Consider the following 62,832-nt stretch of genomic DNA (forward strand, 5'->3'; position numbering starts at 1 on the left):
CATTGTATATATGACCCGTAGGTCCCATTGCCATTGTATACATATATATGACCAGAAGGTCCATTGCCATTGTATATATGACCCGTAGATCCATTGTCATTGTATATATGACCCGTAGGTCCCATTGCCATTGTATACATATATATGACCCGAAGGTCCATTGCCATTGTATATATGACCCGTAGGTCCATTGCCATTGATATCAGACCCAGGGCAAGACTGTCACAGATCATCTTTAATCTAATGATTCAAATAATTCCAAAACCATGTGCAAACATATTTCTATTATATAATTTATTTACAATATATAAAATATATCCATAGCACCAATCACATATCTATACCATATTCCACCATCTATTATATCAAATAACACATAATTATAATAGAGTTTCATCATATAATTAAATTATTCACATTATTTAACACTTAGCAAAGAAACACATAAAACATGTAAAATTAAAAGTGTGATTTATACACACCTGAATTAATATAATAAGTCTACTCTGATTCTTTATTTCACCTTTTGATTTACACCCTTGATCTATCTCTCCTGGACCTGCTCTCTCTGGCTTTCTTCTTCCTTTTTCTATAAGTCGACGTGTTTCTCAGCTCTATTGTTATTCCACACTCTTACAAAGCTAATCAATTCTTAAAGAATTGAGTACCATAGCATTTTATAATAACTTTAAGAACACATGATTTTCTTGAATAAATTCTCCCTCTCCTACACTAACTATTTATTGAGGCCAAAGTCGGCTAAACTGAGTATCGATTTTAATATTCTTTTTTATTATTATTAGTATAAAACTTTGCTTTATTTATATAATAGCACAGCATGCAAAATTTTATGATCACACGTGGACGTGACGTTTTATTTAATCGGAGAAGCAATTTGTATGTCTATCGTCTAGGAGCTTTATATTTAATTCTCTTACTAATTAAATGAAGTTACATATCTCGTAACATGCATGGAGACTATCGGTTGACTATAAAAATATTAATGCATTTCCAAATTACATGCTATATATATTTGCATCACCTTAATTATATTTTTATATAATACATTGATGTAATTTACAGATTTTGTATTCATCTCCATCGTAAAAATACTTTCATAAATATTCAGTCAAATGTATATAATTAATCTTTCATGTCTTATATCATTTAATATACTTAATTCAATTAATAATAAAATAAAATAAAATAACATATAGGCTACTGTATCATATACTCCCGTAATATATTTATATTACAAAGCTAATATACACCTACATAAAATATAGTATATGATTTAATTGATTTGGGTTGTTACAAGGCTACTGTATCATATACTCCCGTAATATATTTATTTTACAAAGCTAATATACACCTACATAAAATATAGTATATGATTTAATTGATTTGGGATGTTACAGTTTATATTCCAGGTGATTTAACATAATTACTGCTGTCCACTATGATATGTGTGCTGAAACATATTTAGAAGCTTTTTGCCGGTGTACCTTATTATTTTTTTAAGTAGTTTTTGTTGATGTCATTGTGAACTGATTTCATCCATATGTGATGGAATGTAGGTATTGTATGATTTTTGCACCATTCACGGGCAAAAACAATCGTGGCAGACCCGTTACATTTGGTGCTGGATTGTTATCGAAAGAGAATGCTCCTTCATTCAAATGGTTGTTCGAAAGGTTCATTAAATGCATGGGCGCTGCTCCCAAATTGATAAATTACTGATCAGGATTTGAGAATGAAGGTGGCTGTCGACAGTGTTCTAGTTGATACAAGACATCGATGGTTCATGTGGCACATCATGTTTAAGGTCGTTGAAAAATTGCCCAAGAATCAGTTCCACAATGAGGATTTGAAGAAGGACTTAAATAAATGTGTGTGGTCGGAGTTGATAGAGCCTGAAGAGTTCGAAGAAACCTGTCACAAAATTATGGAAAAATACGGTCTTACAAACAACGAGTGGTTTTCGACAATGTTTGCCAATCGAAAATTTTGGGTATGTCAATATCATAAAACTGTTTTTATTTCCTCGTAATACTATGCTATACAAATTTTCTCAAGTATGGACTATTTTGAGGTAAGGATGAATCTATTTACATATGCGATGATTAAACAGGTTCCAGCATACTTCAGGGATTTTCCAATGAGTTCATTGATTAAGACCACCTCTGTATCTGAGTCTCAGAACAGTTTCTTCAAGAGGTACACCAAGTCTACTTGTAATCTAGTCGAGTTTCTTATGAATTACAACAATGCGTTGGCTTCCCAACGCAGCAATAGCAACAGGTTTGAATATCATGACTCCAACACTACCCCAATGTTGAAAACAAATTCTGCACTTGAGAGACATGCGTCAACAATCTACAGTGACGGTGGTTTTAAGGCAATTCAGGAAGAGATTGAGGAAGCAATTGATATTTGCACCGTGGTAAAGACTTCAATAGAGGATGACACTGAAATATATGTGATCAATGACAAGTTCTCTAAGGACTGGTCCGTGTCTTATTCCGTCTCTAGCGATTCATATGCATGTGGGTGTAAAGTATTACAGAGACTTGGACTCGTATGCAGCCACATTTTTTGGTCTCACGAAACAAAAAATTGAAGTTGGTTCTCGGTCACTTACATGGAGGACGTTGGTTGAAGTCTAATTTTGTCAAGCCTGTACATTGTGGTTTTGTTGACGATATTGAAACTGCTCTCATTGTCGATGAGGCAGCCCAGGAATGAAGGGATATGCATGGTGATTATTTTGAGGTTGCACAAACTATTAAGGGAAACATTGACCAAATTCGTGCATTTAGACAAATTATTGCTGAAGGGCTCGTATTGTCTATCAGTCATAAGAGGCAAATGATTGAGAATTTTTATGGGTCTCAAGCCCCTAGCGAAATAGATGTCCATCCTCCCGAAGTTATCAAAACCAAGGGTTCAGGAAGACGGCCTCTTACACACCTTGAGCAAGCCATGAAGCTAAAGGCGAAGCCTGGTCGTAAATGTGCCGAATGAGGTGAGGTTGGTAATCATGATGCAAGAAATTGCAAAAAGATTAAGGAGAAGCAAAAAAAAAGTAGTTCCTTAAGTCTCTATGTCTTGATGTAATGACTCAATTTTTCAACTTTTTTATATTAAAATTATGTGAATCCCTTTTGACATTAGATGAATATGATTTAAGCAACGATGAATTTTTTTTTTTTTTTTTTTTTTTTTTTTTGCTATGTTTTCATGATTTGAGGATGAACTTATCTAACGTCACAATGAATATTTTGTCAGACATAATGTTCTCTTTATGTAATTTTGTTTCTTGATGTCTTATTTTGTCACATAAAATGTTGTGATCATCTTGCAGTAAATTTAATTCATCGGATAACCATGTTTATGCACCCCTCAGTAGAACAATTACTGGTTGTAAATTTATTGATTCATTACGTATTGTAGACGTTTATCTTATAATAATCTAAGAACTGCACTCGGCCAACATATCCATGTTTTGATTAATTTTAGCTAATAATAAAAGAGTTATTTAGCCTATTCGGTTTTTATGGTTTACGTGTATGGACTTATCTAGTGTTAGGATGAATAGTTTTTCATCTAGTATGATATTTTATTGCTATTTTGGATTATTGTGATTCTTGTCGTTGATTAATTTCTAAAGTTAATCAATTTAGTTTAATATGTTCCGAACTGTACAATATACCTTTATCAGTAAATCGTTGTTTTGAACAGTTTGTTTATCTGATGAAGTTTATTCATGCTTTTGCTGAACCAAAGTAGTTTATCCAATGAATCTATGCATAGAATTAATGAGACTAAATGAAAAGAATCTTCAACTATGGTCTAAGTGGTATAATATCGGTTCACAGATCATGCAGATAATTAAAATCCATGGAAAAATAGTGACAAATTTCATAACTACGGTTGTATCTCTACCCCAGACACTAACAAACTATTACATCACTTCTTCTTTAGGTACTCTGCTATCATATTTTCAACATCGATGTGATTGTTTTTGCTTGCCTCTACGTAGTATCTTGATGTGATCAGCTTGTTGTGGATGCATTCGTGACTGATTATTGCATTCATCAAAGCTGAACAGTATTTTGCCCTCAAACTCTGCAGTACTCCTTTGCTAGTTTTTTTTAGCCCACAATTCCAATATTCAACGCGCTCGCCTTTATACGTTTTCATGTGCCTCATCAGAAAGACCCCACAATCTTCAGCATTAGTTGTTGTCCTCCACGGCCAGCGGTGGATCTAGGTGGGTCATACGGGGTCGGCCGACCCCACCGTATGCTCCGGAGAGTGGCCGGAAAACGCCCTCCATCAGCTGCTGACCCCACCACCTTCACGTATCTGCCCCATCCTCTATATCCAGAACCCGACGGCGCTTATGCTCAGAAAGAGTTTTTCATAAGTTTTCTGTGAAATGGGCTCCTAAACTGGGCGTTCCTCTTTTTTTATATTTTTTAATTGTTGATTAACTTAGAACCCGTTTCATTTTCGGCTTATATTCTAGTAATACAAGTTCCAATGGTAATTTAAGTTTTCTTTTGAAATTTAGCGGTAGCTTTATTTTAAGTTTCAACATTAACATAATTTCCAACATTAACTCAAGTCTTTTAAATTGAATCTTTTACAGTTTCATGTAATAAGATCATTACTAGTATTTTATTTTTTCAATTTATAGTATATTAATCAATAATTGTTAGGGCATCCACAATGGGGCGGACTATATGACGCCCTAAGCCCCGCCCTATGCACCGCCACATCAGCATTTTATCCTCCGCCTCTTCCACCTGCAATGGGGCGGACTATAGCCCGCCCTAAGCCCCGCCCTAAGCATTTTACTTATTATTTGAATATTTAAACACTACAAAAATTCATTAATCCTATTTTTTATGTTTGCAAATATATCAATTTGCAAGAATAAAAATATAAAAACACCACAAATTAAAGGCATATCATATTGTCAGTATTTATTTTTTATTTTTTATATTTTATGCTTGCAAATATGGAAATCGTCGGAATTCATTATTGAATTTAGAGAGAATTGAGATGGGGAAGAGAGTAAAGTGAAATGTGTGAAATGAAGTAAAAAAATTGGTGATATATATAGAAGAAAATATAAAAAAAAAAAAAAAAAAAAAAAAAAATGTGTCCATAGTCCGCCCTATAGTCCGTCCCCCCTGCAATGGGGCGGACTATAGGCCGGACTATGCAAAAATGTGTGCATAGTCCGCGGACGATGCATAGTCCGCGGACTAAGGAATGGGCATAGTCCGCGGGTTGCTGCAATGGAGGACTAAGGGCGGACGATGCATCGTCCGCCTCATTGTGGATGCTCTTATATTCTCTATTTTTTCTCTTATTAACATTTTTTATTGAATTCATTATTTTACTTATCTTAACCTTAATGAGACTAATTAAAAGTGTTATAGTTACCAAGGATAAATGGTTGGATATATCATGATTTTTATACTTTTAAAAAATATATCCAAATTATTGTAAATAATGTTTAATGAAACAATTTTTAGTTGTTTGCAGAATGTGTATATTTATTGATGTCAACTATCTTGCAAAAAATGGAGTATACATAATCGATATTAGGGCTGGGGATTCGGTCGGTTCGGTTAGAACCGAACCGATTAGTCGGTTAACCGACTCTCATTTTTTCCGAAATCCAGAACCGGAACCGAACCTTTTGTCGGTTTGGTTCTTTGAGGAACCGATCGGTTCGGTCTTCGGTTCCACTGAAGGAACCGAACTAAGTGCAATATATTTTCTGTAAAAAAAAAAATAATGAGCCTGCTCTTGGTAGGAGTCGATCCTGGGTGACATTGATGGAGAAGAAGAGTTCCAACAGAGCTCACCACCTGCGCTACGAGCTATTTTTGTTAAATGCAGGTAAAAATATAAATAAATAAATGTATTTCGTGTAATTAAAAAGAAAAACTTTGTTAATTAATATTGGAACCTACAGTACTCGACAATTAAACTTCATAAATTTAAAACAACAATATCACAAACAACAACATCAATATGAACCAAAAAACATCAAACATAAATATGCAAATAGCTAAACAAGAAATAAGTCAATAATCAAAAGGACAAAAACAATGATTCCATTCCATCATTAAAAACCAAAAATCCAACAAAGTCTAAAACCAATGTAAAAACCAAAAATCCAACAAAGTCAACAAAACTAAAGTCTCAAACCAATGCAAACCATCATCATTCATCAAAATGATCAAAGATTCAAACTCCAAATATTCAAAAATCACAATCATCATTCGTCAACATTCACACTTCAATTCCGGCAGATGAAGGCGTCTCATTGGTTGACACTATGCCAAGATTTTGTAGTTCCTTCACCACTGCGAGTGTCACAAAATTGAGATACGAATAAGTATTCAAAAAATGAAGAACTAATAGAAATACAAAATTACTAATAATATTAAAAACTCACAATCATCGTAATGCTTATCGATAGCTGTTTCTGGGTCTCCTTCTTCATCTTTGATAAAACAGTTGCTGGACCTCAACCAATCTTCGGCGCATAACAAAGCCTCTACCACCCTCGGAGTCAAAGAGCTTCTAAATGGCGAAAGAAAACGACCTCCCATGCTAAATGCCGCTTCAGAGGCAACACTAGATATAGGAATAGCTAGGATATCTCTTGCCATCTCCGACATAATAGGAAAGGCCGCTGTGTATTTCTTCCACCACTCAAGGATGTCAAAATTGTCAACTTCATCCTCAGTCATCACATATAGACTGTCTGAGAGGTATCGAGTGAGCTCCATCTGGTCAGACATATTTGCAACATTGTTGTTAATAACTCCGAGAGAATATTTTTTTCCTTTGCCAAGAAAGCGCAGATTCGCTGATCTATTTGTTACTGGGGCATTTTGTGTTGTTTTTCGTGGTTGTGTTTGACCCAATATTGGAGCCATTTCTGCCTTGTACGCCTCATATAAATCATAGATCTGCTTATTCAACTCCTCCAGCAATTCATTTGCTCGTGTGCTACCATACACCAACTTTAAACAATGTTCTACATGCTTCATCTTTTGCCTGGGATCTAACATGACAGCAATGTAAAGGATTTTGTTCATCTTCGGATTTAGCTCAGTTTCCTCTAGCCAATACTTACCAATCTTCAATCTCATCCTCATGGCCATGTTTCTAAGACCATCGTCTTCATCCTCTTCCAAGTCTGTTATGAGACTAATCATGTCACACAGCTCCATGAGAACTTGATGCGATGTGACATAGTGGGAGCCGGAGACTAGACGAGTAAGATTGTAGAACTGTTCGAGAAAACCACACATCCTCTTCACTTCAATCCAATCGAGTTCAGTATGAACACCAATTGACATTTTTTTGTGCTTCCTTTCCTTCAAGTCACTAGCAAAATCAGGATTCAAGGTTTGAAACAACCTCATAGCCGGCTCATATGGCAACGTCGCCTCAAGCATCAAGTAGGTTGAGTTCCACCTGGTAGGCACATCCATGCACAAGAACTTTGAGGTATCAACATTAGCTATCTTGGCTATCTCCTTGAAGTAGCGAGATCTACTTGGTGAAGCCTTTATCCATTTCACAGCTTCTCTAACTTGTATCACAGACATGCTTATATCTTCCAATCCTTCATCAACTACCAAATTGATTATATGGGCAACGCATCGCTGATGAAGGTATTGACCATTGGCAGCAAGGATGTTTCTTGCATTGAGCTTGGAGTGCACGCGTTTCATTGCTAAATCATTGGCTGCAGCGTTGTCTAGGGTGCAAGAAAACAATCTTGGTAAACGCCATTGTGTTACAACATCTACCAGTAGCTCACCAATACTCTTCCCACTATGACTGTCAATTGATAATTCTCTTTTGCAACCTCCACTCTTTGTCAATGAAATGTGCTGTAACACACATGAAATTTGTGTTATTGATGGCAGTCCAACAGTCTGTGGTTAATGACACTCTTCCCATGCCTGGTTTACTAAAAAACACTTTCATTATCTCCTTCTGTTGCAAAAACATCTTCACGCAATCAGCTCGCACCGTATATCTGCTCGGGATTTGAAACATAGGACATATTTCTGCCACGAAAAGCTTAAATCCTTCTTTCTCCACGGCTCTGAAGGGAAGCTCATCAAGGATAATATACTTGCAGAAAGCTATCCTAGCCGCGGTTTGATTGAATCTCCAACTAATGAGGGACCCCGATCCTTCTTGGTTGAGCTTCATTTGGGTCTGTCCTGCTTGTTGTTTCTTCAAACACGAAGCATGATGCTTCCACATTGCGGAGGTGCCATTCAACTTCGGGTTAGCGGCAATCAACGTGTGACACATCTTACATTTTCCTTTTCGAACTTGCACGGGAGGATCTCCTATATCAACATTAATTTTCTCAAATAAATCCCACACATTAGACCTCTCTGCAGGTGCTCCTGTTTTGCGTTTTTTTGACTTCTCATTCTCTTTTTCTTTCGTTGCAGCTGCATTGCCTTCCCCGAGTTCTTCTATTTCAATATCTTCTAACGTCTCCACATTGAGCTCTGGCTGATTGCTAGCTATTGCTTGAATGAGAGATTCAGACATGGTGTATTATGCAATACAGATATAAATTATTCAAATTTGATGTTAAGAATCATGAATGCATGAATCATATATATCATGAATGCATGAATCATGATGAATTACTTCACATACATATTTTCTTAAATTCTAAAGACGAAAGACTAAACATCCAATGAAATTAAATTATTTAAATATTAAGTTTGATCAGTTGAGTTCAAAATATATTACTAAATTCCTACTGTATTTCCTAATCCGCTATTGACTAATCTGCATGAGTATAACAATATGTTTAAGTCTAAATCATATTTATAGTATTCTTATTCCATAATTAGACAAGTTAATCTACGATGCACTGCGCAGGTATGCTGAATTTCGAAATAATTACAATCCAAAACTAAACTATCATAGTTACAATTCGAAACCTCAATTCAACTATGTACATATTACATGCATACCTTTAAGTTCGAACAACGGCGTTGAGAGAAGAGAATGGAAACGGAGTTGTCGCCTCCTCGTTGAGAGCAGGCTAGCAGCGGTGACGAGTGAAGAGAACGGTTCCAGTGGGAGAGAAGGGTGAGGCCGTGAGGGAGAGAGGTGTATGCAGCGGCGGTTTTACCATATATTACAGTAGGGTTTTTAACCCTTTACACTTTTCCTTTTTTACTCTTCTAAAATCAATGTATAAAAAATATAAAATTAAATATTAAAATTAAGCGGTTATTCGGTTCTAACCTGTTGGTTCTCGGTTAGAACCGAGAACCGAGAATTGAGTAATCCCCCTAACCGAAACCGAACCCGAACCTTCTTTTCCCAGCCCTAACCGATATATTTTCGGTTCTCGGTTATATACTCCCTCCTTTCTAACAAAATAATGACATTTGGAATGACACTATAATTAATGAGCAATTGATAAAGTAAAAGGCAAAAAAAATAATTATAGTATTGTTATTGAAGAATGAGACCCACCTTATAAGAGAGAAAGAAGTTACCAAAAATAGAAGGGATATTTTTTTATGGGATGGGGAGATTATAAATTTTAATATTTTTTATTAAATTATAATTATTTAAATATTACTATATTTTTTGTCTTGTCCGATCCGACCCCACGGCTATCGATCCCTGATCCGCCATTGTCCACGACATTGCCATCCTCTCTATTCTGGCAGAGGAAATTGTTTTGCATTGTTGTACAAGGCCGATCTGTGTCAAATAGTGACAAAAAAACATCCTCTGCATACACAAAAACACAGTTAAGAGATCTATGATTTCTAGATAAAAAAAATTCTATAACAAGTCCAAAACACTAACCAGTGTCTCTGGAATGTCACCGTAGTTCTTTGTAAGATCGTTATCGTCCCCATTTTTGAAGTTGTCTATTACAACGATAGCTCTTCTTTGAAAGCAAATACATACAGCATAGTAGTGTTCGTTCGCACATATTGGGAAGAAGACCTATTCAATGACACAATATGCGACATAAAATGACATTCTAAATATTGAGCAGAAGTTCCTTTATTCATGAATCGTACCGTTTGCACGTCTGCCCATTTGAAATTTGAAACTCCATTCACCTCATCTTCCACGATGTTACAAAACTTAGCACAAAGTGTGTTGGTGTCCGCAGACTGAGGCTTTGTCACAATGGTGTACAACTGTATATAAACGAAGTTAGGCACTTCATTGTACGTATAATTCATGTATATTATCCAATAGTACTTACACACGGGTACGTTGTGAAGAATAACCGTCTTGCCGAGTATGGTTGTCGCCCCTCTTCCATGTTATTCAGGTACGATGCCCATGCATTGATAACACCAACCATTACTAACTTCTGAGGCACTAACAAACATAATTCCAGCTTTGTCAGAGTGACAACATCGTCATCATAAATGAGCACATCCCTGCGCATTACAACAATTCAATAATACACTCATTCATATTCATTATGCATTGTTATCGTTTCAACCTATAAACACATTACTTCATCTTATAATAGACTAATAATTGCACACGACCATATATCTAATTAAGTAACTGTATATAACATAGCGCTCTATCGTTAAAACAAAATAAGAAATAATACTCGTCTGTTGTATTGGTAGTAAGAATCCAATAATAAGCTTCAGTCTCCTCTTGAGATAGCTTATTTGTGAGCTTGACTAGTCATACCGCGTATGGAGATCGCAATGCGTTTGAAACTTTCCTCTGCGTTCTCCTAGGTACATCCATCTTTTCCATCACATTTTTGCCCTACATTTCGAAATAATATAGAAGCACAATAATATATTGTAATATCCAATTCAAGATAATGACATTTGCACCAGGAATCGTTTAGGCTTACCTTGCTGTTGTCATAAACTACTACCTCTGTTGACGGCAATGTATTGACTGTGCCAGACATTAACTCATTTACTTTGCCATTCAACCCCTCATTGACAAAATCATCATCGATATTTATTTCCTTATATGCATCCATTACAGCCTGTATTTCCGCCTCCACGCTAAATTTCTATTCAACAAAGTATCGTAAACATTTTGTTTCAAATGTTACAAATGAAAAATATGTCGTACGTTTAATTAAAATTTGTACCTTTAATCTATCATCCTTTGGCTGATTATCTTGATGTAATCTATCAACAGAAGTTGTGTTTTGTTCAAACTGGATAGCATTTGGTATTGTATGAACATCCTATCAGTTAGAGTATACGATTTCAGTAATGCCTAAAATAATTCAGCCGAATCTCGATGTTGATATATATGATTGTGGATTTGGTTCATCCAATTCGTACATTCTTTAAATAATGAGCAGTTGGTTAATTGAATTCATACATGTACTCCATTATCCATTGGCACATTACCTACATGTGTCCTATCAACGGGAGTTGTGTTTTGTTCCAACTGGATAGCATTTGGTGTGGTATGAACATCCTGTCAATTGTAGTATACTATTTTATTAATGCCTACAATACTTTAGCCCAATCTCTACATTGATACATATTTTGGCGGATTTGGTTCATCCAAATTGGTAATTCTCTAACTATAAGCATTTTGTTCGTTGGAATTTATACCTGTAATCCATCATCCAGAGGCACATTAGCTAGCTGTAGTCTGTCAGCTAGAGTAGCGTTTTGTTCAAAATGGATAGCAGTTGCCGTCGTATGAACATCCGGTTAGTTTTATTATATGATTTTCAGTGAACTACAGAAACACTTCAGTCCAATCCTACTATGTTTCATACTATTAGATAATAAGTTCAGCAAATGCAATTTCTAGCCAATCTCATTAGTCCAAGACATAATTTGCTTGACAGTTATTACCTTAGTGAATTCGCCATTTTGGAATTTTTGCTTTGAAGATCGAGACTCATCGTTGAAGCAGTGTTTTAGATTAACGCATCTAGTTGGTGTAGTATCATCCTGCGAATTGTTACATAATTATAAAAATAAATATAGTTCTACGCCAAGCACACCACACTAAACCATTTTTATCATCCCAACCTTTTTTAACTACAAAATAAAAGTAAGTACCTCAGATGTGGAGTGTTAATTCATTACAAAAATTACATATTAGTTTGGTTCACATACAAATCATCAGGGGGCCATAGCTAATTAATTACATACCATGGTTAGATGTTTACGAATTACATTCCCCATGAACAATTCCCCAAAAATAGAAATAACACCACCACATCTAATGACAATTTCTCAACCTACCTGTTTACCACCAAAGTCGAAGCCCAGATTGAATGTTGGCCCATCGGTTTCCCACTTCTTCCTTGCTTCAGCAATGCGCATCACCTTCTCCACGGCTCAGGATCGTCAATTTCATCTTCCTCCATAGCTTGAGTCAACTTCTCTACTGCACACCTAACATCTTCAACGAAGACTTTGCTGCAATTTTGGAGCACTCGTCATCCTTGACACCTTCAGAGTTCTCTTCCATCATTCTCATGAGTTCAGTTATGCCATCAGCAGCCTTGTTCATGGCAGACATAAGAGTACGCCTACGTTTTTGACGTTCACTACCAATATAGTCTCTGGAATTCACCCCATTGCAAACCTTATGAACCTGGTGGCTTGACTCACTGTTCTTCACATCAAAGATTGGCTCCTTGTGGCCTCTACCGAAAGGCCCTGGGTTGAGTTCCATCTTCTGTCGTTCATTGAGGAGTTGTGCCGTCCAGCCCATAACTGTTGGAAATGCACGTGGAACGAGACGTGTCCTCAAAACAATCCTATCCACGTAGCAAGGCTACAAAAAACTTTAAGTCATAATAGTTCATCGGGATGTAATTAATACTTCATAAATTAAATAAATTTCTTCAACCTACCACGAGAAAGGAAATCGGGCCACAAAATGCCTTGTTCTTATCTTCAGACCAATTTTTATGAGCTGCTACAGCCATATCCAGGACATACCCACACCAGTTGTACTCCCGCACATTTCATATATCATCAATGAAGTCTATGATTTTTGAGCGACAATAACCATCTGCGTAGGATTTACTAAGATAGAATCAAACAGAAAGATAAAAATCTTCGTGAAAAACTCTCCTCAATCTTTATCACCCAACATCTTTTCAATAAGTAATTTTGCGCCCAAATTTTTCCTTGTTCTATTAACAGCGATTGCAAGGTCGTCAATAAATTTTCCTTTCATTTGGTGACCATTCGCCATGATCCACGTTGATATTTCACGCCGCAATTATCTTGATCAAATGCGTCAATTATTTCATAGGCAAGTTTATGTGGGATCGATGTCACCTTGTAGTGAATTAGGTGGTTGAACCTCATATCTTCTACGACATCCATCTGCTCCTCATTCAGTCTCTCCATCATTTGCACGAATTCTCTGGGGCCTCTCTTTATGCAAAGACTTTCAACTTCATCATCATTTGATGATTTGCTGCTCTGTGCAGCAGTACGAGCTGCCTGCTTTACTGCTTCCTTTCTTGGTTTCTTCCCTTTCTCTCCATCCTTTGTTGAGTCTTTATCACATCCCTCAACAAAATCTTCATCCGTTCCCCTGTTTCTCTTTGATCCTAATATAAGGATTATGGTCAGTATGGTTAATCATAAAGAATGAATTAAAATTACAAGTCAATGAAACACACCTTTGTCCTTATCAGCTCCAGCTCCAGCATTCACAGATTTTGTTGATTTGCTATTCTCTCCAGCAGTACGAGATGCTTGCTTCACTGCTTGCTTTGTTGGTTTCTTCCCATTCTCTCCAGATTTTGTTGAGTCTTTATCACCTCCCCCAACTAAATCTTCATTCGTCCCCCTGTTTCTCTTCGATCCTAATATAAGGATTATGGTAAGGTCAGTATGCTTAATCATAAAGAATGTATCACAATAATAAGTAGATAAAGACACCTTTGGCATTATCAGCTCCTGAGGTAGGACCATTGTTGCTACTGCCATTGTTGGCTTCTGAAGTTGAACCATTCTTACCGCCATTGATAATATTTCCCTTACATTTCTGCGCTCTGTCGTTGTTCAGTTTAGACCTCCTTTCTTTGTAAGCTCGTTCACGATCTAATTCTACAGTTTCTACAAGTATCAGATAATATACATTACTGTAAAACCACTTCTTTCCCAAACCGCATAACACTTCACACCATAACATTTCTTAAGCCTCACATCTCAACACTATTAGACAAGCCCATTTCAGGTATATACATTAGTTGTAGATCAAAGTATGAAATAACATCGTCTCATAACCAACTTTCTTCATGTAATAACTAAATCAATACACCTGACGAACAAAAGTATTTTTCGATAAGAAATGTAACAAATTTCATACACCAGATAGTTCAGGTTGTGTTACAGTTTATTCATCATTATATAAAATCACTAGATCTAAACCTGGATCAAACAATCAGTTGCCTGGCTCACCTATTGTTTGTGTTGTAATAGTTTTATCCTGGTTCGGACCAGCTTTGTCGTTTCCACCACATACAGTCTTCGAGCCACCAGCCTTCATCATTTCTAACATACAAAACACATGAACTAATAAAATGCACAATTTCATATTTTGTACTGTCAAAAACAAAAAAGATATATTGGAGCTCAAACCTTTCAGTACGTTCAGCGGCGTAATAGATTCAGCTAATTTATTAAACTTCTCTAGAGTATTAATTCCAGAATCTTCTTTTCCTCTATCTGCAGCACCAATATCCTTTTGGAATGAGGTTGTTGTTTTCTCTATGCACATAAAGTTCAAAATAATCAGCACGAGACATAAACAAATCTTTGCAAGACATCAATTGATCAAAACAAGAGATCAAAGCAACAATCCATTGAATACTCAGTCCACAACATCACATAATAAATCCACAACCAGTAACATACATCGCCAAGCATCAAGTTACATGACACATAGATCATAATAAAAATACTTCAACATATGTTAACCTGAATTCATCATTCTAATACATAAAACTTCAGCTAATGTTGTCAAGACTTCATCTTATGATTGTACACCTATAGATCATCTTTACAACCTTCAGCCAACACACTTCAACCGATTATTAACATACTTCATCCTATGAATAGATAGGTTCATTCACCTCAGTCGAAAATACTTCATCTAACAAATTCACCAATGTTTGAATGAAAAAACAATAACTTTAATCAACCAAATAAAACTGAGAAAACTGTGAAAAAAAAAGATACATAATACTTCATCTAAGGTTTACCAGACTACATATTATAATCGTATAAATTCAGATCACTTCTTTAACACCTTCAACCAAAACAACAATTTGGACATACTTCAGTCGATTCTGAACATACTTCATCTTATAAGTTGATTATTTCATTTACATCAGTCAACATTCTTCATCCAAACAAACTCATCCAATTTTGAATGATAACCAAGAAATTCAAACCACTTAAAAAAAACTGAAAGCTGAGAATAAAATACAAATTCCAGAATTGTGGTTCGCTCACCACTTAAATTTAAATTTTATTAAATTTTTTAAGTGTATTTAAATTTCAATTTTTTAAGTGTATTTAAATTTTATTAAATTTTATTAAATTTTTAACATTTTTTTATTTTTTTTATTTTTTTAACTTTTTTTTAATTTTTTTTAAAATTTTTAAATTTTTTTTTTATTTTTTTATTTTGCAACTACATATACAATTCATGTCAACTACACACTTATAATGTCAACTATGTGTACAATCCATGTCAACCACACACATAATTCATGTCAACTATACACGTATAATGTTAACTATGTGTCCAATCCATGTCAACTACATATACAATTCATGTTAACTACACAATATAATGTCAAGTACATGTACAATTCATGTCAAATAGTATTTATTGAATAAAGTTGTTGACATTTGATGTGTAGTTGACATGAATTGTATATGTAGTTGACAAAAAAAATGATTTTTTTAAAAAAAAATTAAAAAAAATGATTTTTTAAAAAAAAAATTAAAAAAAATTATTTTTTTAAAAAAAATTAATAAAATTAATAAAATCACAATTATTCCCCCGTGTTGACATAAACTACATGCTTTTGACATTTCACAAATATTCTGGATGAGTGGCTAAGTTTGCATCTCAATTCTCAATTAGGTTCATATATCTCAACCTAACAAGACCCTATATATATATTCAACTAGGGGGTATTATCGTCAATAGCCTGCACATCAAATGTCAACCACTTTATTCAATAAATATTTTTTTTTATTATTTTTTATTATTTTTTTAAAATTTTTTTATTTTTTTTAAATTTTTTTTAATTTTTTTTTTTAAAAAAAATTAATTTATTTTTTGTCAACTACATGTACAATTCATGTCAACTACACATCAAATGTCAACAATTTTATTCAATAAATACTTTTTGACATGAATTGTACATGTAGTTGACATTAGATTGTGTAGTTGACATGAATTGTATATGTAGTGACATAGATTGTACACATAGTTGACATTATATGTGTGTAGTTGACATGCATTATGTATGTAGTTGACATTATATGTGTAGTTGACATGAATTGTATATGTAGTTGACATTATCAGTGTGTAATTGACATGAATTGTATATGTAGTTGAAAAATTAAAAAAAAAAATTAAAAATTAAAAATTAAAAAATAAATTTAAAAATAAAAAAAATTAAATTTTTTTTAAAAAAATATATAAAAAAAATTAAAATGAAATATTAAAAAAAATATTTATTGAATTAAATGTACCATGATATTACCATTCTGCCATTTCATAATTAATTAATCTAAAAATATTTTCCATGTGGCAAAATCTGGACCACTCATTTAATAAAAAATGGGTGGCTGATATTGCATCTCATTTCTTAATTACCCCAAAAAATCTCAATTCATCACAATCCTATATATATATATATATATGGCACACATCACGTTGACTTATAATAGATTATAAATATAGAACTAGGGATGTATTTATGTTCATATGGTAAATATTGTTTAAAAACAAAACACTTGTTAGTCTCTTGAATCTTGTGATCTAACGATTAGATTAAGTCACGTGTCTTCTAATAATGGAGATTGATAGTCTAATAATGTAAATTAGCTAATAATATACCATTTTAATACAATAATGTAGCATTATTAGTTGTTTTACATTATTAGACTATTAATCTATATTATTAGATGACATGTGACATTAATCTAACTATTATTAGACTATTAATCTATATTATTAGATGACATGTGACAATAATCTAACGGTAAGATCACAAGGTTAACTAATAATGTAATATCTTAGTCTAATAATGTAACTTATCACAACAATCTAATCTAAGGATCCAAGAGTTATAATTTGTGCTGTGTTTTATAATAAGAAGGTGAGACGATTCTAATACATCCCGAATTAGTTTGATGGTTCTTTACACAAGTATGTAATAAAATTACATTTTGTTTCATAAGTAGTAGTATGTGTTTTGGGTTTTATTGCTGATTTGGAGAGCAATGGCCTCCCATGATCCATCTCTAGTTTATGATCTGAAGTTCGGCCCACTCATATAGTTTATGTTGGGTCACCAGATTTAATATCACACTAGATCAACCATTTTAGTTTTACTACCATTGTGTATGTGTAAGAAAAGATAAAATAATTTGTTGGATCGTTGTTTAACCTCTAAAGACATGTAACTCCTAACTTATAGTCAAGAAAAGATGAAAGTGATTTTGACATTAACATATTATCTTCAAAAATAAAATGACTTCCTTCTAACTTATAGGAATACCTCAAACTTACTAGGCACCTGAATAAAGATTTGAGATTGACATATTATCTTTAAGAACACCTCAGACTCACTAGGCACCTGAGAACTTGGCGGAGTTTTGAGAATCGAATAATTTCTAAAAATGCTAAGTGATGCATAAAAGACGAGAGACGAGTTTTGAAAGAGAGAATGCATTGCGTGATTGCGATGTGTATTTTTTCCTTCCGAAGTCCATGCATATATAGGCCTAGAAAAAAGGAGAACTTGGAAGACTACCATTTAATGGAGTACTACAATATAGTTTAGAATCCTTTTTCTCTTTGTTAATCTGGTATAGTCATATACTATGACCTAACACCAAAAACTTCAGAAAAATAAACAACGCATATATGGCATGGACCAAACATTGGGTACTTTAATTGTATGTGTTTTAGGGAGCTTAAACATGAGTTTAAACTTTTAAATTATTAAACATAAGAAAATATTCCAATTTTTTTCCGCAATGAACTATACTGAGGTTTATATGCAAAAAAAGATTGATATAAAGAACACCAAACAAAGCCACATCTATTAAAAGATATGGTTTGCATTTATTAGAAATGTTATTTTCGAAGCTGCAGGTGCACCCGTGAAAAAGTGAAATATATAATATAAATTGGCATTTAATACATACGGACCCATTGAAATTTATTAAAAATGACTTATAAGGTGTGTAGTCCACTATATAATGGAGTATTTTAATTACAACTAATATTGGCTGTAATTTGCAACCAGCATTTGGATGCTATCGAAGAATATTCTAATCGGTTGATATTTTTGGAAATTTATAGGGCACGTGATGTTTGTCAAAGGTGATAAATCTACCTTGTAGTTTTATACTTAAAATACAAAAATGAAAAATAGGAATGCTGTAATTACAAAAAAAAAAAAAAAAAAAGTGTAACTAAAACGTACTCATTTTATAGTACTGGTGAAAAAGGTTGTGTAAAAATATGGTGATTGATCATATAGATTAATGGAAATTAACCATTAAAGTACAACCAATAAATAATCAAAATGGGTGTGAGGTTTCTACGACCGAAAATGAATTAAAATAATCAACGTGGTAGTCATGCCATGCATAGCAATCATAATTTACCTGCTACGTAATTGTAAATAAGTCAAGCTATAACTAAAATTAGTCCATTGCAATGCTGTATATATATTTACAATTATATCATATGTATTGTAACGGTATAAGTCAAGTTTAATTTACAAATACTAAATTCAGTGGCCAGATAATTAAATGTATTTAAACAAAATTTATTATCAATGCATTACATACTGAAAAGGTTTTTTTTTTTTTTTTTCTCTTTTTCTCTTTTTTTTCATTTTAATTTTATTCTACTGTATTTCTGAGACAGAATTAGTGTGGACGAATGCACTAAAATACTAGAGTATTGGGACCTACGCTCATTTATCCGCCGCATTAGTAAGTGGAAGTTTATATTGATGGTTACATTAAATAATAAAAGCATTATTAACATATAAATTGCCAAATTGGTTAGGAACTTAGGATTGAATCAAAATTTCAGGGATAATAACACTTCACTAACCTTTGACAATTCATATGCTTGTTAGTACTCTTTCTAATTCTTTAATTCTATTCCTTACAAAAGTCTAAGAAAACCATCCATTGATTAAAATTGCGAAATAGCATTGGAAAATGGAAACCAAATTCAGTTCTAATTCAATCCGCAGTCTTGATCTTTTGATGACAAATTAACTGATGGAAGCTTCTTTATCTATGATTTCATATCATAATTATCGTTGATTAGAGAGTGAGGAGCGTAGAGGAATTTGTAGCCTGTAGAGTCTATTGGAATGGTTCATTTAAGCCTGCGCTGTCTTGTCCCACAAAATATCAAGAATAAGAAAACAAAAAAAGATAAATCAAACTGCTGCTGCTTCTGTTTCAACAATTTTTCTATCCTCACTCATCAGTGTACACACTGCCACACTGGCACCAAAAAAATCAAGTGTAAAACTAAAGTGAAAATAGACAACTTGTTATTACTCTCTCTGTAAGTTTTTTTAACGTATTCGTGATGATCTGTACCATATGTAAATTGCATATGGAGATAGAGGGTCCATTCCAATTTTGATGATTGTTTGATTATTGGATTCTTTTCTCCGAATTCAAGTAAAGATTATTTTTTTTTACATGTGAGTTGTATTAAACAGTATAATCTCCTGCTTTCTTCTTCAATGGTAATGTTTGCTAATCTTTATGTTGTTTATTAAACAAAACTTGGCTGTTTATGTTTGATGATTATCGGAGTAATTGTTATTCCAAGTTGGCTTCGCTAAAATCTCGAGGATATATATGGGATACTGTAGAAAAATGAAAAAAGCAGGGATTTTTGCTGTATACTGTGATTTTATCATCTTAACTTAGTGCTGAACTCTCTGCAGTTGTCATCTATGAAATCAGATTAAATTGAGTAAAAAGAAGGGGCGAGATTTAGTAAGAGGAAGATGGCGTCGCCGCATGGTGCTGAGGAGAAGGCAGCGGCGAGGTCCCTGAGCCGTGGATCCACCAGCAGGCGGATCAGCTTCGCCTCTGTGAGCACGAGGAGCTGGGCTTCGGCTAGTGTGAGGGAGGTTTTCACTGCACCAGGGCAGGATGTTTTCCATAGAAGTGGGAGAGAGTATGATGATCAAGATGAGCTTATGTGGGCGGCCATTGAGAGGCTGCCGACCTATGATCGGACGAGGAAGGGGATTCTGAAGCAAGTTATGGAAGATGGGAAGATTGTGAGGGAAGAGGTTGATTTTGCCAATATGGGGATTCAAGAAAAGAAGCACCTCATGGATAGTATACTTAAAACGGTTGATGATGATAATGAGAAATTTCTAATGAGGGTGAGAGAGAGGACTGATCGGTGAGGCAACACTTCTCTCTCTCTCTCTCTCTCTCTCTCTCTCTCATCTTTCACTCAGATATGAAACTTTGATTCTTGTTTCTGTAGGGTTGGAATTGAGGTTCCAAAAGTTGAAGTTCGTTATGAGCATTTGTCTGTTGATGGAGACGCGTATGTCGGATCAAGGGCGCTTCCAACTCTGTGGAACGCTACACTCAATACGGTGGAGGTAATTGGATTTCATTTTTACTGTTTTCTAGTATCTGCCTTTAAATATAGACAGATATAGTCGATAAATTGATTTGAATTTTGAAGTTTTCTAATATAAGAGCTTTAGCTTCTGCTGCTTCATTTTCAGTAGTACGTACTCTTTATTTGCTTGCTGCTAGAAGAAAATGCTCTTTGCTGCTGCAACTATAGATAGTACATAAAAATCTGTTTCTTATTCTCAGAGATTTTGTTATCCGCAGGGAATTTTAGAAAAAATCAAGATTTTTCCTTCAAAGAAAAAGTCTATCAAAATACTACATGATGTTAGCGGAATTGTGAAACCTTCAAGGTTGGTTTACTAAAAACTCATAGATGTCATGTCAGAAAGAGACATTAATTGATTAAATCAAATGATGCTATACATGTTTCTTGTTGCATTGTATTAGAATGACACTACTTCTCGGACCTCCGGGCGCTGGGAAGACTATATTGCTCAAGGCTCTTGCAGGGAAGCTAGAGAAAGATCTCAGGGTATGCGATCGCTCCTCTAGTTATTGCATTGCCATTTTATTCGTCTCCAAAGTCACCGATCTCTTTGCCTTTCCATGATAGGTGAGTGGAAGAATCACTTACTGTGGTCACGAGCTGTCAGAGTTTGTTCCTCAGAGGACTTGCTCATATATCAGCCAGCATGATCTTCACCACGGGGAGATGACTGTCAGGGAGACATTAGACTTCTCAGGGCGTTGCTTGGGAGTTGGCACCAGATACGACCTCCTTGTAGAGCTTTCCAGGCGAGAAAAGCATGCGGGAATCAAGCCCGACCCTGAGATAGATGCGTTCATGAAAGCCACTGCAGTAGCTGGCCAAGAATCCAGTCTAGTAACAGACTATGTTATCAAGGTTTGCTTCTTGTTATGTTTTAACTAGGCCAAAAAGGCATTAAGTTTAAGGAATATTTTCATGATTGCAGATTCTTGGATTAGATATATGTGCTGATATATTGGTGGGAGATGAGATGAGAAGGGGGATATCCGGTGGGCAGAAGAAGCGGCTCACAACTGGTAAACATCGGTTTTCACCTTGTTCTGAGCTGTAGATTTCCCTCTGCAACTGCATTGAGTTGTGTGTTGTTTTGGTTGATGTAGGTGAATTTTTGGTCGGACCAGCTAAAGTTTTCTACATGGACGAGATCTCAACAGGTCTTGACAGCTCAACGACGTTTCAAATTGTCAAGTACATGAGACAGATGGTTCATGTGATGGATGTGACAATGATAATATCCCTCCTCCAGCCTGCACCAGAGACATTTGAGCTCTTTGATGACATTATTCTTCTTTCAGAAGGGCAGGTTATCTATCAAGGCCCTCGTGAGAATATCCTCGAGTTCTTTGAGAGCGTTGGATTCAAGTGCCCGGACAGAAAGGGGGTGGCTGACTTTCTACAGGAAGTCACTTCAGCAAAAGATCAAGAGCAATACTGGTGCAAGAAAGACGAACCTTACCAATATGTGTCTGTGGGTGAGTTTGTGGAACGCTTCAGCACTTTCCACATTGGGCAGAAGATTTTTGACGAGCTTGCAGTCCCTTATGATAAAACGAAGGTCCATCCTGCTGCATTGGTCACTGAGAAATACGGCATATCCAATATGGAGCTCTTCAAGGCCAGCTTGTCCAGAGAGTGGCTTCTGATAAAGCGGAATGTTTTCTTGTATGCGTTTAAGACGTTTCAGATAACCGTGATGTCAATAATTACCTTCACAGTGTTCTTTAGAACGGAGATGAAGTCTGGCCAGCTAGCTGATGGTGGAAAGTTTTATGGAGCACTGTTTTTCAGTCTCATCAATGTCATGTTTAATGGCACAGCTGAGCTTGCTCTTACAGTTCTTCGACTACCTGTGTTCTTCAAGCAAAGGGATGCTCTATTCTACCCTGCTTGGGCTTTTTCTTTACCAATCTGGCTTCTTAGAATCCCTCTTTCTGTTATGGAATCCTTGATATGGATTATTCTCACCTATTACACTATTGGATTTGCTCCTGGAGCTGATAGGTGTGTTTTCCTTGTGATTCTCTTTTCCTTCACACACACAATAAGGAATTAAGTTTTTACATGATACATTTTAGGTTCTTCCGCCAGTTTCTGGCATTTCTCGCTCTGCATCAGATGGCCTTATCGCTGTTCAGATTCATCGCTGCACTTGGAAGAACACAGGTTGTGGCAAACACTTTGGGCACCTTCACTTTGCTACTGGTATTTGTTCTTGGTGGTTTCATCATTGCAAAAGGTTAGAGTTTATGTTTAAGTTCTTCTATTTGTTAAAATTATCTAAACTATATTCTCCAAATGTCTTTGCATCATATATGCTATTGTAGATTTGACATTTTAATTTATATCCTACTTCTCAGACGACATTGAGCCGTGGATGATCTGGGGCTATTACGTTTCTCCTATGATGTACGGTCAGAATGCTGTAGCAATCAATGAGTTCCTGGATAAAAGATGGAGCACAGTAAGTTCTCTGTATATTTTCTACAACTTGAATTCTACTTGTATTGATATATTGCTATCTCGTTTCGTCTTAGCCAAACACGGATCCGAGGTTTAATGAACCAACAGTTGGCAAAGTTCTTCTTAAGATGAGGGGCATGTTTGTTGAGGATTACATGTTCTGGGTTTGTGTCATTGCTCTTTTCGCCTTCTCCATTCTCTTCAACATTTGTTTCATTGTGGCGCTGACATACCTTAACCGTAAGCATGTCTTCTGTTGTGTTTTTTTTTTACTCAACAATATCTTGGCATGTTGTGACGAATCGGCTCAAAACTTTTTGCAGCCTTTGGAGATTCGAAATCTCTTATCCCAGATGTGAATGCCAATAAGAAGAAGAAGGGTCTTGCCTCTGATGGAAGCTCAACTTCTGCGCCTCCGGTTGTTGAAGGTCTGATATCACAACAAAACTCCCAAGTTTTGAGTTTTCTCCCTTTTAATTATGAGAAACATTACTGCAGGAAAAGAGATGACTGCAAGAAATCTATCTGAACTACTAGCATTCAATCACGTGGATGGATCCAGAAAAGGAATGGTTCTCCCTTTCACCCCGTTGTCACTAGCATTCAATCACGTGAACTACTGCGTTGATATGCCTGCTGTAAGCCCTTTTCTTTTGATATGATCCAAAAATGCAAGATGTATCACTGGTTGATCAAGGCTCCTAATTACAACTATTGTGTGTTTATTTAGGGAATGAAGAAGACCGGGATTGAAGAAATGCGTCTGCAACTGCTGAGAGGCGTTAGTGGGGCATTCAGGCCAGGCGTGCTCACTGCATTAGTTGGTGTCAGTGGGGCGGGCAAGACCACGTTGATGGATGTGTTGGCTGGAAGGAAAACAGGTGGATACATTGAAGGAGCCATCAGTATCTCCGGCTATCCAAAAAATCAATCAACTTTTGCACGTGTCAGCGGCTACTGTGAGCAGACTGACATCCATTCTCCACATGTCACAGTCTATGAATCTGTAGTGTACTCTGCCTGGCTCCGTCTCTCTCCAGACGTAGATGAGCAAACGCGCAAGGTTTGCAAAGTCAATCAGTCCCTTAAGTGTGTGGCTTTGAATGAGCCTTTCTGTGATTTGTTTTGTTTTGTTTTGTTCTAGATGTTTGTTGAGGAAGTAATGGATTTGATAGAACTGAATTCTCTGAGGAATGCCTTGGTTGGCCTTCCCGGAGTGGACGGTCTGTCGACTGAGCAGAGAAAGAGACTGACGATAGCAGTGGAGTTGGTTGCCAATCCATCTATAATCTTCATGGATGAGCCTACATCGGGCCTCGATGCACGAGCTGCTGCTATTGTGATGCGGACTGTGCGCAACACGGTGGATACTGGACGGACTGTGGTCTGCACCATCCATCAGCCAAGCATAGACATCTTTGAAGCCTTTGATGAGGTAAAAACTAAGCAAAACACCATAAGTATTTTACTTCTTTTCCCTTTTCGACTTTTTCTAGAGTTTCTCAACCTGCCTGTGTCGTCGTGTAGCTGTTGTTGATGAAAAGAGGAGGGCAGGTGATTTATGGAGGGCCTCTTGGGCATCACTCTCGCTTGTTGGTGGAATACTTTCAAGTAAGTATTTCTGCTCCAAATGCAGAGATTACCAATCATCAACATATAAAAAACATACTACTTTATATGAACTAAGCATGCTATTATTATTCTACTATAGTCTGTGCCTGGGGTGCCTGAGATCAAAGAGGGCTATAATCCAGCTACTTGGATGTTGGATATTAGCACTCCTTCCATGGAAGCTCAACTCAACGTGGACTTTGCTGATATCTATGCGAAATCTGAACTCTACCGGTAAAACTATAAGATTGTTGGTTTCTCGCTCGTTTAATCCCTTTTTGTAACGCGATCTTGTGTCTCCATCTTCACAGGAGGAATCAAGAGCTAATCAAAGAACTCAGCACTCCAGCCCCGGGATCAGAAGACCTGCATTTCCCAACCAAATACGCTCAGTCTTTCTTTAGCCAGTGCAGAGCTTGCTTCTGGAAGCAGCACCTGTCTTATTGGAGGAACCCTCAGTATAATGCCATCAGATTCTTCATGACAGCAATCATCGGTGTCATATTCGGGGTCATATTCTGGAACAAAGGGAATCAAATGTGAGTGTTGATAAGATAGATATGTTTGTTATGTCACATGTGTTTTGATAGGAGTTTGGTGATAGGTCGAAGCAGCAAGACCTGATGAACCTGCTGGGGGCCATGTATTCGGCAGTCATGTTTCTGGGTGGCACGAATACGTCTGCTGTCCAGTCAGTGGTGGCAGTGGAGAGGACGGTGTTCTACAGGGAGAAGGCTGCAGGGATGTACTCTGCATTGCCTTATGCATTTGCGCAGGTGGCAATCGAGACAATCTATGTGTGCATCCAGACGCTGGTATACAGCCTGATCCTCTACTCGATGATTGGATTCCACTGGCGCGTGGACAAGTTCTTTTGGTTCTATTTCTTTGTGTTCATGTGCTTCATCTACTTCACCTCGTATGGGATGATGCTTGTTGCCCTCACCCCCAACTACATGATTGCTGCCATTGTTATGTCCTTCTTCCTCAGCTTCTGGAATCTCTTCTCCGGTTTCCTCATCCCAAGAACGGTGAGGATCATATAGTATATAGTAGTATTAGATAACAAAAACACATGAGCGTTTGCTGATATCTATCAATCTGTCTTTCAGCAAATTCCGATATGGTGGAGATGGTATTACTGGGCATCTCCGGTGGCATGGACAATATACGGGCTGATCACGTCTCAGGTGGGGGACAAGAGCGATGGAATGGTGGTGCCCGGGGTTGATGAGCTGGTTCCATTGAAATTGTATCTAGAAGAATACCTAGGATTCAAGTATGACTTCCTAGGTGCAGTTGCTGGTGCACATGTTGCATGGGCGGTCCTCTTCTGTCTCGTTTTCGCCTACGGCATTAAGTTCTTCAACTTCCAAAGAAGGTGAAGGGATTCACTGATTTGCTGCACACAAGCATCTACAAGTGTGAAGAAACACATTTTTCCACAGTTTGTTTGCCAGATTTCTCTTACACTTTTTTATGTTTGTTTTGTTTTTACGCCATTTTGCTGGGTTGTAGTATAGCTCAATGCCCATATTCTTGATTTGTTATTGGAATAGTGTATCTTATACGAACGAATTCGTGTATGGATATCATTGCCTTATTACCAAAGGCATATAAATAAATAATGCTGTCTTCATGGATCTTCAGTTACAATGGCAACGATTAAGATCTCGGACATAGCTGTCATTTAATAAACAAAATAGTGTATGTAAGTACTAATTTATTAATGACGGAGAAAACCAGAAATATAAATAAAAGTAATTTATTTCTCTATATACTTCAACTAACCCAACTTCTAAATAAATTAATAACAATTTTTTATTTAAAAGAATTAATAAAATTATTGAGGCTGAAAAAGTAATGAAAGAAAATAAGAGAGATAATGAGGGGGAGACGTAATAATTTTTTATATACCATCAATAAACTTATATATATTGATAAAAAAAAATGAACTTGTACAAATTCCAAACTTCTCGATATAATGTTAACACATTGTAAAATTTTAAGATTTTAACGTTAATACATTGTCAACACAGCATCAACCGTTGACACTGTATTTATATTTTTTGTTACTTTTATTTTATATCTGTTGACATTTTCTAACTGTCTAAATTATAGTTTGGAGTTTGTATATTGTTTAGAGTTTGATACGTCGGGTGTATAAATTATAATATGTTTTTATAATTTTTTATAATTAAATATTTTATTTCCTCTGTTCCACAGTAGTAGAGCCATTTTACTATCTTGAAATGCTTAATTTTAGTGAAAGTCGATATATTTCTTCTGACTTACATTATTCACTCTTTAATATTCTAGCTTTTTCTCGTTCCTACTTTATTCTTTCCTTATTTAACTCACTTAAGATAATTTTTGTTTAAGTGAGAGGAAACACCTTTACTGGAAAGAAGAGAGAGTAATTTTTTACTCATAAAATTTTCTCAAAGTTTATAACGTCGGAATCAGATGACGGTGAGCGTTAGGTCCACAAGAAACGGGTGATAAGTCATAACCCATATCCGAAACCATCGTGGAGGCATTTCCAGTTACTCCTACGGAGAGACAGAGAAAGAGAGAGTTAGATGAAGACTCATTGTTGGGTTCGAGCTTCTGATTCTGATTTTACTGGGCCACTTCCCCAACCTCGAAGGTAAATACACATCTCTCTCTCTTTCTGACTTCTGTCTCCGCGAAAATCAGTTATTACCTGACCAAATGAAGATTGAATCTTGTTCTATTTAAATTTAATTAATCCTACTACTTATTTGTGTTATCTCTTGGAATTGCAGTGGCCACACAGCTGTGAACATCGGGAATTCGAAGGTTATATTTTTCGGCGGCCTAGTAGACAAGAAATTCCTAAATGACGTCACTGTTTATGACATTGGTATTTTAATCTACATTTTCTTTTCCTCCAATTTTCTCTACTTCCAACTATTTCGCTATATGATCAGATATAAGTGATCGTGGTGGTTAATTAGAACAATTTCTAGTGGAATTTTAAAGTTGAGAAGCTTTTTATGCTGTTATAGATTGAGGGTGATACAAATTTCAGACAGTACGGGTTTTGGAATATTGAGTATGTTGAACAAAGACTGTTGTTGATAATTCATATGGAGAAGACAATTTCTGTATTTGACATATACATAGATGAGCCTTTTATATTGAACTGTTGAGCACAGATAGCTCAAATTAACATTCAGGACAAAAGAACACAAACATGTTTCTTGAAGTACTAGGAGCATCTTATTCTTCGTTATCCTTCAATAGGTTTGATTATCTCAAAGTTAATATTTCGAAAGCATTTAAGTGAAGCATGCATCTTTTAATAATGCAATTATATCCAAAATCTTGTGTGGTTTATAACAGACATTATCTTGTCTTAAGATATGTATTTGCGCTGTTACAGACAACGATTTGTGGTTTCAACCAGAGTGCACGGGCAGTGGTTCTGATGGGAATGTGGGCCCAAGTCCACGTGCTTTTCATATTGCTATTTCAATAGATTGTCACATGTTCATATTTGGTGGGAGGTCTGGTGCGAAGAGGTATCTAGTAGATTACAGTTATGAAGCATCCCTGTATCACAATTACGAAGCTTGTTAAAATTGGTTTTACTCATTTGTAAATTTGATTTACAGGTTAGGTGATTTCTGGGTTCTGGATACTGGTAAGCTTCTTTTCACTACCACTTTGGACAACGAGCTGGCATTGGGAACCCGGCATGAAGATTCTTAATTTATTCTTGTGGTCACAGATATTTGGCAGTGGTCAGAACTTACCACATTTGGCGACTTGCCTTCATCTAGGGATTTTGCAGCTGCTTCGGCTGTTGGAAACAGTAAAATTGTAATGTAAGGGGTGATTCTTCTTGTAGCTGGATATTTGGATTCCTGCCCTTGTTATTCAGACTATATTATTATTATACAGGTTTGGCGGCTGGGATGGCAAAAAGTGGCTCTCAGATGTCTATGTCCTAGACACAAGTAATTTTTATGTTAATGTGATGAATATTTAATTGTTTTTAGCTATTTAGAATGATTGCGCTCTAATACGCTGTTTCTTCATGCACAGTTTCACTTGAGTGGATGGAGCTGTCCATTTCAGGGACATTACCTCCACCGAGATGTGGCCATTCTGTTACAATGATTGAGAAGCGGTTACTCATCTATGGTGGCAGAGGTAATTTTGATTGTCTTACTACTTGGCTACTTGCTCCTTCCCAATTTTGTAGTAAAATAGTAGTACTTTATAGAAGAATTCCCTCCAAAAATAAGATACTGGTGTCTCTTCTATCAAATACTGCTTGTTGTGCTAGTTCAGTCTTCCTTTTTAATGTAGATACTGCTGTAATTGAATTGAACATATTTGTGCTACCCCTTCTGTTTTCTCCATCAGTTCAAGCTTGAATGTTCTATTTTAGTAACCAATTTCCTGTTGATCAACTAGTTGGCAAAAGCAACATTAATAAGCATGGATACCAATATATGTTTTTTTTTTGTATTTCTTCATCTTTTCAGGTGGTGGGGGTCCAATCATGGGTGATCTATGGGCTTTAAAAGGACTCATTAAAGAAGGTAAAATGATAGAAGAGTTCAAGTGTGGCATTGTTTCCTCATACTCCCTCCATCTCACAAAATAGTGCAACCCCAAGTGTGGTACAAGTTTAAAATAAAAGTTAGGTAGTGTGTTTGTGAGCAGAGAAAGTATCCAACTTTATTACTTTTTATGTTAGTGTAGATAATGGTGGGCCGTGTGTGGTTTCTTGTAAATAAGTGTTCTAATTGAGGCTGAATGGTAAATGAATTGTGTCCAAAAATTGAAAGTTAAGAAGTTCCACTCTTTTAGGCGACACCCCGAAATGGCAAAGTGTTCACTATTTTGTGGAACGAGGGGAGTATTATTTTTAATCGCATCATCATCAGCTTGTAGCTTTTCAGCTTTGGTACATACATAAATACATACTATAATTATGCTTTCCTATCCAAACTCATTGGCTAATTATGCTTATTCTTGTACGCTTGATCGGTTTCCTGATGGTTGGATATTTTTTGTGGAAGGAAAGGAAGAGAATGAACCACCTGGATGGACCCAATTAAAGCTTCCAGGACAAGCCCCTTCACCCCGTTGTGGACACACCATGGCTTCTGGAGGGCCTTATGTAATTGTCTAATCTCATCTTTTATAAAGACTCTGTATTCTCTGTAGCTTGTGTGCTCATTAGACTAACTATAAGAAATGGAACTGAGTTCCATAAAGCCTTCAACTCTTAGATCAATAGGTTACACTATAGCAAATCTCTGCTTCAACTTGCTGAAACAAGTTCTAGTAGGAGTATTTAAAAGCTTTCCTGACTCTGCACTCCTTAGAATAAGGATATTTGAGCAAGCACATTAATGTTTTAAAATCTTTATAACCTACATGCCCATGTCATGGTTTTTCCTAGATTTCATTTATTTTTAGCTTCACTCATCATTTTAACCAAATACGGTTGGAGAATACTAACTGTTATATGTGATTCTATGAAGATGGCATGTGCTACATTCTGAGTCAAATATGCTTTGGTTAGTTTGACTGGTATTGTCATTGTTGTCATATATTATGCAAATAAATGGATAATGTTTCCCTGTTGCAGCTTATGTTATTTGGAGGGCATGGAACCGGTGGTTGGTTGAGCCGTTATGATATTTATTACAATGACTGTGTTGTTCTAGACAGGGGTGAGATTATATTCACCATTTCACTTCAGATGTTATTGCAATATCATATTTTTGGCCATCTTTCCAATTTCTTGCATTGATCATACTTTGATTTTGTAATGCCGTTAGCCTCGCCTCAATATTATCTCTCAGTAATGTAATCATTTGTCTCAGATTCCACAAATCAGTTGGTTTATTCATTGTCGGCACACAATTGATCTTCCATGAATGTTTTGCATTTTCCCACGAGTTTGAGTTTTGACAACATACTACTTTCATGTTATTTAGTGTCTGTGCAATGGAAACACTTGTCTACTAGCAGTGAACCCCCAGCTGCTCGAGCATATCATTCGATGAACTGTGTTGGTTCTCGGTACCTTTTGTTCGGCGGCTTTGATGGAAAATCAACTTATGGTGATCTCTGGTGGCTTGTACCTGAAGGTATTACTTCATTTCCATTTATGGAAATTCTCGTAATTTAACATCATTAGCTTTTGATAGTGTTATATTGATTTTCCTCATTACAGATGATCCTATTGCAAAGAGGTCTGGAGTATCTTCTTCTGATGTTGTTCCAGAAAGAGATACAACCATGGAAGAAAAGGTGTGAATATGAAGATGATTTTCCTCTCTTTTTACTGTGATGAGCCGTGTGAGCATGCATGTCTTCTTTGAAGAATTCCAAGTTGATTATCGTGTTCGAGTTGACATACATTCTAGCTAAATGCATCAATAACGTGAGAGGCAGTACAAATATTTTTAAATGAGTCATATATGCTGCATTAACGTTCAGGATATTCTACAGATCGCTTACCCAACTGTATAGTGGTAGAACCTATTGAGTATATTCATGATTGTGTAGGAGAACTAATATAACCAAGTTTTTTCGCAGGAAAGCCAAAGAGAAGGAGATGCAATTGCAGAGTTGCAGAAACGATTAGAAATTACAGGTTTACTTTCTAACTCTATGCACATTGTCGATGAAATGGAAGACAAAGAACTTATCCAACAGGCGTTAAGAGTTGGCGGTAAAGAGGCTGTCAGTAACATGCAGGTTTCTAACATTGCATTTGTCTTAGCAGACATTAGCATTCTAGAGTGCTTGCCTTATTTCCTGACTCTATCTTGGTAAAAGGCTGTGCAGGCACTCCGAGACCACTGGATGAGATCTGGTCCTGAATCCATAACATTGAAGGAGATTACCCCATTACTCCATGATTACCAACGCTTGATTACCCGCCATCATATGTGAGATCTGTCTCTTCTGCCTTTATTATTTTGTTCACTGTCATGTGAACTGTGGTTTTGGAATGAATTTCGTACTAAATCAATTTTTTGGTAGTAAATGTTATTCATGTTCCTTTCTCTGGCAGAGAGAAGGCTGGATCTAATCTTGAGCTTGTGCTACTTGGTTTCGCTGGAAAAGGTGCATCATTTCGCTTCTACCACATCAAAACTGCTTCTCAGGTACAATAGTATAATTATACATCATTCTTTCTTTCATGTTAGCAAGAGTTGATGCATTTGTTCATGTTTACCTGCATATGAACTTTAAAGCATGTCTGTAACATCCCGTTCTTTTTCTAATTTCAGCTGCGCTTGAACGACATCCCGAATCTATTAGCAGAGTACAAAGAACTTCTCTCCTCTACAAATATAAGTTGACAGACTGACAGCTTTTTGCAAATTCAGTTCCATCTTTTTTTTTCCTAGAGAAGATTTGCCTGAAAGATTACCTATAAATCTATACTACAAAGCTTCCAATGCCTGTTTGGCTCTATTCCATTTTCATGTTTGCTGTTCTCGATTACATCTGTTGTGAATTGTATCAAATCTGTTGAAACTATGGTGGTAATTTTGGATTGAACGCTTGTCTTCTGATTGTGACACCAAGTTTAGAATGAAAATTGTTTGACATACTCCAAAATTGAAGATTCGAGGGGATTTGATCGAAGAAAATTACAATACTCGCTCTTTCCCATAAAATAGATGACCAAAATTATAATATTCCCCCTCCCATAAAAATAGACTGTGCAAGAATTAATGTACAATTGATAAAGTAAGAGAGATGAAAAAAGAGTAGTTAAAACAGTGTTAGTGAATAAAGTAAGAGAGATAAAAAAAAGGATAGTTAAAGCAGTGCTAGTGGATGTTAAGACGCACATTATTATTAATATTTAATGATAAATCTAGTGGTATAAGTTATAAATAAATTAAAGTATATGAATAATGAGCTTGGGAAAAAAATTCATAAATAGAAATCATATTTTCATGGGAGGAAAAAAAAAATACTTATCTTATGGGATAGAATGAAAATTTTGGCCATGCAATTAAATCTTCTTGCTTTTTCTTGAATTTGTATTAAATATGAATAAATAAGTTAGTGAAATATGAAAAATGATAAAGATAAAATGGGACAATATATATAAAAAATAATAAAAATAAAATGGGACAATTAATATGGACAGATAAAAATGAAAATTTATAACTTAGACAAATAAAAATGAAAAATTAGATAAAAATAACAACTAGGACATAATAAAGTAAAGGAAGAAGGGTGTGATAAACTTTACAAAATATCATATTGTACATACAAGAAACGCGTGTTGCTAAAAATGTTATTGATGATCAAACTAGTATAGAAATGAAGCGTAGTCTCATGTATTTTCACTCAACAATTTTTCTCTATTTTGTTGAACAAAAACGTCCAACCTATCCATTGAATTCTCTGAGACGAGATTACATCTCTCTCTTCTCCTACACAACCCCTCTACCTCCTCCACCACCCCATCCACCTCCGCCTCTCCTCTCTCCCTCATCTTCTTGCTCATCTCCTCCGCCCTCCGCCTCACCCCCACCCCACTCTTCTCCACCACCACCTTCCTCACCACCCTCGCCACCTCCCCCTTCTCCTTCGCCGCCCCCTACTCCTCACCACCTCCTCTCCTATCCCCACCTCCTCCACCACCCTAGCATTCAACGGCTGGTCCAAATGCATCGGCACCGCGATTATCGGCACCCCACAATACGCTCTCCATCACCGAGCTCCACCCGCAGTGGCTCATGAACCCCCCCACGCTCTCCCGCGACAGTATCCGCTGCTGCGGCACCCACCTCTCCACCACCATCCCCCTCCCTCTCACCCTCTCTACAAACCCCTCCGGCAGCTTCTCCCCCACCGTCTTACTCTCTCCCGCCGGAAACCTAACCGCCCACACGAAGCCAACACCGCTCATCTCGAGCCCGTGCGCTATCTCTTCCATCTCGTTCTCCGATAAGAAATACTCGCTTCCGAAGGAGGCGAACACCGTCGACCGCTGATCTCTCCGATCGAGCCATTCCACGATCATGTCGTCGTCGACATCTTGTCCTACCTCTTGAACAAGAGGGCCAACCGGCACGAATTTCTTCTGCGTCAATTTCGACAAAAGATCAATGTATTTCCCTTCCATCTCTCGAAATGTTTTGATCAAGACGATCTCCGAGGATCGCCGGAGGCAGTCCTGAACCCTAACATGGTCCTCCGTGTCGCTGCCGGCGGAGTTCACCAAGCGGTTGAAGATCTCGTGCTCGTTCTCACGGAAGTATATCGCCGGGAAGGGATAACCGGAGGCGCCCCCGAGCCAGTGGTGCGCGAGGAGAGAGATGGAGGCGGCACCGGTGGGGAAGAAGAGAACGGCAGGGATGTTGAGGGCGGCGGTGGCCTCCTCGGGTGCCCATGGCATGAGGAAGTCGTAGAGGACGAGGTCGGGCTTGAGGGTGGTGAGGAGGGTGAAGAAGGTGGGGCGGGCCTGGTCGAGGGCCCTCTTGAGGGGAGCCATGAGGTGGGGCGGGAGGCCGTTGGTGGTGTGGTGGTGCAGGGGGAGGTCCGGGGTGGCGGCGATTTGGAGGTCGACGAGCTTGATGGAGATGGAGTCCTTTGGGGAGAGATGTTTGCGTATATGATCCAGATTTATTTGTGAAGAACAAATGTAGGAGACGAAGTTTCGTTTTGCTAAGGATTTGGCGAGCTGTAAAAAAGGTGAAATGTGGCCATGAGCAAGCCATGGCAACATAAGAACTCTAATGCTTTTACTACTTGTATCCATCTAACTCTTTTTTGGTAAATTGAGGAGGAAGAGGATTTTGTGTATTTATGTGGTGTGGCCGGAGAAAATGGCTTGTTTTTTGGACACGTGGCAGGTGCATAAGCTATGTGAGAGTTGGAGAAAGGTGGGAGAAACACCTAATTAAGAATGGATAGGGCCTAAGAATTTGGATTTTTGGAGTTTAGTAGGAGGTCCTTCAGATTAATACTACAATGAATTTGGATATACACAATTCATGATGCATGCATGCATGCGCCTCACAAATTAAATTTACACAATATTTATTTATGGTCATCTACCTTAATTTGGGTTCAAACTTTAGCGTACTAGAAATTCTACACTGGACTAGCATCACAAAATTATTACTACATCAATTTATGTCCAAACCAATATATATTTTTGCTTTGCCCTCCTTCAATATATCTACTAAAAATAGAAAAGGGGCATGTTTGTACTATACTATCATACAACTGAAGAAACTATTCATTGCTCAAATTAGCCATATACAACATATGCATCAATTATGCTCTCCACATAACTAAACAGGCTGATGAAAGTTGATGGTGCTACAATCCTATTTACTACAACAAACAAAGATGTTCACTCCCAGAAACTGTTTCTTAACGTATCTAAATAATTAAGGTGAAAAGAAGCAAAAAGAGTTATGTAATAATCCACACCTGCCGAAAGGAGCAATTCAAGGCTACCGGTACATGCTTGGTCCAGCATGTCCATCATAGGAAGACAAGCGCATGAATGGCGGGAGCCCCCTTTCGGAGCTCAGCAAAGTTCTTGAAATATCTTCCTCGTTCGAAGGAATATTGGGAGCTGAGATATGCGGAGAAAAAGGATACAACTCTTGAGATGGTGGAACAAGAGGATTCAGATGGTTAGTTGAGGTAGAGGGGCTGGGGTCGCCTCCCCGTAGCCAAGGCTGGCTGAGAAACCTATGCGGAGGAGATGCAGCAGACCTCGTTTCTGGAGTTAAGCTTCTGGAGGAAGCAGTGTGGAAGAGGTCACCTGATACAGCACTTCTTGGCTCTACATATGGTACGGTGAGGAACCTATCAGCAGCATACTCATAGGGAATATTGGTTAAGCTTGGTCGCACGCCAATGCCGGGATTGACACTAGCAGTTGCGTCAAACACATAATCCGTTGGCAATCTGAAGAGGCCTGGGGTACCGAAGGGAATCTGGAAGCCATCCATTGTTGTTGTATAGAAGTTGGGAGGTTGAACGACATTGCCAGACTTTCCTTCTGCTACCTGAGGTGAGCTACTTAGCTTCTCACTCAGTGATAGCTTGGCACGCTGGAGTGCTTCCAGAACAGATCCTAAACTACTAGAAGTTTCTTGAGGCACGACTGCAAGCTCGAAGGATGAAGAGCTCCCAGAGAGTAGGGCACTATTCCCTGTATAAGATGGAGATGTGTTTCGCAGCGCATGTTCAATCTGACTAACTGTGGGGACATATTGTTGGGGTCTGTGTCTGGATGCCTCATCTGCTGCTCTTCCTGAGAGGTCTTCGAGACTTTTCTCTGACTTAGGGAATGAAAACTCGGATGCTAGAGATTCAGGGGCAGCTATGTTGGTGCTGTATTTCTGATCCCGAAAGCTTCCCTTGTCGTCGTCTGCAGTAGGTGGTGAAACTTTAGAAATCTGGGTGAGTTCACCGGCATGAGCATTCGCTGGCTGTTCCTTTACTTCTTGATTGTCTGAATTCAATTTCCCAGCAGCAACCGACTGCTCAAGTGACTTTGCCTCGTATAGTTCTTCAGTCATATCCGAATAGTTACCAGGATCACATGAATCCTGGTGGTTATTGGTGAAAAGGAATTGTCAGAAAAAATTGAACAGTACATAATACAGTTGTTATGAAATGCAAGACTTGCAAGCGCAACTAGAGATGGGGAGAAATGGTTTCAGAACTAACTATAGAGCATATAAACAATATAGGGAAGAAAACATTCTAATAATGGCATTGAATTGGTATTCTTAAATTGTCTCTATATCCTTGGATCAAACCATTCAAACCAAAATGCAACCCAAACGAAGATGGCAAAGGAGAAAGTAGTCCCCCAAAAAACCATTATGAAAGATGACATTTTGATGGATCAAAGTAGACATAAGGTGCCCAAAAATTGAACTGGCCAAAACTAATAAAGCATACCTGTGTGCCACTGTTATTCTCTCTGAACTTCTCTTCCCAATCTCTTTGGGCCTTCTCCTCTTCTTCATATCGACGGATGAGCTGTGCCTGGTGCAACAATGCACTTTCCATGTCTTTGTCTTGTTCCGGTACATTAATATAGTGGCCACTATTTTTTTGGTTTCCAGTACTTCGCCCTAATAATGGGTCTTTCCCATTAGCATATCCAGAACTCTCTGGTGATGCAATGGCCTTGCCATCAGAGCAGTTTGAAGAGCTTTTGGAGTATGTGGTCTTCTCAATGCCGTCATTCTGTAACTCTTCTACTGATCTGGCACCACAAAATAGAATCACATCGTTATTGATATCTGAGGAACCTTATTTTCAGCTCAAGCAAATCCCAGAATTAATAACAGCATGTGGCTAGATGAGATATAAAAGTGATGCACAGATAGCCAAAAGAAACAGCGGATTAAAAGAAAGGGCAGAAAATATGTATTCTCAGCTATACTTGGTATTGCTTTGTTTTGATTGTCCATTTTAGTTTTACCAAAACATCTATTATTACAATTGAAATATTCCCAAAATAAAATAAGCATACATCATTCCATGTATAAACTTCATAACACCTAAGAACATCACACTTCTCCTCAAACACCAAAAGCAAAAACATAAATAGCCAATTTTATCAAACTAACTGTCTGATACAGTGGATTTTTCTTTGACCCGATCACTATACTGAAAGGTTTGTTAAAGAGTCCATTTTTTCATCTTTTACTAATTATGTTCAAGATTTTCTCAAAGTACATTCTATGCAATGTTTACCCCCACTAAGATGTTAGAACTAACAGCTAACGCCCGTTCGGATTGAAAGATTATATCTCATGATTGAATATTATGTTTGGTTCATCAGATTGAATCTCACAACTTAATCCTATTTGGATAATCATATGATAATGAGTCATAGCAACCGAATAGCACTTACGTGTATTAAACCTATGACTCTAATCTTAACTCCATAAGCAGAATAAGTATCAAATGTTGGAAGGAACTGCATATTGAAAAATCATGGAAAGCAAATACTACCTAGTGTCTCTGCGCCTTATCCTACGACATGATTTACCGATCCTTCTTGATGATGAACTATTGGATGAAAAACTAGCTCTTCTCCTAACGGGATCAATGTATCTCTTCTTTTCAAGGGAATGCTGGGAATCTCTAGTACTTTTCCAGGACAAGTTTCTACCAGTTGATGGAGAAGATTCAATTTCGGAACTGGAATATGCCTCCTTTTCATTATTTATTAATTTCAAGTTTGTTGAAGTTTCTTCCATCTTTAACGAACCATTACAAGCCTCAAAGTCCTGTGAGTTTCCCTCATGCTCAGAAGACGAATCAAATTCCTCAGATACATCACCTATTTCATGGTTTTTCAGAATTACGAGAATATCTGATGTTGCCTTTTCAGCCTGTTCTCTCTGAAGAGATACAAACTTTAGATGCTCTTCAAGTTCTGCCACCTGCATCGTATTTACAAGTTTAGAGAGAACCAATTGTCTAAAATGGTAGGACGACGGAATGAAGAGGTGCATTCACATCCTAAAATCCATTATTAGTTGTAGTCAACAAGATCCGTGGGAACAAATCACTAGCCTATTTTGAAAGTATTGAACTCATTGCATTTTTATATTGCTATTTTCATTCCTCAAACTCATAAAATGGGTGGAAAATGCAAACCAAAAAATCCATGTGACAGCCAATGAAGTAAAAAAGAACATAAAACTTGCTGCAACTCACCCTATTGGCCAAATCACGGGCTCTTTCCCTCGAGGTTTTTGAGACAGATCTTTCAGATAGCAATCTTGCTCGTAGAAATTCGATTGTCATTGAATCTGATTTTTCCATGTTATCAGTTTTCCTGACAAAGTAACAGTTGAAAGGATGAGTTCGCGCATGTTACTATAAACTTTCTTTCCTTTTTCCCCTTTCTTAACCTAAATACTGAACAAGCTGGAAATTAATTGCCTCTAGCAGTACACTGCTGTAAATATATGAAAATGACAAGGCCAAATAATTATACCACCACAATGAAGGATGAGGAGAACAACGGAAACCTTTTGCTACTTTCTATTCTTGACCACTTAACATTTATGCAGTTTCATATTCTTAGCAAAAGTGATCCAGAAACATCAATATCCTGATCCCTGAGCTACTAAAACAGGTAGATCACACAAAAAAGTAACTTTAATTTCCATATACAATCTATACATTCATTCGAACGAATATGGGCCCGAAAACTAGCACAGGACAGCACATTGATTAGTTAATTCAAACTCAGTTCATCATGGATTTGGCCATTGAATTTATTGAACATGATAATCACGGAAACTGCCGTATATCGTTAGTTCTTCTATAAACAGATACAGCTCACAGGTTATACAGAAAATCACAAAATGCGTTAATCACCGAAATTTACAATAGAATCCCCCAAGGCCACCGCCACCGGTAGCATAACCAGCTAAAAATATCATAAAAATGAAAAGTAAATATATGGAGTACCTCTGATCTCGATCTTCATTCGCAGAGCTTGACATTTTCGAGCTCTCTCAGCATCTCGAAGTAGTAAAACTACAAAAACAGAAATACTAAAAAAATATAAAGAGGGCAAACGGTATTGGTAGTAGATTTGATCACCACATTGAGAGAAGATAAAAACCCATCAAAATTGTGATGAAAAGAACCAATTTTTAAGCCAATTTCGCGTTCTTTAACCTTAAGACGCACGCTGACCACTGAAGTCAGTTGAATTCGCATAAAGTAAAAGTAGGTCGAGGGTCCTCCATCTTCATTCTATTGTTTCCGTTTATTTTCATCTCCTGGAATTCAGTACGTCTATCTGATCTCAATAACGAATCTATAAAGTTCAGCTTTGTCGGAAATTGCTTTAATTTTTTCTTCATTTTGTTGGAAGCACACTAAGTTCTGCACTATAAAATCTAAGTTACTAAAATAACATCAAAATTTTCACGTCACCACTACTTTTATAAGTATATTTTTATAATTTTTGTATCATCAAATAAAATAAGTTACTAAAATAGCAACATAAATTTAAGAATGTAATATGAAAGTCTTAAAATAAATGTAATTTTAGAATTAGAATTACATTTTTTTCGTGATTTTCTATAGAATATATGAATTTTAATTTTAAATATAATTAATCTAAATTTAAATTAAATTTGCTGGAAAAAAATTTAAAATGAAATGCATTTGGGTAACTCTTAAATAGTAAATGAAAGAGAAAGTTAAAAGATAGTATATGAAAGTTGTGGATGCTATCCTAAATAGTAGTAAATGAAAGTTGTGGATGCTCTCTCTTAATTAAGAGATAGAATAAAATACCAGATTACAAATGCGAAAAATGTTTCATAATTTCGGAAAAAAATAGAGAGTTGCATATGGTTAGAAAAAATATTGAGAAAATACTGGGTTACCAATGCAAAATGCATCATAATTTCTCCAGCTTTTATTATTTAATTTGATAATTTGCTATAAATATAATAAAGGTATATATTCAACTAACTAGACTATTTTAAGATTATCTCAAACTATACATCAAAAATGAATTTTGGTGCAGAAATCTTCTCTAATCATATGCTAAATTCAAATTTATTTTTAGTATTTTTTTTAAATAATATTATATTTTAATGTGACATATATTCAAAAATAGATTTAAATTTGATGTAAATGATGAAAGATAGTCTAATTTTGTCCAAAACCAAAACTGCACCCATTTTGGAAGGTAGTCCACGGGCATTCAAAGAAGTGAAGCAGCAATAACTTCCCTCGTCTCCAACGAGTTTTTCACTAATTTTAAGCCCCTCTAAAACCCGTAATTCACAACAAAACCCCAAATTCTGCCGCAAAAACGTACTATAAACATTTGGTGGATTCACTTCATCGTTACTATCCCTCACTTTCCAACTCCATTTTTGCTTGCCTCACTCTGATTTTCTCTGTCTTCTTCTCGCCTTTTTTTGATGACAAATTAGGGCTTTTTTAGGAAAAAAAGGTGTGACTTTTGAGTTAATGGAGGCCGTGCCCGGTGTTACTTCCGCCGTGCGCAATGGCGGGGTTTCTTTGCCGGCGATGTCGGCTTCTGTCTCATTTGAACCTTCCCGCGAGGAGTGGCGCGTTGTATCTGAGCAATTGGTTAGAAGCTCCACTAACGAGGTGAGAACCTGCTTGTAATGATTTCGCCTTAATATTCGGATTAGGAAATTTTTTATTTGGGAAAAATGAACTGAATGTCTGGCAGTTAGTCAATGCTCTGTTCCGGTTTAGTTTTCTGGTTCTAGGAGTTCTACTTAGGAAATACTAATGTTTGATGTAACACTGCACTAAATTTGGGTGTTTTAGCAAACCCCCTCTCTCTCTCACTCACACACACATTCTATATATTTGTATGTTTTATGGCTGCATGCACAGGAGTTGGAGCGCTCAACAGTAGGTCGATCCGTTGAGAGATTAATATACGAGGTGATAGTTATGTTCTGCCGAGCTATTTTCTTTATTTTCTTATTATTTGTAGTTGGTTACATTGTTGCAGCAATATGACGAAGAGGAAATAAATGTGTGTTCTTACGTGCAGGTGCAGGATGGCAGAAGGTCTCTCGATGTTGATTTTTGCTCGATTATTATAGATGGGGGTCCGGACAACGATATTTTGCAGCAGAGACTTCACAATCTAGTGGGAAAAAGGGAGGATTTGCACAACATGGAGCTTGAACTTCGAGCCCAAATATCTGCAAGATCTGAAATTGTGAGATTGCATAATACATTTGATGGTCAGATAAAAGAGCACATGAATGCGAATGTCAAACTTCAGGTTTTGTATTTATTTGTTACATTTTACATAGAAACCTTGATGTATGCATATTGCATTGTGACATGACATTCATGACTTTGTACATTCTGGTGCTTATTTGTGTGTACTTGCTAAAATTTGGGTAAGGTGCCATCCATGTGGGCAGGACACATGGATGTGTGCTAATAATTGATGTTCTAGCTAAACTTGGAAGGTTGGTTGATTTTCTAGGAGCAACTGCATGAAAAGGAACATAAGATACATGAGTTGGAGAGATGGATGGATGAAAAGGAAAGAGAATTGCATGCCATTAAATTGGACAATGAAGCGGTTAGTTTGAATACTTGATATTTTCTTTTGGATTGGGACTCTGCTATTGGTTCACGGTTAACATCTGAGTCATCTGACCTTCCCTCTTGCTAGCAGGCGTGGGCCAAAGAGGGTCTTTTAAGGGAACAAAGCAAAGAGCTCCAAAGCTATATGTATTTTTCTTTAATCTTTACTGTGTCTTTGCCTATTCTTATTTGTATTTTTCATCTAGATGATATTAGTAATCACGTTTCTTGCTTATGCAATATTTTTGTTGCATGCTTCATATTCTCAGTACTTGTTTGGAAGTGGTTGTTCTAACATAAATCATAATAAGCTATACTTTAATGTTTTTCTCGCTATTGTTGCATCATGTATAATTGTGAGATCATCTATATTTGTTTTCATATCATACTTGTTGCCTAACAATTTTTAAGTGTCTTGCAACTACTATATGTATGTCTCATATTCTCACAATTCTTTGTAGGAGAGAGAGGGATAATGTCGAAACGGAAAGAGCACAACATATCAAACAAATTCATGATCTTCAGGAACATATTCAAGAAAAAGAGCGCCAGTTTCTTGAATTGCAGGAACAGGTTTCTTGATTATTTTATAGCATGCATATATTTATCTATGCAACATTTTCTCATTATGCTTTGTGGAGCACCTGTATAATCACTATTTAGCTGCTAGCTTCTTTAATTTAGATTGACAATTATTATATTTGTGTATACACTATGGGTTTGGTCTTGTTAACTTACACTTGTCTGTTGGTGGTATCACCGTATCAGTTTTGTTTTTGTCTTCGTGTGTGTGGGGGATGCTTGATTGATAGTTCTGTCAAGATGTATTAGTTCGTTCTCTAGATGAAGTTTTTATTCGACGCTGGGCAGTGTAAGTTTCCTTTTTCTGTTGCAGAATAGGATTGTGCAAGAAAGTGCAAGTTTTAAAGATGAGCAGATAAGGGAGGCACACACTTGGATATCTCGTGCTCAGGAAATTGATGCATTGCAAACATCTGCCAATTACACTTTACAATCTGAACTGAGAGAACGAACAGAACAGTATAATCAGTTGTGGCTTGGTTGTCAAAGACAGGTGCTTAAAAGGAAACAATCATAGTAGAAGCCATTTACAAAATTGGTTGTTCTCATTTTTTTGTTGTTACTAAATATTATGCCCTGCTGTCAGTTCGGGGAAATGGAAAGGCTTCATTTGCATGTACAACAGCTCCAGCTTGAAATGGCTGATGCAAGAGAAAAGAGTGGAAGTCAATCAGATGTATCTCACGTGTCCCATGCAAATTCAAACGATGTGTCTCGACTTGAACATGTCAATGGTATCCAGTCGGAGGTGAATGATAACAACTCACCCTCTGTAAACACTGGTAGCTTAGAAAATGGCAATTCTGAAACTTCTGGAGGGAGCACTCTCATACTGGTAAATCTGCGGAGCTTCTTTTTGTTGGTCCTTTTCCTTATAACCTTCTCTATTTGTGTTTTTTTTTTTTTGGAGTTAGAAGTTCTATACATTGTTTGCATGCATAGTAACTCTGTAAATAGCATTAGAACTACAGCTTTGCTGCCATTTCTTTTAGTTCGTCCTACTGGCACAAGATTTTGCAAATCATAGATCCCAAAAACTTTCCATCTTTGGATAGGAATTGAAAAGGAGGAAGAATTCCTGCCTTTTCTGTTTGACTAATTTTGCTCCCTCTTTTTTCTCTTTTTAACAGAATGACCAAGTTAATAGTGTTGCATTTGCTCCATCATCCCTATTTGGTATGCCGACCTACCTTCCAACTGCATTGCACCCATTTGTAATGCTTCAAGATGGCGTATCCCATCCATCACAAGTCACACAGTCGTCGCCTTTTCAGTCATTGCAAAACTGGCAAAGCCAACAGGTAAGCGGTTTATTGGAATTTTTTCTGGTCTCATCAGTTGCAATTCTATGTTAGCTGATTCTGTGCATTTCTTTGTTCTAAGTCTCTTTCAGATGGCGAACACATTCCAACACACAACCACTATCCTGAGCAAACTGAAGAAAATTTGTCTAGGGCAGGTTCTCATTTTCACCATGAAGCATTAGCAGTAAATGAGCATGTTCATCAAACAAACTATATGGATGCTTCCCAGCTAGATGCTACTGATTCTGTGGTTCCATCACCAAATGGAGAGGTAGAGGTTGGTAGCTCAAAGATTACTCTTGTACCTTGGCTTTGTTGCTTACTTTTATGGCTTTACATATCTTGTTTATAACTATGTCATGCGTTTTTAGACGTATTATTCTATAGATGAGAGCCATGGTAAAGCCAAATCTCAACTGAACTTGCAGGAATTGTCATCTCAGTTCCATGAGGCGCTTAGAGTGGATCGCCATGTTATTGACAATGACACTAAGGTTTTTTAGCACACATGCAATTTACTTCTGCATAATCTCTTTTCCGTAGCCTATGTGCTGAAACTTATGGTCTTGAATCTGAACTTGATTCTATGTTTTAGTCTTCTTTAAAACTCAAATTGATTAGTACTACTACTACTACCACCACCTCAGGAGAAGGAAGGCAAACCTGTAACTAGTCACAGTGTGGACTACAGAAATGCAAAGATGGAAAATCCTAGTTTTACAGTCAATGCATCTTCACCAGAAGGACAAACTCGTGCTGTTAATTTTAGTGAAACAACCTCAAGTACTGCCTTAAGTGATGCTTCAATCATTGCCTTTGCTTCCATGGGTCAGAAAAGTAATATAGCTGGAAATCTTGGTGAAAGTTATCAATTGGATGAAAGAGCATTACTGGCTTCAATAGCTCGTGCTATAGGATCTGGTGGCAGGACAAGAATTAGTACGACTGTGAGTTAATTTATTTGCCCTCACTTCATATTAGTAAATGTATGTACTGCTAATGTTATTTGTTGCTTGACATGTCTTTGAACAGCTTCCAAATAGACTTGGGAAAATGCTTGCACCTCTTCATTGGCATGATTATAAAAAGAAACACGGGAAGCTTGATGATTTTGTTGCCAGTCATCCTGATGTAAGTCCCCCCTTATTCCTTATATTTCAACTTCTTGGGTAGATGATTATTCAGTGTGACTGTTACCTTGCTGTAGTTATTTTTGATCGAGGGAGACTACATTCAGCTTCGAGAAGGTGCACAGAAAACCATAGCAGCCACAGCAACTGCTGCTAAAGTGGCCGCTGCTGCTGCAGCTGCTCCATCTTCTCTTTCATCACTGATGCCTTCTGTAGCAGTCACTCCCATGGCACATTCCCACAGATCGAAAAAGGTCTCCTCTTGAATTTTTTTCTGTAAATTCTAACAAGGCCCCAGTTTCATAATTTTGAAGTTGGACTTTCAAATGTGTCTGATCTGATCATCCTACTCAGTTCTCAGCAATGCAAAGTCAGAACTTGAACAGAAGCACCTTTCATGTTGCTGGAGGAGTCTCGAATGATATGTTGAGCAAATCAAATGATCATGCAGAACCGACGAGCTCTGTTACTATGGGGTCTACCATGTTGACAACTGGAAATGGAATGAGCCCTGACAGAATTGGTCATCCTCAAAGCAAAGGTCCATTTCAGAGGACTGGCATGAGCATGGCTGGGCAAAAATAGAGCAGGTCTGCACTTTATTAAAATTTTCCAATTATAATCCCATCATTAGAAATAAAGTCTTACTACTATACTCTTTCAGGACAACTGGTGCTGCATCAATTCCCAGAAGATAGTAAGTATATTTATGTTGAATTTGCTCATTCATTTCCTGGCTACTCCTCGATGACAAAAAATATGATCCATTCACATAACTCATCATTTGCATATGATCCAAGGTCACCAAAAGCGTGCACCAAATTAGTATTTGGACTTTCAATCTAATAAAATGTCTATTAGGTTTGATTCCACATGGATCCACTCATCACCTCGAAAAGATTTTTGACTTCCATGTGCAGGATATTTTGGTAATTTAAGTGACAGGATGACTAACTTTATGTGCAACCAAACCAAGTGGACAAAGCAGGATGCTGAAGCTGTAAAATGTCAAGTTGAAATATGCCTTTCTGCTTATCGCCATGTCAATGTGATTCAAGATAAAAGTATATATTGTCGACCGTATATTCTCTTAAATTTTTTTTAAAAAAAACTGGGCCTTTTTTTTAATTGGTGTCAATGTTTTTAATTTTGGTGATGACTAAACTGAATCCCCAACCATAGTTCAATTTGGACCAAATTTTATTCTTGCGATCTGACATCTCTAACTAATCTTGTTAACAAATCTAAATAAATCAAAGCAAATCCTAATACTTAATATAAAAGATAGATAATGATATATGGATAACTGAAACGTATTAGAACGTATTTTCCCTTATCCTAAGTCCTAATACTGGCTTGGCATGAACATAGATATCACCTTTCTCCTTCGATTGCCCTTGCATTAATGTAGCAGCATTCACTTTAAAGCTAGGGGGTTGAATGAATTCTCACACCAACCTCGAATTTGCTTTGAAAGTTAAGAAGGGAACTCACGACACCTCTCATAGAGGGCCTAATATCTGGAACCATTTCAGTGCATTGTAAAGCAATATCCACCATCGCCAGTGCTTCTTGCTGCTCCTCTCTCTCCCAGTGCATTATTTCTTCATCCAAGATACCGAAATTATAGTTGCAACCATGTTCTGTCGTCTTTACCCAGGAGACAATATCTAAGCCCTCATCAAAGCTTGGATCCACCGGTAATTTTCTGCACACAAGCTCCAGTAGAATTATTCCATAGCTGTATACATCGCATTTATCCGTCAACCTTGTTGCATATGCATTCTCTGAAATCGAAATTTAGTAAGATTTATGAGGTTATATTATTGAGGAAAAAAACATTTTGAACACAAAATTGTATGAGTAGCATACATAAAGATTAGCTGCTGCTTACCTGGTGCTATGTAGCCAAGTGTTCCAACAATTACAGAATCTGTTTCGTTTTCATCAACTTCAGAATCCAATTTTGCTGCCCCAAAATCTCCAATCTTGGGTTCAAATTCCGAATCCAGCAGAATGTTGTCTGATTTGACATCCCTGTGAATGATTGGAGGTACACAGTCATGGTGAAGATACGACAAACCTTGAGCTATTCCAAGAGCAATACGGCATCGCTGCTCCCAGCTCAAAGCTACGCGAGGTAGTCTCTTGTGCAGTAGATGATAGAGAGTGCCCTCAGGCATGTATTCTGTAACAATGTATCCATATCCATTTCTGATGCTGTAACCTCCCATTCTAAGTATATTTCTGTGTCTGACTAGGTTCAAAATTCTCATCTCTGAGTTGAATTTTGACTCACTCAGATCCACCTTCTTAATTGCCCACTGCTTTTTTGATTTCACTGACTCTGCTCTATACACAGTCCCATGCTTGCCTCTTCCAATCACATGCTTATCACTCCAACCTTCAGTTGCACGAAGAATATCCATGAAATTCAGATCTTCTGGTAACTCTTCATTTCTTGATTGATGGTACAGCAGATCTTGATGAGAAGATGATGGGGTACGGTGCCAAAAACGAGTTAATAACGTGTATATGGCTGCAAGAAGGCATACTGTCAAGAAAAATGATCCAATTATTATACCCGCGAGGACTGGACCTCCTGGATGTGCTTTCTTGTGACTTCTGCAGTTGCCGCCTTTCATGGATGCTAGACAGAGTCTTGGATTTCCCAGAGTCGTTCTGGGATCTGACTCCAATGCCTTTGCCCAAACAGATGGAATTTGGCCTGAGAGTTGGTTATATGATATGTTCACAAATCGAAGTGATACCATATTGTCTGCTGATGGTAACTCGCCTACGAAACTGTTGTTTGAGATATCAAGAGTCTGCAACATTTTGAGATTGCCAATGCATCCAGGGATTTCTCCAGAAAACTTGTTAATACTCAAGTTCAGACTCTCAAGATTTTCTATTCTACTCAGACTGCAAGGAAAATGACCCCCAAGCAAATTGTTCCCAAGCTGCAGCTCTAGCAGGTTTTTGCTACTAGAAAAAGCCTCTGGAATCACTCCAGTTAAATTGTTGTCTTGAAGCTGAATGATTGTCATTGTTGATGAAGAAGGATCTGAAGCGGGACACCTCCTGCAAGTTGATTCTTGCTGAGGTCTAGTATGTCAATTTTTGGACAACGACTCAACTCGGCAGGAATTTCTCCTGTCAATCTGTTTGAAGAAATATATAGTTCTACAAGATTTTGAAGCTCCCCAAATTTCTTTGGTATTGAGCCTGAAAACTTATTCTCTGAAAGATCAACCAATGAGAGATTGCTCCAGGAAGCAAATACCATTGGGATGGTTCCTTCAAACATGTTTCCTCGAATATTAAAATATTCAATGCTGGATGAATTTCCCATGTCATTCGGTATGCTTCCTTGCAAACGATTGTTTTTGAGAGAGAATCTAATCAGGGACTTACATTTGATGATTTCTGTGGGGAAACCGCCTGTAAATTTGTTGTCATCAAGGATGAAGTGCCAAAGACGGCTGCCAGAGCATGCAGCACTTGGAATTTCTCCAGTGAACTGATTTCCTTTAAGATCCAAGATAAATAAACCAGGAATATTCTTGCCCAGATCTGATGGAATCTCGCCTTCTAACTTGTTTAGAGACAAAATAAGTTGTGTAAGGTTTGCCAACTTGGTAATTCCAGGGGGTATTCTGCCTGTCATACGATTACCAAGAATGCTGAACACTTGAAGAGATATCAAACTGTCTATGCAATGTGGTATAGGACCCTCAATCTGATTGTGATTCAGCATGAGATACTCCAAATTCCGTAGGCCACAAATTTCAGGAGGAATAAATCCACTGATGTTGTTTTCACGTAATATAATATCGACTAGAGAAGTGCAGTTTCCGATTCCTGGTGGTAGAGGACCACTGAGCTTATTTTTATCGAGATACATGATCTCCAAGTTCCTGAGATAAGAAACTGAAGCTGGAATAGGACCAGTCAAGTTGTTTATAGATAAGTCTAGGCGAACAAGCTGATCCAATTGCCTGATGTCTTCAGGAATCCTCCCACTAAAGCTGTTGTTCCAAAGCACGAGTCTCGTTAAATTTCTGAGACTCCAGAAGGACATAGGAATTTGCCCTTCAAATTTGTTGTGATCCAAGGACAGTCTTTCAAGCTGCATCAGCCCCTTGAAAATATCCTGCTCAATCACTCCTCCAAGATGGTTACTAGATGCATTCAGTACTAGGAGATCATGACAGTTGCTTATGGATGATGGCAAGGGACCATGGAATGAATTTTCAGGCAGCTGCAGTTCAAGAAGCGAGCATCTGGACGGAAGATCAGGCAAGGTTCCATTTAATTTATTCAGAGTCAAGTAGAGATATCTCAGACTCTGAATAGAAAACAGTTGACTTGGAATTTGACCGCTCAGTGAATTCTTCTCCAATGAAAGAAATTCAAGACGTTTGCATTGCCCCACCTCAGCTGGAATCATGCCGGATAGTTTGTTGCTGCCCAAGTTGAGAGCTAGAAGCTTCCCTGGTTTGAAAACATAAGGTGGAATTGGGCCTGACAGGTGATTGCTGTTGAGATTAACATCGATGAGCTGACTGCAGTTTCCAAGCACAGCAGGAATGCTTCCACCGAAATTGTTGCCACTGAGATCAACAAGAACCAGATGAGGAACCTCACACAGGAATGAATACGAATCCTCTAGAACCCCACTGAGGCCGTATCCCTTTAGCTCCAGTTTTTCCACGCGAAAATCAGTTTCATTTGAGTAGCAAGAAACACCAGGCCAGCTGCAGTGAGCAGAAGATGAGGTGGTTTGGTTCCATTGCAGGAGAGACTTTGAGGTTTCTGGCAGACTGTTACGGAATTGGAGAAGCTGCAGCGCAGCTGGAGGCTGCGAAGCAGATGGGATTGGGACAAGGAACAGAATATAACCAAGATACAGAAGAAGCATTTGGTAATCTTTTATCAATCTGCTTTTGATTTAGAGAATTCGAGTGCTGGGCTGTGTTTAGTTCTGTTGGATTGTGTGTATGTGTATATTGATCATGTGATGAAGAACCAGCGAGTCTGAACATGTTTGATTTGTTTGGTTTTGAATATTTTAGAAATGTTTGTGAGAGTGATGTTGGTCCAAGAAGAGCTGCTATCATTTAGTATTTTTTAAGGTTACAGTATTCCATGAGCTCGCCATATTATAAGTTACCCACCCATGTGCTTATTGTTTTATATTTTGGCTGCAACGTCCAACTTTTTGGCATCTTATATTTGTTGGTGGGTTGGACTTGGGGAGATTTCAGAATATCATGGAAATTTTGTGACATATTTAGAGGGCTAATTGGGTAAACTGTCTAGAGAAGTTTTCAACTAAATGAATATATGCAATGACGCGTATGGTATCACAGTATTTTCCAAATTGATTTATTGTAGTACATGCTTGGTAAATTATGCTTATGTTCGAATTGACTATTTTTTTTTTTTTTTAAAAAAGGTAAACTAAAAGGGGTTGGGAATTGGGAGAATAATGCAGGAGCTCATGTGCAGTGGTATGTATAAAACACAACAATTCCTACTATGCTTCAAATTCAAATGGCGCTGTAGTTATAAAATTCTTCCAACTAAATATTCCGGGAAAATTGCACCATACATACCAAGTGAGGTGTTCCAAATAATAATAAAATTCTTCCAATTAAATTTTACAGAAAAATTGCACCATACATACAAAATATTTTATTATTATTTCAATTTGTTACAAAAAGTTCAAGTTAACATGTATCATTAAAAAGTTTTGTTGGTGTTTAAACTAATACATTTTCCTTAATTCATTAACACCGATAATTATTTTATTAATCCAAGTAAAATAATGAAAGAAATAGGATTTACCCCCAAGAAGATGAACCATCACTCAGTAATACTTTCCAAGAATTGACCGCTCCAAAAAATATTCTGGAACTTCTTGGTAAACTTACTAGACTTTGAAGCATATAAAATTCTCACTTATGCTCTATTAAAAATAGTACTAGGAATTTAGTTTTTTGTTTAAATTCTCATCTTTTGCACTTTGTCTTTTACATTTATACTCAACAAGTATCTCTAAGGAATATTTTATTTATTTTAGTTCTTGGATGAAAATTTTTAGTTTCCTTATTTTAATTAAATTATTGAAGAACGTGTTATTTCTCATGAATGAAGAATTTGAAGTGAAGATATAAACATAGATATAAACAGAATAATTAACTGTGTTAATGAACTAAGGAAAATGTATTAATTTAAAACACTACCAAAACTTATTTGTATGATATCAATTTAAAATAATAATGAAACATTTTGTATATACGGCTTAATTTTTCCAAATATTCATCAGTAAGTAGCAGTAGAATATAAAATAAGTACTTTTTACTGTTATTTATTAGAAATCATGCATCCTTTTGGATTTTTTAAAAATGTTTTAGACATTTAATTTATCATGTTAGAATATTTATATTTTTAATTTAATATTATTAGTATAGAATCCTTACGATTTTTTTTTTACTCCAAATGCGAATCCTTACGAATTAAAAATACTTAGTGCATCCACAATGGGACGCCCTAAGCGACGCCCTATGCACCGCCATGTCAGTATTTTATCCTCCTCCTATTCCACCTGCAGTGGGGCGGACTATAGCCCGCCCTAAGCGACGCCCTAAGCATTTTTCTATTATTTGAATATTTAAATACTTCAAAATTTGGAAAACTAAAACTTCATTTCATTAAAATTCAAACATTACAATACGAAAAAAAAATTACAATTTTCCAATGGCGGCGGTTGCGGTTCCAAACTTCTTCAATCATGCATGAGCTGAGTATGGTCTTGTTGGTTGCGCATTGAGGCCTGTCGCTCTAGAACCGCACCGAAGCCAGTCGGTAATCCTCGAGTGACCGGCGAGGTCTCTGTGCTGGAGCTAGATCCGGCTTCATCATCCACCCAATTGGTGACATGGCCACGTTCTTGTTCGACTATCATGTTATGCATGATGATGCACGCACACATGACGTCGGCGATGACTTCCTTGTACCAGAAACGCGCCGGACCTTTCACGATTGCCCACCGCAATTGGAGCACCCCAAAAGCCCGCTCCACATCCTTACGCGCGGACTTCTGCTTTGCCGCAAACAAGACTCTCCTCTCACCAATTAAGTGCTGATCTTCAAAAAACAGCCACTTGTGGTACACGCCATCCGGCCACATTCCATATGATGTGTGCATTGGCAAAGTGAATCGAATGTTGCCGCGACTCCTCAGACCGACGCATGAATAAAGGATTTAGCTGGAGACGTTGACAAGTTGTTGTTTGACCCGGACCATAATTCGGGCAGTATGCCGTATCCGTAGGTTGTGGTCGACGCTTTCAGATCATCGCTTCGTGTCGCCTCAGAATGCTAAGAATCGCCTCTCCAGTTGCTTGCTTCTTCCACCGCCAAGAAGCGGCCGATGTTTCGAAGATCCCGTGGTGCTCGCACTGCCTCATGCATTCGCATCGTCGCACTGTCGCTAATGTCGCAATACGTACGCTAAAAGCCTCCACAACTAACTTACAAAAATTCTTTCATATTTCATGGCCAGCCATTCCGACGGAAGGTATCGTTTAACATATCCCGCTTGTTGTGCCGTAGCCAATCAAGATCGAATCGCGGCACTGCGAATCTGGCCAGAGCCTGGTCTTCACCGGGCTGATCCCATCTTCCTGGACATCGGTGCGATCATCAATGGCCTCCAACGTGTGCACGCGAGAAAGATCCCGGCCATTTTAAAACGGCTGCGGAAAAAACATTCGCCCCACCTTGAATTCCTCGCAAAATAATCTGCGAACAGACGCTCGCGGCGCTAATGCGCTCGCGGTGGACAAACGTCCGCTGTCAGACGGCGACCACAAGCCTGGCCGCGTCGCTCCCGCGTATTTGTGCCAAGCATTCCGCCTTGGCTTCATTAACGACATCGAACAAGGCTCGAGTCAAGGCCCGTCTGCAGCCATCCGATGTACTCAAATCGTAGTCGTCGGGATTCATTTTTGAGTCGAGGAGAGAGAATAATTGAAGAGAAATTGAAGAGATGTGAAATTGGAGTGTGTGAAATGGTAGTGAATAGTAGAGTTTAAATAAGAAAAAAATTCAAAAAAAAAATTCAAAAAAAAAATAGAAACGCGTGCCCATCGTCCGCGACCCATCGTTCGCGTCGTCCACAGTGGCGGACGATGGTTAACCCATCATCCGTGGTGCTGCAGTGGCGGACGATGCGACGGACGATGCATCGTCCGCCCCATTACGGATGCCCTTACAAAAGTTAATTTTTTCATCATGATGAGGAAGTTTGAAACTCGAATACTTAAAATTATGGTTAAAATAAAATCCGAACATAATTACTGAAGTGACCTTATGGGATTGATACCCCTAAACTGAAATATTAGTAAAGGACTAGTATCACGCATGTGTTATGCACAGATTAATATATTTTTAAAATATTAATTTTCAATTTTAAATTAAATGATGAAACTGCATTTATCATTAATATTTACAGCCTCTTATTTATTGATATTTGGCCCATTTTATATATGGAGTTATAATTATTTGACCTTTCAAATAATAAAAATAATTTTAATTGATAGATAATTTTTAATTAAAACAACATTATTTTAAAATTTTCCAAAACTACCATTTTATATATGTATATATAGATAGATATATTCTAAATATCCAACAATAATAATTATTTTATAAAATTATTTCAAAAATAAGAACATTTTTTTGTAAATGACTAAAATATACTACCGAAAAACTGAAAATCCCCAACTTTGTAGCATATGAAATGTAAAATTAATTTAAGATATTGTTTATCAAGAGCTATAATTTAAGATTGCACCGGTGAGACACTTCTTGGTCGAGCTTCATTTCATTTTAATATAGTGACCCTATACACTAAAAACCCAAACCCTGAAACCTAAATCCTAAACCATTAACTTTAAAATATACTCCCCCCCTCTCGGATAATTCGTCCCAGTTTTTCATTTCGGTCCGTCCCACATAATTTGTCCCACTTCACCCATTCCTACTCACATTTCATTATAAAACTAATATATAAAGGTAGAACTCACATTTCACTAACTTTTTCAACCCACTTTTCATTACAACTCTTAAAACTCGTGCCCAGTCAAAGTGACCCGAATTATTCGGGACGGAGGGAGTACTCATCATGACCAACAAATGGGTCAAATATCAATAAAATTCTCCCTTTGTCCCACTTCAATTTTACTCTGTTGATCACTTATTCTATTTTGGGGGTTTTAGATCTGTATTCGATATTCGATATTTTACACTTGGTCGGCCTACTTGATAATCCTTACTGATAGTAGAGTTTTTTTTTTTACCTAAAGCTTGGCTGTAAATATGTAACTAAAAAATTGTCTTAAATAAATGATCATCGTCAATTTTAATGTTTAAGATTTGATAAGCCAATATCATCTATATTATTTTGCTTTAAAAACTTTTTGTTTTTTTTCCAATTTTTACTAACTCATAATGTTAAAAATTGACCATCATCTATATTATATTTCTCTAACGTTTTAATTAATTCATGAAAAAATAAAAATACAAAAGCTAACTAAAGAATTTGTTGATCATTGTGATATTGACATCGATTTTTTAGTCAAGAATATGTCAAAGTAGGAAACAATTCACAGAAAAAAAGGAAAGGAAATAATTCAATATTAGATTTATATTGCAACCAAAAATAGTTCTATAGAGCTTTATTTGTATGCCTTACTTGTTTCTATAAATAAGAGGCTGTAAACATGTATAGTAAACAATATAATGAAAATACACAATATCGAACTCATCCTTGCGCTCGCGTAGCAAATCAAGACTCGAGACTCGAGAGCCTCACTCGCCAAATTGCAAGATCCATCTCCAGGTTGACATGCGCTCAAAGCTTGAAACCGTCCATGTCTAGTAATTAGTATGTTAACGTTACTGATCACAATATCAAATCCATTCTTGCGCTCGCATTCGCATAGCACTTCGAGACTCGAGAGCCTTTCTCGGCAGATTACAAGAGATCTTGCAAGCGCTCATCCATATCCATTATTTTATTTTTTTTTAACCAACAAAATGTAACAACTTATATTAAAAAAAGGTGCTGAAATGTCAATCCCAAAAATCAAACTGTCCTCTAAGATCGAAATAAAGATAAGCAGGAACAAATGCACCCTTGACCTTAAGCAAAGACAGCTGCGGCCTTCTTCCTTGGTGCAGCCTCGGTACCTTCTCTGAAATTGGTCTTGAATCTAGGGGCTACATTGCGGAGGTACCTCGTGCGACCAGTTCCGGTGGTCTTTCTACGGATGGCCTTCACACTCCAGTTGTATGTGTGTGTGTCTTGTTCCTCCTCTTTCCGAAACTCCCGGTTCCCTTCCCCATTGCTATCGCGCAGCTTCAAAAAACCTCATCCATCCATATCCATTATCATCATCTATACCAGAATTTATAGGAGAAAAGAAGTTGAAAGAAGCATAGAAAATTAATGACATAAATGTGTGGGAAGAAGAAGAGAATGGAATTCATGGAGTTTTTGAAACGGAAAAACTGTTTCTCTCTCAATAAACGTGATGTTTAATAATACTACGGCATTTATTTGTATCCATTAACTCCCTTAAATTCATTAACAAAGAATAATTTTAATTAGATTATAATTTTAAAATTAGTTAGGCAGTTTTTGTAAATATTTTCAAAATTTCCTTTTTATATGTGTATAGATAGATAGAAATGTATTATTTAAACAAAATACATTGAATTACCACAAATTTAATAAAAATGTGTTGCTTGTGGAAGCCTAAATTTATTCAATTTCAGTTATGCTCTCATCTTGAATTCTACAGCAAAGCTTTATTTAGGTATAGCTTTGAGGGTTGGACTGCCTCATAAAATTTCCAATGCTGATGCATCAACTGAACTGATATAACATCATCTTTTTCCTTAATTTCATTTATTATACATCCCCCACTTTACAGGTATTCAGATAAAACAATTGCTGCTTAATTCCTCAGCAAATGTTTACATGGATGGGGTTGAACTTGAATGATTTCACAATTCACACACTCCCCTCGAATTTGCTTGGAAATTTAAGAAGGGAAGCCACTACATCTCTCATCGAGGGCCTCATATCCGGTGCCATTTCAGTGCATTGTAAAGCAAGATCCACCATCACCATTGCTTCTTGCTGCTCCTCCCTCTCCCAGTACTTGATTTCTTCATCCAAAAACCCATATTCATGGTTGCAACCTTTTAGCGTCGTCCTCACCCAGGAGACAATATCTAAGCCCTCATCAAAGCTTGGATCCACTGGTAATTTTCTGCACACAAGCTCCAGTAGAATTATTCCATAGCTGTATACATCGCATTTATCCGTCAACCTTGTCGCATATGCATTCTCTGAAATCCAAATTTAGTAAGACTTTATGAGGTTATATTATTGAGGAAAAAAACATTTTGAACACAAAATTGTATGAGTAGCATACATAAAGATTAGCTGCTGCTTACCTGGTGCTATGTAGCCAAGTGTTCCAACAATTACAGAATCTGTTTCGTTTTCATCAACTTCAGAATCCAATTTTGCTGCCCCAAAATCTCCAATCTTGGGTTCAAATTCCGAGTCCAGCAGTACGTTGTCTGATTTGACATCCCTGTGAATGATTGGAGGTACACAGTCATGGTGAAGATACGACAAACCTTGAGCTATTCCAAGAGCAATACGGCATCGCTGCTCCCAGCTCAAAGCTACGCGAGGTAGTCTCTTGTGCAGTAGATGATAGAGAGTGCCCTCAGGCATGTATTCTGTAACAATGTATCCATATCCATTTCTGATGCTGTAACCTCCCATTCTAAGTATATTTCTGTGTCTGACTAGGTTCAAAATTCTCATCTCTGAGTTGAATTTTGACTCACTCAGATCCACCTTCTTAATTGCCCACTGCTTTTTTGATTTCACTGACTCTGCTCTATACACAGTCCCATGCTTGCCTCTTCCAATCACATGCTTATCACTCCAACCTTCAGTTCCACGAAGAATATCCATGAAATTCAGATCTTCTGGTAACTCTTCATTTCTTGATTGATGGTACAGCAGATCTTGATGAGAAGATGATGGGGTACGGTGCCAAAAACGAGTTAATAACGTGTATATGGCTGCAAGAAGGCATACTGTCAAGAAAAATGATCCAATTATTATACCCGCGAGGACTGGACCTCCTGGATGTGCTTTCTTGTGACTTCTGCAGTTGCCGCCTTTCATGGATGCTAGACAGAGTCTTGGATTTCCCAGAGTCGTTCTGGGATCTGACTCCAATGCCTTTGCCCAAACAGATGGAATTTGGCCTGAGAGTTGGTTATATGATATGTTCACAAATCGAAGTGATACCATATTGTCTGCTGATGGTAACTCGCCTACGAAACTGTTGTTTGAGATATCAAGAGTCTGCAACATTTTGAGATTGCCAATGCATCCAGGGATTTCTCCAGAAAACTTGTTAATACTCAAGTTCAGACTCTCAAGATTTTCTATTCTACTCAGACTGCAAGGAAAATGACCCCCAAGCAAATTGTTCCCAAGCTGCAGCTCTAGCAGGTTTTTGCTACTAGAAAAAGCCTCTGGAATCACTCCAGTTAAATTGTTGTCTTGAAGCTGAATGATTGTCATTGTTGATGAAGAAGGATCTGAAGCGGGACACCTCCTGCAAGTTGATTCTTGCTGAGGTCTAGTATGTCAATTTTTGGACAACGACTCAACTCGGCAGGAATTTCTCCTGTCAATCTGTTTGAAGAAATATATAGTTCTACAAGATTTTGAAGCTCCCCAAATTTCTTTGGTATTGAGCCTGAAAACTTATTCTCTGAAAGATCAACCAATGAGAGATTGCTCCAGGAAGCAAATACCATTGGGATGGTTCCTTCAAACATGTTTCCTCGAATATTAAAATATTCAATGCTGGATGAATTTCCCATGTCATTCGGTATGCTTCCTTGCAAACGATTGTTTTTGAGAGAGAATCTAATCAGGGACTTACATTTGATGATTTCTGTGGGGAAACCGCCTGTAAATTTGTTGTCATCAAGGATGAAGTGCCAAAGACGGCTGCCAGAGCATGCAGCACTTGGAATTTCTCCAGTGAACTGATTTCCTTTAAGATCCAAGATAAATAAACCAGGAATATTCTTGCCCAGATCTGATGGAATCTCGCCTTCTAACTTGTTTAGAGACAAAATAAGTTGTGTAAGGTTTGCCAACTTGGTAATTCCAGGGGGTATTCTGCCTGTCATACGATTACCAAGAATGCTGAACACTTGAAGAGATATCAAACTGTCTATGCAATGTGGTATAGGACCCTCAATCTGATTGTGATTCAGCATGAGATACTCCAAATTCCGTAGGCCACAAATTTCAGGAGGAATAAATCCACTGATGTTGTTTTCACGTAATATAATATCGACTAGAGAAGTGCAGTTTCCGATTCCTGGTGGTAGAGGACCACTGAGCTTATTTTTATCGAGATACATGATCTCCAAGTTCCTGAGATAAGAAACTGAAGCTGGAATAGGACCAGTCAAGTTGTTTATAGATAAGTCTAGGCGAACAAGCTGATCCAATTGCCTGATGTCTTCAGGAATCCTCCCACTAAAGCTGTTGTTCCAAAGCACGAGTCTCGTTAAATTTCTGAGACTCCAGAAGGACATAGGAATTTGCCCTTCAAATTTGTTGTGATCCAAGGACAGTCTTTCAAGCTGCATCAGCCCCTTGAAAATATCCTGCTCAATCACTCCTCCAAGATGGTTACTAGATGCATTCAGTACTAGGAGATCATGACAGTTGCTTATGGATGATGGCAAGGGACCATGGAATGAATTTTCAGGCAGCTGCAGTTCAAGAAGCGAGCATCTGGACGGAAGATCAGGCAAGGTTCCATTTAATTTATTCAGAGTCAAGTAGAGATATCTCAGACTCTGAATAGAAAACAGTTGACTTGGAATTTGACCGCTCAGTGAATTCTTCTCCAATGAAAGAAATTCAAGACGTTTGCATTGCCCCACCTCAGCTGGAATCATGCCGGATAGTTTGTTGCTGCCCAAGTTGAGAGCTAGAAGCTTCCCTGGTTTGAAAACATAAGGTGGAATTGGGCCTGACAGGTGATTGCTGTTGAGATTAACATCGATGAGCTGACTGCAGTTTCCAAGCACAGCAGGAATGCTTCCACCGAAATTGTTGCCACTGAGATCAACAAGAACCAGATGAGGAACCTCACACAGGAATGAATACGAATCCTCTAGAACCCCACTGAGGCCGTATCCCTTTAGCTCCAGTTTTTCCACGCGAAAATCAGTTTCATTTGAGTAGCAAGAAACACCAGGCCAGCTGCAGTGAGCAGAAGATGAGGTGGTTTGGTTCCATTGCAGGAGAGACTTTGAGGTTTCTGGCAGACTGTTACGGAATTGGAGAAGCTGCAGCGCAGCTGGAGGCTGCGAAGCAGATGGGATTGGGACAAGGAACAGAATATAACCAAGATACAGAAGAAGCATTTGGTAATCTTTTATCAATCTGCTTTTGATTTAGAGAATTCGAGTGCTGGGCTGTGTTTAGTTCTGTTGGATTGTGTGTATGTGTATATTGATCATGTGATGAAGAACCAGCGAGTCTGAACATGTTTGATTTGTTTGGTTTTGAATATTTTAGAAATGTTTGTGAGAGTGATGTTGGTCCAAGAAGAGCTGCTATCATTTAGTATTTTTTAAGGTTACAGTATTCCATGAGCTCGCCATATTATAAGTTACCCACCCATGTGCTTATTGTTTTATATTTTGGCTGCAACGTCCAACTTTTTGGCATCTTATATTTGTTGGTGGGTTGGACTTGGGGAGATTTCAGAATATCATGGAAATTTTGTGACATATTTAGAGGGCTAATTGGGTAAACTGTCTAGAGAAGTTTTCAACTAAATGAATATATGCAATGACGCGTATGGTATCACAGTATTTTCCAAATTGATTTATTGTAGTACATGCTTGGTAAATTATGCTTATGTTCGAATTGACTATTTTTTTTTTTTTTTAAAAAAGGTAAACTAAAAGGGGTTGGGAATTGGGAGAATAATGCAGGAGCTCATGTGCAGTGGTATGTATAAAACACAACAATTCCTACTATGCTTCAAATTCAAATGGCGCTGTAGTTATAAAATTCTTCCAACTAAATATTCCGGGAAAATTGCACCATACATACCAAGTGAGGTGTTCCAAATAATAATAAAATTCTTCCAATTAAATTTTACAGAAAAATTGCACCATACATACAAAATATTTTATTATTATTTCAATTTGTTACAAAAAGTTCAAGTTAACATGTATCATTAAAAAGTTTTGTTGGTGTTTAAACTAATACATTTTCCTTAATTCATTAACACCGATAATTATTTTATTAATCCAAGTAAAATAATGAAAGAAATAGGATTTACCCCCAAGAAGATGAACCATCACTCAGTAATACTTTCCAAGAATTGACCGCTCCAAAAAATATTCTGGAACTTCTTGGTAAACTTACTAGACTTTGAAGCATATAAAATTCTCACTTATGCTCTATTAAAAATAGTACTAGGAATTTAGTTTTTTGTTTAAATTCTCATCTTTTGCACTTTGTCTTTTACATTTATACTCAACAAGTATCTCTAAGGAATATTTTATTTATTTTAGTTCTTGGATGAAAATTTTTAGTTTCCTTATTTTAATTAAATTATTGAAGAACGTGTTATTTCTCATGAATGAAGAATTTGAAGTGAAGATATAAACATAGATATAAACAGAATAATTAACTGTGTTAATGAACTAAGGAAAATGTATTAATTTAAAACACTACCAAAACTTATTTGTATGATATCAATTTAAAATAATAATGAAACATTTTGTATATACGGCTTAATTTTTCCAAATATTCATCAGTAAGTAGCAGTAGAATATAAAATAAGTACTTTTTACTGTTATTTATTAGAAATCATGCATCCTTTTGGATTTTTTAAAAATGTTTTAGACATTTAATTTATCATGTTAGAATATTTATATTTTTAATTTAATATTATTAGTATAGAATCCTTACGATTTTTTTTTTACTCCAAATGCGAATCCTTACGAATTAAAAATACTTAGTGCATCCACAATGGGACGCCCTAAGCGACGCCCTATGCACCGCCATGTCAGTATTTTATCCTCCTCCTATTCCACATGCAGTGGGGGGACTATAGCCCGCCCTAAGCGACGCCCTAAGCATTTTTCTATTATTTGAATATTTAAATACTTCAAAATTTGGAAAACTAAAACTTCATTTCATTAAAATTCAAACATTACAATACGAAAAAAAAATTACAATTTTCCAATGGCGGCGGTTGCGGTTCCAAACTTCTTCAATCATGCATGAGCTGAGTATGGTCTTGTTGGTTGCGCATTGAGGCCTGTCGCTCTAGAACCGCACCGAAGCCAGTCGGTAATCCTCGAGTGACCGGCGAGGTCGCTGTGCTGGAGCTAGATCCGGCTTCATCATCCACCCAATTGGTGACATGGCCACGTTCTTGTTCGACTATCATGTTATGCATGATGATGCACGCACACATGACGTCGGCGATGACTTCCTTGTACCAGAAACGCACCGGACCTTTCACGATTGCCCACCGCGATTGGAGCACCCCAAAAGCCCGCTCCACATCCTTCCGCGCGGACTCCTGCTTTGCCGCAAACAAGACTCTCCTCTCACCAATTGGGCGGTTGATCGTCTTCAAAAAAACAGGCCACCTAGGGTACATGCCATCGGCCAGTAGTACCCATTATGATGTGTGCGGCCGTTGGCGGTGGGCGAATGCTGCATTTGTGCCAAGCATTCCGCCTTGGCTTCATTAACGACATCGAACAAGGCTCGAGTCAAGGCCCGTCTGCAGCCATCCGATGTACTCAAATCGTAGTCGTCGGGATTCATTTTTGAGTCGAGGAGAGAGAATAATTGAAGAGAAATTGAAGAGATGTGAAATTGGAGTGTGTGAAATGGTAGTGAATAGTAGAGTTTAAATAAGAAAAAATTCAAAAAAAAATTCAAAAAAAAATAGAAACGCGTGCCCATCGTCCGCGACCCATCGTTCGCGTCGTCCACAGTGGCGGACGATGGTTAACCCATCATCCGTGGTGCTGCAGTGGCGGACGATGCGACGGACGATGCATCGTCCGCCCCATTACGGATGCCCTTACAAAAGTTAATTTTTTCATCATGATGAGGAAGTTTGAAACTCGAATACTTAAAATTATGGTTAAAATAAAATCCGAACATAATTACTGAAGTGACCTTATGGGATTGATACCCCTAAACTGAAATATTAGTAAAGGACTAGTATCACGCATGTGTTATGCACAGATTAATATATTTTTAAAATATTAATTTTCAATTTTAAATTAAATGATGAAACTGCATTTATCATTAATATTTACAGCCTCTTATTTATTGATATTTGGCCCATTTTATATATGGAGTTATAATTATTTGACCTTTCAAATAATAAAAATAATTTTAATTGATAGATAATTTTTAATTAAAACAACATTATTTTAAAATTTTC

General features: G+C 37.2%; 10 protein-coding genes and 1 long non-coding RNA gene across 16 annotated transcripts; 4 read left to right on the forward strand and 7 right to left on the reverse strand.

Annotated features, from left to right (window-relative positions):
* Positions 1-6,262: 6,262 nt before the first annotated feature.
* LOC125224028 (zinc finger BED domain-containing protein RICESLEEPER 2-like) lies at positions 6,263-7,511 on the reverse strand. Its single transcript, XM_048127367.1, has 2 exons — positions 6,482-7,511; positions 6,263-6,389 (listed from the first exon to the last, which is right to left on the reverse strand). The coding sequence occupies exons 1-2, from the start codon at positions 7,491-7,493 to the stop codon at positions 6,316-6,318; spliced, it is 1,086 nt and encodes a 361-aa protein (XP_047983324.1). The 5' UTR covers positions 7,494-7,511; the 3' UTR covers positions 6,263-6,315.
* Positions 7,512-12,130: 4,619 nt separating this feature from the next.
* Positions 12,131-13,047, reverse strand: LOC125224029. The gene is made up of 2 exons (XM_048127368.1): positions 12,926-13,047; positions 12,131-12,846 (listed from the first exon to the last, which is right to left on the reverse strand). The coding sequence occupies exons 1-2, from the start codon at positions 12,998-13,000 to the stop codon at positions 12,451-12,453; spliced, it is 471 nt and encodes a 156-aa protein (XP_047983325.1). The 5' UTR covers positions 13,001-13,047; the 3' UTR covers positions 12,131-12,450.
* Positions 13,048-19,955: 6,908 nt separating this feature from the next.
* LOC125222052 (pleiotropic drug resistance protein 2-like) lies at positions 19,956-26,696 on the forward strand. Its single transcript, XM_048124456.1, has 20 exons — positions 19,956-20,065; positions 20,270-20,739; positions 20,827-20,947; positions 21,189-21,277; positions 21,375-21,459; positions 21,541-21,831; positions 21,902-21,992; positions 22,077-22,977; positions 23,052-23,212; positions 23,334-23,437; positions 23,511-23,676; positions 23,760-23,864; positions 23,935-24,074; positions 24,167-24,499; positions 24,581-24,871; positions 24,964-25,047; positions 25,148-25,281; positions 25,359-25,586; positions 25,652-26,078; positions 26,160-26,696. The coding sequence occupies exons 2-20, from the start codon at positions 20,333-20,335 to the stop codon at positions 26,430-26,432; spliced, it is 4,431 nt and encodes a 1,476-aa protein (XP_047980413.1). The 5' UTR covers positions 19,956-20,065; positions 20,270-20,332; the 3' UTR covers positions 26,433-26,696.
* Positions 26,697-27,527: 831 nt separating this feature from the next.
* Positions 27,528-32,633, forward strand: LOC125218209 (protein GLUTELIN PRECURSOR ACCUMULATION 3). 2 transcript variants are annotated; one of them, XM_048119835.1, is made up of 16 exons: positions 27,528-27,697; positions 27,837-27,934; positions 28,457-28,595; positions 28,689-28,717; positions 28,805-28,901; positions 28,978-29,033; positions 29,122-29,229; positions 29,568-29,624; positions 30,108-30,208; positions 30,683-30,767; positions 31,035-31,187; positions 31,274-31,350; positions 31,639-31,800; positions 31,882-31,994; positions 32,120-32,213; positions 32,340-32,633. In XM_048119835.1, the coding sequence occupies exons 1-16, from the start codon at positions 27,630-27,632 to the stop codon at positions 32,409-32,411; spliced, it is 1,509 nt and encodes a 502-aa protein (XP_047975792.1). In that variant the 5' UTR covers positions 27,528-27,629; the 3' UTR covers positions 32,412-32,633. The 2 variants fall into 2 exon arrangements, with proteins under 2 accessions (XP_047975792.1, XP_047975793.1); XM_048119836.1 differs by having other exon boundaries at positions 30,117-30,208.
* Positions 32,634-33,290: 657 nt separating this feature from the next.
* LOC125223195 (UDP-glucosyltransferase 29-like) lies at positions 33,291-34,864 on the reverse strand. Its single transcript, XM_048126217.1, is given in 3 exon segments — positions 33,291-33,669; positions 33,672-33,778; positions 33,780-34,864. Coding segments are annotated over 3 exon segments (1,428 nt in total). The 5' UTR covers positions 34,835-34,864; the 3' UTR covers positions 33,291-33,403.
* A 435-nt stretch (positions 34,865-35,299) lies between these two features.
* LOC125223194 lies at positions 35,300-39,936 on the reverse strand. The gene is made up of 6 exons (XM_048126216.1): positions 39,757-39,936; positions 39,544-39,612; positions 38,782-38,902; positions 38,071-38,504; positions 37,006-37,315; positions 35,300-36,647 (listed from the first exon to the last, which is right to left on the reverse strand). The coding sequence occupies exons 2-6, from the start codon at positions 39,576-39,578 to the stop codon at positions 35,538-35,540; spliced, it is 2,010 nt and encodes a 669-aa protein (XP_047982173.1). The 5' UTR covers positions 39,579-39,612; positions 39,757-39,936; the 3' UTR covers positions 35,300-35,537.
* Positions 39,937-40,885: 949 nt separating this feature from the next.
* LOC125222651 lies at positions 40,886-50,306 on the forward strand. 5 transcript variants are annotated; one of them, XR_007176597.1, is made up of 19 exons: positions 40,886-41,214; positions 41,470-41,520; positions 41,633-41,869; positions 42,080-42,178; positions 42,275-42,330; positions 42,645-42,756; positions 43,079-43,258; positions 43,352-43,600; positions 43,896-44,066; positions 44,149-44,346; positions 44,498-44,563; positions 44,717-45,016; positions 45,102-45,200; positions 45,277-45,453; positions 45,554-45,789; positions 45,864-45,896; positions 46,735-46,899; positions 47,157-47,339; positions 47,677-50,306. XR_007176597.1 is itself a non-coding variant. In XM_048125380.1 (17 exons), exons 1-15 carry the CDS (start codon positions 41,071-41,073, stop codon positions 45,782-45,784), a joined length of 2,370 nt encoding a protein of 789 aa, XP_047981337.1. In that variant the 5' UTR covers positions 40,886-41,070; the 3' UTR covers positions 45,785-45,789; positions 45,864-45,896; positions 46,099-46,325. The 5 variants fall into 5 exon arrangements, 3 of the variants coding, with proteins under 3 accessions (XP_047981337.1, XP_047981338.1, XP_047981339.1); XR_007176595.1 differs by having other exon boundaries at positions 47,680-50,306; XM_048125380.1 differs by lacking the exons at positions 46,735-46,899; positions 47,157-47,339; positions 47,677-50,306 and adding an exon at positions 46,099-46,325.
* Positions 46,391-48,249, reverse strand: LOC125222652 (probable leucine-rich repeat receptor-like protein kinase At5g63930). The gene is made up of 2 exons (XM_048125383.1): positions 47,094-48,249; positions 46,391-46,986 (listed from the first exon to the last, which is right to left on the reverse strand). Exons 1-2 carry the CDS (start codon positions 48,247-48,249, stop codon positions 46,628-46,630), a joined length of 1,515 nt encoding a protein of 504 aa, XP_047981340.1. The 3' UTR covers positions 46,391-46,627.
* Positions 48,386-50,123, reverse strand: LOC125221232 (probable LRR receptor-like serine/threonine-protein kinase At4g36180). The gene is made up of 2 exons (XM_048123356.1): positions 48,486-50,123; positions 48,386-48,442 (listed from the first exon to the last, which is right to left on the reverse strand). The coding sequence occupies exons 1-2, from the start codon at positions 50,121-50,123 to the stop codon at positions 48,386-48,388; spliced, it is 1,695 nt and encodes a 564-aa protein (XP_047979313.1).
* Positions 50,307-51,992: 1,686 nt separating the features above from the next.
* Positions 51,993-52,397, reverse strand: LOC125221233. Its single transcript, XM_048123357.1, has one exon. It carries the CDS (start codon positions 52,395-52,397, stop codon positions 51,993-51,995), a length of 405 nt encoding a protein of 134 aa, XP_047979314.1.
* A 4,014-nt stretch (positions 52,398-56,411) lies between these two features.
* On the forward strand, positions 56,412-57,340 carry LOC125222003. Its single transcript, XR_007176453.1, has 3 exons — positions 56,412-56,542; positions 56,801-56,983; positions 57,206-57,340. It is a non-coding gene; the product is annotated as an uncharacterized LOC125222003 (long non-coding RNA).
* Positions 57,341-62,832: the final 5,492 nt, after the last annotated feature.

The sequence above is a fragment of the Salvia hispanica genome, chromosome 4 (assembly GCF_023119035.1).
Source record: "Salvia hispanica cultivar TCC Black 2014 chromosome 4, UniMelb_Shisp_WGS_1.0, whole genome shotgun sequence".
NCBI lineage: Eukaryota > Viridiplantae > Streptophyta > Magnoliopsida > Lamiales > Lamiaceae > Salvia > Salvia hispanica.

What these genes read in the sequence shown, in the direction of transcription:
- LOC125224028 (XM_048127367.1), bottom strand. Translation starts at nt 7,493, where the DNA reads ATGCTTGAGGCGACGTTGCCATATGAGCCGGCTATGAGGTTGTTTCAA. An exon ending in CGATAAGCATTACGATGATT is followed by an intron (nt 6,390 to 6,481) that starts GTGAGTTTTTAA and finishes TGACACTCGCAG; the next exon opens with TGGTGAAGGAACTACAAAAT.
- LOC125224029 (XM_048127368.1), bottom strand. Translation starts at nt 13,000, where the DNA reads ATGGCTGTAGCAGCTCATAAAAATTGGTCTGAAGATAAGAACAAGGCA. An exon ending in GCCCGATTTCCTTTCTCGTG is followed by an intron (nt 12,847 to 12,925) that starts GTAGGTTGAAGA and finishes AGTTTTTTGTAG; the next exon opens with CCTTGCTACGTGGATAGGAT.
- LOC125222052 (XM_048124456.1), top strand. Translation starts at nt 20,333, where the DNA reads ATGGCGTCGCCGCATGGTGCTGAGGAGAAGGCAGCGGCGAGGTCCCTG. An exon ending in CTACACTCAATACGGTGGAG is followed by an intron (nt 20,948 to 21,188) that starts GTAATTGGATTT and finishes TGTTATCCGCAG; the next exon opens with GGAATTTTAGAAAAAATCAA. An exon ending in ACTGCGTTGATATGCCTGCT is followed by an intron (nt 24,075 to 24,166) that starts GTAAGCCCTTTT and finishes GTGTTTATTTAG; the next exon opens with GGAATGAAGAAGACCGGGAT.
- LOC125218209 (XM_048119835.1), top strand. Translation starts at nt 27,630, where the DNA reads ATGAAGACTCATTGTTGGGTTCGAGCTTCTGATTCTGATTTTACTGGG. An exon ending in ACTCATCTATGGTGGCAGAG is followed by an intron (nt 29,230 to 29,567) that starts GTAATTTTGATT and finishes TCATCTTTTCAG; the next exon opens with GTGGTGGGGGTCCAATCATG. An exon ending in TGGCTTCTGGAGGGCCTTAT is followed by an intron (nt 30,209 to 30,682) that starts GTAATTGTCTAA and finishes TCCCTGTTGCAG; the next exon opens with CTTATGTTATTTGGAGGGCA.
- LOC125223194 (XM_048126216.1), bottom strand. Translation starts at nt 39,578, where the DNA reads ATGTCAAGCTCTGCGAATGAAGATCGAGATCAGAG. An exon ending in AATGAAGATCGAGATCAGAG is followed by an intron (nt 38,903 to 39,543) that starts GTACTCCATATA and finishes TTACTTTGTCAG; the next exon opens with GAAAACTGATAACATGGAAA. An exon ending in CCCGTGATTTGGCCAATAGG is followed by an intron (nt 38,505 to 38,781) that starts GTGAGTTGCAGC and finishes AATACGATGCAG; the next exon opens with GTGGCAGAACTTGAAGAGCA.
- LOC125222651 (XM_048125380.1), top strand. Translation starts at nt 41,071, where the DNA reads ATGGAGGCCGTGCCCGGTGTTACTTCCGCCGTGCGCAATGGCGGGGTT. An exon ending in TTGTTGCCAGTCATCCTGAT is followed by an intron (nt 45,201 to 45,276) that starts GTAAGTCCCCCC and finishes ACCTTGCTGTAG; the next exon opens with TTATTTTTGATCGAGGGAGA. An exon ending in ATTCCCACAGATCGAAAAAG is followed by an intron (nt 45,454 to 45,553) that starts GTCTCCTCTTGA and finishes CATCCTACTCAG; the next exon opens with TTCTCAGCAATGCAAAGTCA.
- LOC125222652 (XM_048125383.1), bottom strand. Translation starts at nt 48,249, where the DNA reads ATGACAATCATTCAGCTTCAAGACAACAATTTAACTGGAGTGATTCCA. An exon ending in ACTTGGCTACATAGCACCAG is followed by an intron (nt 46,987 to 47,093) that starts GTAAGCAGCAGC and finishes TTTCGATTTCAG; the next exon opens with AGAATGCATATGCAACAAGG.
- LOC125221232 (XM_048123356.1), bottom strand. Translation starts at nt 50,123, where the DNA reads ATGCTTCTTCTGTATCTTGGTTATATTCTGTTCCTTGTCCCAATCCCA. An exon ending in TTGAAGGAACCATCCCAATG is followed by an intron (nt 48,443 to 48,485) that starts GTATTTGCTTCC and finishes TTGATCTTTCAG; the next exon opens with AGAATAAGTTTTCAGGCTCA.
- LOC125221233 (XM_048123357.1), bottom strand. Translation starts at nt 52,397, where the DNA reads ATGTGGCCGGATGGCGTGTACCACAAGTGGCTGTTTTTTGAAGATCAG.